A 72,089-nucleotide genomic window follows, 5' to 3' on the forward strand; every position below is an offset into this window, starting at 1 on the left:
GCAATACCATCAGCCTTGTTCTACAGCTGGTGGAAAGGAGAAAACTGTGGAGGAAGCCATGCTGTGGCAGTCCTGTGTTCCCCTTTGCATGCCTTTTGCCTCTGCAATGTGCTTTGAGCTCTGGGCTTCATGGTTCTTGGAACCCTAAACTTAGGCCTAGGCAGTACCAGTAGCCTTCCGCTGTAGTTAGTCAAAAGGAGAAATCTGTGGAGGAAGCCATGTTGTGGCAGTTCTGTGTTCCCCTTGGCACAGAGCAGCACTAAAGCTTCCTTCTGGGGCTGTCTTCAAAGTTTCACCCTACTTGGCTGGAATTGGAACTGTCTTTTGACCATATGCTCTAATGGAGCAGACTTTTAATTCAAGGCAAATCACAGTAAAAATAATAGATACTAATGGCAAAATAATTCTTTATGATCTAATGTGATATTTACTTGTAACTTTTATATGACTGATTAAATTTAGGAAAATAAATCAAATCCTGGTCTTCAGGCAGGATCACTTACGTACTGTCTCTTATGCCCTTCCATTGCACTGCTTCAATATCAAAGCAATAGCTCGGATCCAAGATTAGGTAATTTTTAATAGAAAAAACTCAATATTTAGAAGGATATACATGAAAAAATTATACACCTCACTAGGAACTTTTAATATATAGACTGGAATCTTTCAGTACAACTGAGTGTATTATTTAGTGACTGTTGAAAATTCTAGAGAACAAAGACATGATTTGGAAATTGCCACGGTAAATCATGATATGTCTTTAATCCAGGGACTCATATCCTCTGCTCCCAAGAGAATATTAAAAATATAAAATCTATCTTTCCATGTGATGTAATGTAGTGAGATGCAGTGTTTCCTCTGCAGGGGAACCAGTAGCTGGAAAACCACCTGATTCTTCACTATAATTTAGTTGGCAACTGTGTGCAGAGCTCCATGGGAGTAACATTTGTTTGGGCTAGTGATACAAGAGGGATTCAGAAAGCGAGCTCATGCACAGCATGAATCCACATGCCAGAACCCTCCCTTTGGAAGGGAGAAACCAAAACAATAAAGCTCACCCATTAGCAGTGCAGTGTGACTAACAGCAACCATGCTCAGGTAAACAACAGTTGCACAATAGAAAAGGAGCCAGCCAACAACCACTGCTTTAACTATGCACAAAGACATTTTGTTTAGTCTTCCTTAATCTCCCAACAAGGCTGGGAGGAAGGGCTGTGTATAATGAGCTGGCTCAGTAATTTGTACACACACTAAAAAGAAACTGATGAGAGATACAGAACAGTTTGGTTGGTTGACACAGTGTCATGTTTCAGCCGTGTTCTGGCCCAAAGCTGGGGTGATTTGATAAAGCAGGGACTTCAAGTTTTGATCATATATACCTTATTATCATGGGACAATGGAGATTATGTTTTATAATAATTCTGCATGACTGTGATTTATTCCTACCTTTTAAAATAGTTGGACACTCTTTCTCAAATAAAAACAAACAAAAAAAAATCATGTATGCTGTAGCTGTTGAAAGAAAGGTTATTCCTAATAAAAATAAAATTACTGGGGCCATGTGAGCAAATATGGGAACAAATGCACACCCATATGGAAATGCAGCATTAGAGCTGAAAGCTTATGAAAACACCTGCATCTAAATTTTGACCTCAGACTTTTCTCCTTGTTTTATTTCCCTAGGCTTAGCCAAAATCTGCAAATAAACAATCCAATCAAACTGCAGGATTTCTCCAGGAATTCACTGTGTCCATCTGTTTGTGAGTCAGTCACAGGCAGAATCAAGTAAACAATAAATACATGAAGATACAAATAATAAAACTTCACTGGAAGAAAAAAAATCACTTATACCAGGACTGTGGTGTATTCTAAAACCAGCAATATTTTTTACATTTATTCTGGAATAAACAAAAAAAGGCACCAAATCAGCAGGCTTTCTATGATCTCTTTACAGATACTTCATCATTTATTGTTTATTCCCTTCATATTTCTTACATAGAGCAAAATTGATGCAGGTGTTCTTTATGCTATTATAATATCCTCCTAGTTTGAATGTTTGCAATGAAAAGGGTCCCATGGAGTTTAAAAGAAGATTCTTAATTTAGTCTGGAATACAACTAGTTATTAGTATTAAAAGAAACATTTATGAGGAGACACTGAAAGAGTTTAGGGAGAGTTTTTAGGGTTGGAATTAAAAGATTAAAGGAGGAAAATGCTACAGTTATGCACCAAGTCTCTACAGCATAGATATGTGATTATCTCGGTACCACTGAGGATGGTACAAGGAAAAGTTTAAATTGAAGCAAAGGGAAAAAGCTTGTTTCTCTATTTGTTCACATTATTAATTTAAGAGCAGTCAGGATATCATCGCTACGTTTTCTCTACATAGCCACTTTTATCCTGCTGTTCAAACCATTCTCAAGAAGAGTTCTCTTTCTGCAGTTCACCTGCTGCCAAGCTGTTTCTCTTTCCCCATGAACGCCCAGAGACATTCTTCATTTTCCAAGCAGTTCCAGCTATTCAGGTTATTCAAAAGAAAGTTAGAAGTATAGACAAACTGAAATATTTTATGGGGCATGAGAGCAAAGCAGCTAAACTAGAAGGCAGTGCAACTCAGTATTTTTATGGTACTGAGAATTGGAAAGGAATTGTCAAAATTTCTTTTGGACAGGTTAATTTTTTGATGGGAGAAAGGAAGCCTTGAGTTGTAGGCAATGGTCAGGATTAAGAAAACCAAAGGGCATTTTCAGGCTTTTGGGGTGATTTTGTGGGAGAGGGCTGAAAAGTCTTCTTCTCTAAGATGCTTTTAGTGGGGATACCTTCCTCTCCACATGCCCTCAGTCCTTCAGTATCACCTGTATAAATTTCTCTTTTCTGGCACTGCAGAGATGCCACATTCCCAGTCTAGCCTTCTTTGAAGGTTCCCCAGCCATCCTATCGTCTCAAATATTCTTTCCTCAGTATCTTTATGTCTGCTACTATACATTCCTCTTCAGGATAGCTTCCTCCTCACTGAGAAATCTGTTTCCTGTATCATATATCCAGCCACAACATTCAGACCAGAATAAAATTTGCCATCATCAAATGTGAGATTATTGGCACACAATTACTCAATGTTGCAGTTTCATCTCATTCCAGGTACTGTGAAGTTTTCCCAGCAATAGCTACTGTCCTGCACATCCTGATCCTAGACTTGGCTTTAGTAACAGGGGGCTCTGTATATGTAAGATGAGGACTGAGTGTTCAAATTAAGAAAATATGCTCTAGAGGAACCTAGCCCTAAGTACACACTTAGTTGCTTCAAAATTGTGTTCAAAGAGCAGTTAACAAATCCGGATCATTACATAACTAAAAGGCTGTGTTGAACGGGTCTCTAGAGGGCCTTTTCTGAGCATAATCCCATGTCACAATCATGTCTGCCATGAAAGAGAGAATAGCAAGCAGTTTTTACTACATTTTCAAGCAATCCTGCCCAAATGAGGAATGGGTATAAGCTTTTCAGAGAATTAAAATGATACAGTAATTTTATAAAATAAATAACAGCTCAATGGCCTTAGGAGGAATGGTTGACTGCATTGATATTGTCATGCATTATACAGAAGTAAAGAAGCAATTAAAATAAGCAGATTAAGTGAAGGACTATTTAGGTTTAATTTTTTTCTTTATATCACTATGAACTTAAAGTGAAGCAGAAGAAATTTAGGAAAATATTCCCCAATGGAACTGCATTTAGGTGCTGCAATATGTACTTGGGGAGACTAGAATCTCTCCATCACTGGAAGTATTTAGCCATCATTTCCCCTTGTTGGCCAAGGAAAGAACAAGGTAATACCTCAACACCCCTTCTGGCCTTAATGTCCACTATAATATGATCACTGCATTAGCAGTAAGCACAACTTGCTGCTATTTGCAAAGTGCATCTCTATTTCATAAAGCAGTACAGCTTAGGAGCAGCAGTTTTTAATTTAAATTCTTGCATTTTAATTTCATATTCTTATCAGAAATTCAAAGTCAAGACTGATATCATGCAATCTGGAGAAATTTTATCTTCAACAATCCACCTTAATGGCAATGGTTTATTTATCTGAATGTCAATATAATGTCCTTAATTGAAATGACTCAAACCCTTTCAATGCCTTTTTTTTTTTTTTTTTAATAATCAAAAAATGCATTCTGATTTAAGGTAGTAGTTTCCATAAACAAATTTCAGAGATGATTTACCAGTCAGTGTGGTCCAGGGACCATTCCCAACGGGCTTTGTGCAGCCCTCTGGATTGGAGTTTGAGATGTTTTTTTAGACATAAGCCATTCCATGCTAGCAGATCTCAGTGTCCAGTAAATTAAACTGGCCTGTTATTATTCCTTGTATGTCACCTCTGTCTTGGCACAGTCATAGACTTGGGTTTCAGCTGACGCCTGTAAGTGCAAATATAAAAAAATCAACACTGAAAAAACCAAAATGTACAATGCAAAAATAGTCACATGTTGAGTTTCACTATAATGTCAAGTACAATAATCTCCAAGTAACATCATTTCTTCTACTGTAGTTCAATGTAAACTCTTCATAGGTTTTTATTTTTACAATGCCATAAATTCCACTCTAAGGAAGTATCACTTTCATGAAGAGATTATGAACAGACACCTACAAGCAAACTTCCTAAATTTGCCTTCAGATTGGAGTGTTTTGGCCATCCATACATACAAGCTTTAAAGATCATTATTCAGCATCTTAATAGCTTTTTTTAGAAAAATACATCAACATAGGCACCCATTGAAAGTATAAACCATAGCTGTGGGAGAAAAGGATTTCAATACCCAGGCTCATGAAGGAAATGTCCGTCCTCACAATCTGGCTAAATATACCATGGTCTTTAGGAATACTGCACACAGCAGCTGGTGGAGCCAGGATTCATCTGAGGATCTATTGCAATAAGCCAGAGCAATTATCCACAACATGAGAGAGCATTCTTGAAGAGCTGAGGCTGTGAAAGGTGTCTTCCTCAGGGGAACAACCTACAGATTAGATTGAAAGCTGCATTCTGTATGACGTTACTGTTCTCCACTTTGTAATACAAGAAAAAGAAAGAGAAAAAATAAAATAAGAGAGCTATTTCGTGACATTGAAAGGTAGTGAAGAGCTATTTAATGGCATTGAAAGGTAATAGGTTGAAAACTGGGGAATGGAAATGCTCTCTCATAGTTTGCAATTGCCTAATCAGACAGGACCTGCCATGGTAAGCCTATCCAGATTCAAGAAGGAATGTGACATTCAAATGTGATATTCATTCCTGGCCTCCATCATGATGTTGGACCAAACAGATGTTTCTCCAATTCAGAATGGACAAGCTTGATTTCTTGTCAGGAAGCACATTTATAAGTCCTGTCACAAATGAAGCAGTTAATACATACTAATAGGACAAAGAATTTTGTGACATAGCAAGAAAATGTTCCAAATACGCTGTATATATGTAATTCAGGTACACATAACTAATTATTATGTTAGTCACTGCACTATAAATTCTGGCTTACATCCTGATATACTTACTATGTTTCTAATTCAATAAGCTGTCTAACTGTAATCAATTTTGAAACATAGGCAAATCAGAGTATGTAACAAAAGCCTGTGCCTCCCTAGCACATCCATCATGGGTTTTGTCGGCTGTAGACAAGACTATCCATGGAAATGCCAATATCATATTAACCTTCCATAGTCTGCTTTGATTACTACTACCAAGCATCTTGCAAACTTTCAGCCTAAAATGTCACTGTGTAGCTTTGGAGAAGAATAAAACCTTTTTGTGATTCCTCCTCTCACAGTATATGAGCAGCTCCCAGTTGCCAAGAAAATGAAGAAAAAGGATTATTTCACCATTACCTAGAAGTGAAATATTTATTCCAATTCCATTTATTTATTTATCCAGTTTGCTTTGATGAAAATCTGTGGTTGAAATCCTTGGAAAACAAAAGGCCATTACTCTCTTGTGCATGACAAAACAAAATGTTATGGCTGGCTGCCTTCTCAGTAAGACCCAAAGGTTATGTGGGACTAGATGTGCATGGAAGAGACGGCAGAAAAGGCAGGAGGATGTGTCTTAAGTTGTAGATCAAAGCTTCATTCACTAATATATTGGAAACCTCTCCATAGGTGCCCTATATATAAATTGATATATAAATTGAAAGAGGCTGACAGGAATTTACCCCGGAAGGGTGTTTTGCGTTTGCACCCAGAACACACAACTGCACGATGCAGATTACCATGAGGTGGGAGACTAGTCTCCTGGTCAAGAAACAGGCAAACACAATAAACTCACTTCTCATCCAGTGGGCACAGTCAGAACTTGACCTAACATACAAGGGACAATGTCTTGCATGTTAGATGGAAGACTGGCAGACTCCTTCTCTTGGAAACTGGCAATGCTGGTCAGTGAGACTAACAGTTATTCTTCAGCTTCAGCTCCTCCTCCTGCACCCTGGCTCCTCTAGTCTTCTCATCCATCACATTTTCTTACAGATATATAAGTGATTCCAGTATGGAATTACCTTGTTCCCAAAATCCCAGTCTCTTTGGTTACCCTTCTTGGAAAGTGTCACTGTTGACATGAAACTCTTCTCTGGTTTGTTCACGGGTTTCTCACTAAACAAGCAGTTAAATCATACAAAACTCGAGCCAACAAGCAAGTCAGCATGGAAAAGACAATCACTGAAATAGAACCTTAGATGAATGCAGAAACAAGGTAGATTGATGACATAGTTGAAGCCACAGATAGGGGGATTTACTTAATCAATGTTCTCTTTGCTAAGTCTTGCATGCAGTTTAGCCACAAGACCTGCAGTAAACTTGCATTTCCCACTTCCTAAACTTAAATATTGGTGTGCAATTCCTATTAGCCTGATTGTGCCTTAATAAAACTGAAAGAGATCAGAGGAAATTTGGGTTGATTATCCCATTGTTCCAAAATGGCTTTCAGTGAGTCCTCAGCAGATCCCAGTATCTTGTTACGACATGTAGGAACTTCTGTAAACTTAAGATTATCTTAAGAGATGGTGAAATAGTGTAGAATGAGAGAATGAAAAAGAGAAAAGAAGCTCAGTAGTGGCTGCCACAGTCCATGGTAAAGCAGACTCCTAGAACAACTACAGATATTATTCTACATTGTACTTTTCCTCTTATATTTTTAAACTCTCCCTCCCTGCCCCCCTCTTTAGATCTCCACAAGACAGGATGTAGGAAAAGACAGTTCAGAGAAGCCTGTTGTTTAAGAATATCTATCCTTTAGACAGAAGGGAAAGAAGAATATGCAATAATCCCTCAATTATTTATAACTTTGCAAAATCAGATGTGAGTGTACTGTCACATTTTTTTAAATTATGATCTCCTTTATAATACAATTCCTTTAATTGAAATACAGATCAAAATAGTTTTGTATCAGATGGGATTCTAAAAATAAATATACTTTGTATATATTTTGTAGATATTCAGAAACTGAAAAAATTCATTCAAATATAATGCACAGCATTTAAATTAAAACACCCTAAAAACTACTTGTGCTATTATAAAATAAGCTCAGTGTGCATACCTGAGAATACCAAAGGGCATAATCCATCAAAGGAGAATAATCCCCTGTTGTGTTATAAACACAAATCAAGGGAGTCTAAAACCTATGTAATGTCACAGTTTTATATTGAAACATAAATGTTAGCACCAGGATAGATTTTGCTTTCAAGCTACAGATGTGTGTTGCATTGCCCCTGGGTGAGCTCATTACATGCCAGGTCGGCTCTGGTTTAGTGTGCGATGGATTTCTGCAAGCAGCTTTCTAACTCTATGAGGGTAATGATGTGTGCAGCTTGCTCCAGCATGAAATCTTTCAATAGTAGAAATTTCCTGGCTTGATAAAGACTGTAGCCCTCCCCAGGAAAATTGTGTGCTTGCTCAGCCTGCACATCTTCCACTGGTAGAAAAATTTTCACAAAGCATAAATTCAAGATGTTGTGATGTGAGTTACAGTTTGAAACACGAAGAAAGTGTATTAACCCAAACTGATTGAAGTCAGGGATCCAAACTGAATCTCTTCTTTAGAATTTGAATTTTTAAAAGTTTTATCTTGATAGGAGTCAAGTATACTGTTATATTTGCAACTGTATAGCACCTAGTAACATAGACAAATAAGGGGTGTGAAATATTAATATCTTCTTTAAGTAGATTTGGGTTCTGAAGTATTGAAGCTGACTTTTACCTTCTTTAGGAGAGATCAAAAATGCAGCAATAGCACAAAATTATTTATTAACTATCCCAAGCATCTTACATATGTGCATATATTACAAAGATTAGGATCTCTTTAGATTCTGATCATCTACAATACTGAAAGACCACTATGCAGTCTTTTCCTTCTAGAAAAAAACTACCTAGTTGGAAGATGAATGGTCTAATTTGTCCTACATGAAATTTCCCTTCTGGGCTTATGTAGGCATCAGCTTGGCATATAGATTCCTCTCCCACAGGTTGTCAGGGTAGAAGGAAGGACAGGAAAAAAGACATGAGATGAGAAGCTTTCAACTTTGCTCCATCTGAAATAAATGGGACATTGAAAATCCTGACTCAAAGTGATATGTAATATGCGCAATAAGGAAATAAGTATTCCTATTTAAAAAAAAAACAGGCCTTTCCCACATTTGTTATTTTTTCATGATTCTTCAGACTGAGGGGGAAGGCAAACACCAAAAGCAAAGGCAATGGGAGGCAGGGAAAAAAAAAAAAAAGGAAGGATTAGGGGAAGAGGAGGCTGTCCTTCCGTGGCCAGTGGTTCTTTCAGTTGTTTCTGACAGGAGTGTAGGGCAGAGTAAGGCAGAACCTGCTCTGGTAAAGGCCAAGGAAACTAACCCAGGTGATGAAGAGAGGAGACCTTGCTGCACATCCCTCTGTGAGTGTGCCTTGTGTCTGAGGATGCTTAGCCCCACCTTGGGGGAAGCCAGGGTTCTCCTTTCACAAGAGACCTCTGAAAGAGGTGGGGGAAAAGGTTCTGAGTATGGATTTGGAGTACGGAGCAAGAAGTCTGCACCTTCACCAAGATCTGCCTCGGCAAACTTCAGCACACCAGGAAGAGCTAAGCTTGCTTGGCTGCAGCTGGATGCTGACAAAGGCTGCAAAAGGAGTGGTGGTGACAAGATACAGGGGATCTTCCCCTATAAATTTAATCCTCTGTAAGGGACACTGCTGGAAAAGTCTCATAGCTTCTTGGGCAAGAGTCGCTGAAAACAGATAAAGATCAAAAGGTGTTAACAGCTCTGAAAAGGACCAGACTGGGAAAACAAATGCCCAGCAGCTAGGAAAACAAATCTGTATTGATGCTCAGTACTCATCTGCTGAGAATGAATGCAGCACTCTAGAATTAGCAAAATAATCAAACAATGTTGAAGGGTAGCAGAGGGACATCCGAGTCTGTGTGATTCACTTCCTACCAAATCAACCCATTTGGTTTAAATGTAAGCATTTTCCCAGTCTTCACAGTTTCAGAGTATTTCAGAGTTGGAGGGTTTTTTGGCTCTTGTGTAACCAGCACATGCAGTATAGAAATGCATTGTGATGTTTACTTTGTAAATGGCAAAATTTCTAAGTTTACATAGATTATTTAACAATCAAGATTTTTTCAAGGTAACACAACTGCTCCATACACCCTTAAAAGGAGAAGAAGGGGGGAGTGTTTTCTGTCATTCATACTGACATTTTGGAGTCCAAAGGCAACATGAAAAATTACTGCAAGGTAAAGCATACACAGTGGAGAAACCCTGTTGCTACTTTCCAAATTGAGTGAGAAACACATCAAAAAACTTAATTGCCTTTAAACCCTGCTGTCCAGTGTTGCTTACCCTCTCTACTAAGAGCTGTTCCCATTTCTGGTCTGAAGATATCTTCAACTATTTGGCTCTCATTATGTGATTCTCTGTTAGACATAAAAAAAGCCTATTATGAAAAGTTTTTTCTACAAGGTAAATTTTAGAAGGACAATCGTGTAAGCCTCCAACCTGCTTTTCAATGTACTAATCCCTTTGAGTTTCCTTAAGTTTTCTAACTAGCATGTCTTTTATGGACATCAAATGATTCCTAAATACTGTCCCAAAGCCCATCACACTTCTGAAAAAAATACAGAGGTTTTAACAAGCCAGTGCTCTAGAGGCGGTTGAGCATTTTCTGCAGAGTTAAATAATCTTTTCTATTCTAATTGAGTTTTCTCTACTTCTATGTCTAAATATTATGATCATCTTCTGGAATACCACTTTGCCCTGCCAGAACTTGGTCTCTACCTAATAGAAAAACTTCTTTGTCAGTGAAAGACCACAATATCATAAAAATTACATTGTCTTTATTTCAAAGAGTTCATATTTGTCTTCATTAAAATTAGAGACAGTAGATCCTCAGAATTCCTTCTTATTATGGCTATTATTTTGGTCTATTTTTCCATTTTCCATTTTTGGGGGGTTTTTATGTTAATTTAAATGGAAAATATCAGCTGCCCATAATAGAAATGCATGAACTGTGCCACACCAAGTCATATTACTCTAATGACATAATTATTGTAGGATACTATTTATAGGTAATGTCTCAATATATCAAATCATTTAATTACCAGAAAACAAGCCACTTCTGTTTTCACTTGTAAATAAAAATTTAAACCTGTCATTTTCAGTGGAATATATTTAAACCTGTTCTATGGACTGCTGAGGCTTTACCAATGGAATCTAAGTAATGACATGAGTTAAAAGAAATTTTGTGATTCCTTAAACCCTTTTTTTTCTAAGCTGAGAATATAAGCCTGGATGTATGACAGAATTGCTGTACATGCATACTGCTTTAGCTGAAAATTTTAAAGAATGGTTATTGCAAACACAGGATATCATTGACCCAGCGATTTTTGCTGGCTATGTTAGTGGAGGGTGAGATTTTCATAGCACAGTAGAATAAGTACAGAGGTTCTGGTGGATTTATGCCAACTTCAAATTGCATCCTTCACTTTAGTCTTACTCATGGGCAAAGCTAGAAAATTGTCTTTGCATGGGGAAGTCAATTGGTGCTTGCACTGAAGACCTAGAATTTTACCTGCTGGCAATTTTGTCAGGATATTGGAAAACTCAAACCACACGGTTGGATAGGAGATAGTGCACCATTTTACAATGCATCTTCACTAAAGACCGTCTGAGAGCAAGAAGAAAATATGCCAACTGAGTCAGTGCACCTGTTCTCAGGTTTATTACATTTAGCACAGGGGAAAGCAAGAGAAAATTCATAACAAAACAAGCTCAAGCTTTGTATTTTAATGGGCTTTGCTGCAGTGAGGGCTAAACACAACTCCCTGGTCTTTTCTCATGGCTAGTGAAAGCTCAGGTCAGATGACACTGAGGAGAATAAAGGGCTATGGAAACTCATATTGAGTTGCCAAAGGCAAAACTAATGCAAAATATTTAGTTAATTAATCATGGCATTATAAACTTGAAAAGAGCCTTACAGTTTGGCACTCTAATAGAGCTGATGAACAGGTCATACCTACTCTGCACAATATTCTTAGAATGGAATAAGAACTTTTGAGTATGTCGTTAATTTCCTTTAAAAATAACTTTTTTTCTTTTCACCTGAGGTAAAGCAAAATCCTTTATTTAACAGAACGATTGTTTCGTTTTGCTTTCATTACCTCAATTCCTTGTCCTGTACTTTTAAAGTTGAAACAGCCGAATCATCTAATGAATTAGTCCATAAATATAACTGCATTTGTTTCATCTTAAGAAATTATGGTTTCATAGTTGCAATTTTGCTAAAAATTTCTGTAAATCAAATATTTAACAGTAATATTTTAAAAATATTTATAAAAATACCTTTATTTACAAAGCACTTGAGGAAACAAGTTCACATTTTCTAATAATCATTTCCATGAGCTGTGAATCCACATTTTTCAAGAGGACTTTGGAATTCAAAGATTTCAGGGGGTGTTTGGGTTAGAGAGAGAATGAGGTAAGAAAAAGTGTTTGAAATTTCTGTGCTTTTGTCAGTTCATTTGTTCAGCTCTAGAATACAACCATACAACAGCAGGCAGCTTTATTCCAATTTTTGCAGTAAGTTTTCCTTATTTCGAAAATAGGTAAAGCTTTCAAAAGAAGGTCGTCTGTCACTCAGCTGGAGATAAAATTCAAGATTTCAATTGAGATTACCCATGGGCCAAATACCAAAAGAGTAATCTGAGGAAGGCTGAAGTTAAAACACATCACAGCGCTGAGAAAGGACTAGGAGTGGATGAGAAGGGAGAGAGGGGCAAGCTGCCACTCAGCTGTGCAGAGGTAGAGGTGGAAGAAAGCAGGCTGACCCTGCTCAGTAGATCCCCAGCACCCTGCAGATACTCCAATCTCCTAATACAGGAGTGGCCTGGCACACAAGCTTGTTTCAGTCTGGAAGAAACCAAAAGACAGCTCACCTCACTCTAGCAAACTTGGCACTTGTCCTTGTTTCTCTCTGCACCACCTCCCTCTCCATCAGACTTTTGGTTGATTTTGGTTTTTAACACATGCTCAAAACAGAAATTGTGTAAATTCAAATTGCTATTAAAGAAAACTCATCCATTGTACATCTAAATACAGCAGTCTGTTCTTCCAGTCTGACACCTAGTTTCTGTTTTCAGTAATGCTCAATACTCAGAGCTCAGTTTATTTATATACATAAGATAGAACTCTGTTTAGTTTACTTCTTGCCCACTATTTTTAGCCTAATGATAGTTGAAATTACCTGTATTTTCTGTTCATTGAAATACTCACCTGTACCAAAATCTCCAACAGAAAATCATACAAAATTAGAGGCTGACAGTTCAATTGCCCTTAGCCTCTAAGTCATTCTGCATGTGAATAATAACTTGTCTTTGTCCACCTTTCCAAAAAACAAGGAATTGTAAAGGAACAGTGCATTTGTATAAGCTCCTTCTTCTAAAGTATATTCTTCCTGAGAAACTCCATATGGTGGAAAACAAAACAAGCACAATGAAAACCAGTGTTATGCAATAGCTATTAAAAATCAGATGAGTCACCACGGAGAAAGTTGTCAGGCCTGAAAGAAGGCAAAAACCAGCTAGCTTCGCTACAGCAAACTCCTGACATCTGAACAAATGTTTGTTATTTTGGAAAGCTATTCTTAATCATGGACTTGGCATTTGCCAAATCAACATTATAAAGACAGATCAAATTTCACTTCAATATACTTTTTCAGTATTTTTAGGGAGACAATTTTATATGCAGAGTTCTATTTAAATGTTGAAACAGTAAGAGCATAAGGAGAAATGGGTATTTAGATATTAAATATAGCATTCACTGGGGAAGGCAAGATGAACAGGATTACTGTCTTCAGGATCAGTCTTGAGGGGTATGTTAATTCTCACAAAGCAAATTACTACTGGACTAAAGGATTTTTTCTGCTGGAGTTACTATAAATGATCAATTGCTATAACAGAGTCTGATTATACTAAAGCTAGGCCACGTGTCTAAAACTGGATTGAACACATTCATGTAATTTTAGAGTCGGTTTTCTTTCTCAAGAAAGGCTCATCTCTTTCTGGAATTTGGAATGGTTTATCTCTAGCTTAACCTTAAGGAGCCTGTCAGGTGGAAACCTTAAGTACCTCCTTTTGGGGGTGCTATGCATTATTCATCTGTGCTTCTGCCAAGACCAGGGAAGGAAAAGGAAGTAGGGCAAGGAGAAACAAGAGGGCAAACAAACACTTTGTGTTGGTTAACCTGCAGGGTGAAGGAGCTATCTCCAGCCTTCCTACTCAACCAAAGGAATTGTTTTAGATTCAGAATACTAAATTTCTAAGAACTGTGCAAATAGTAATATATTGTATATAGTGTACAAATTGCACACGGCACTTACTTCCTTTGGGCTTCTGCTAACTTACTTGGACTTTGTAAGGAGGCAGCAAAATATATGTGTTTGACTCAGAGCTTACCTGCATAGGAAAATGAAGAGTGGTGCTGAGTATCCACATGAAGAGCTGTTCTGGGAAAGCAACTGTGGTTCCTATCAATTTCCCCAAGCAAATAAAATCCTTTGACTGTTAATATTGATTTTGAACTGCAGCCAGTGAGAGTGCTATGAGAACAATGCAGTTAAATGACAAATTAGGCTTTGTGCTCCTCCCCCTTACAAGCAAAATTAGAACGTCAAATACAAATCAAAACAGTGCATAGGTATCTCTATAGTTGCATTTTACTGCATTAGAAAGAGGAATATAAGTGTGCCAGAAATGGTCAGAAGCAGTTTATTCAAGATGTTCCAGATCCAGCACACTCTCTCAGGTCTTGATAAATCCTGGAAGTACAATACCAAATAAAAGGTCGTCATGCCCTGTTATCCTTTGAACAAGACAGTAAAATAGAGATTGCTATTAAAAGTCTTGAATTATAAATTATCTCCTTGAAAACACGCTTTCTGTCACTAATGGTCACCAAGGACTTTGTCAGTCCTTAAACTGCATGGTTTTCATTTCTTCTGCCACTCATCATTACCATTTGTCATCTCATTTGTTCTAGCCAATTTAATTCATTGATGTTGGTTGCAAAGGCTATAAAACTCTATGTGATTCTTGGTGAGTTTGAGTCAGCTCATACATAAGTAAATGTAGACCAACAGATTGTCAGAGATGCAAGCTGCTCTGTCCTTTTGAAGCTGTAAGACATGAATTGGAAAAGAAAGCTGCCATAAGAGTTTAAAAAATAATCTCACTATGGACTTTTGCCCCTTGAAATGCAAGAAAGCATGCTTATGTCTTCTCTGGTTTCTATTAAAAATGAATTAAAAGGATGTGATAAAAAATAAAAGTTAATTCAAAAGAGGATAACCTTTTCAGTTCATTGAATATCCTCTTAAGACGTGAGCAGATCAGAACTTCTGTAAAAGACTTGTTATTATTTTAATATCTGTTACAGCACTCACTAAACACCTGACTTATCTACAGTAGCCCCACCACAAGCCTGAAAACTGCCAAAGCTACTCTGTTTGCAAGACTTCCATAGGTATCTGAACCCCAGCCAAGGAGCGTGACTTAGTTGAAGCTTGCCAAATTCGCAAGGAGATGGGGAACTGATTTCAAGTGAGCCCTGAACCAAACGCCTTTGTACTTGAACCTCAGAATTTCAAAGCACGATCATTAAAATACTCATAAAACTCCACAAAGTAGAAGTGCAGCTCTCCATCTCCTAGACTGCCTTTGGGCAGGAGTAGGAGGCACTGCTACCCTTCATCTCCTGCAGACAGTGAATCTGTTGCTTCATTTCTGAGTGGAACCTGAAAGCTCAAGGCAAAGCAACAGGAAGCACAAATCCCTCTTTAATATAAAGTGAGAGAAAGTGTCTATATTAATTCCCCAGTCAAATCACACATCTGAGTCTTTCAGGGCTGTATTGTTGGACTCATAGAGATAATTCTGTTATGGTGAGATTGATGGATCACTTATTCCAAGTAACTTTATTATAACGTACTGATTAATCAATTTTAGAAACAGACATTAGAAAGAACTGCTAAGCTTATGTATTGGGATATCTTCATTTGCTATGAATAAATATTTAGACCCAGAAGTAGTCAAAGGAGGAACAAGGAAGGAACATATGAAGAAACACCTTCTGAAAAATAGGTCAAAGGCCAAACTACTTCTTAATTAAGTCTAACTCTGATAAGACACTGGAAAGTGATTCATTCAGCCAAAAGAGAAGCAATCTACACTATGCAAAATCTCTAATTTTCTTCTAAACTTTGCAGACAACATCTCCAGTTTAACTTGACTGAATGAAATTTAGTACAGTAACATTGCTGGAGTGTACCAGGTTCTGACTAATGAATGACAAATTAACTTTAAATAGTTACTTTGGTATGAATTGCACCCCAAAGGTCTACACAGACCACACCTCTGTGTCTGACGGGGAAATAGATAAGGTAAAATACCTAAAGAGCATCAGAAGCAGGTAAACTCAGCATCACACACCTGTGAATTACTCTTCTGGTTTCAAGGTGTTGCATCTTCAAAAGGATTACTCTTCCATTCATTTGCTCACTTATTGCATTAAGCTTGCTGCCTATTTTAAAACTCAATAGAGGACATACTGCTTTTTTGAGGCATGAAACACATTCAAAAAAGTCTGAGAAAACACAAATCTGACAACAAACACCAGTTAAGGAGGCTGAAGCTGTTTATCCTGCAAGCCAAAGAGAAAGGGGAAACCAGCACACATTTAAAAATGGACTTTGCTTCCTTGCCTTTTAAGCCCTTTTCTGAACTTCTGGGTATTTTTCCTCATCTTTTTGTCACCCTGAGGGACCAGAAGCATTCCCAGCAGTGTCCAAAGTTCAAAAAAAGTGCCCAACTATCTTGCATCTGCTCAGGAACCAGTCAACATTGCATTTCATTCATCTTGATTATAGCAGTTGGTTATTGCAAGGCTGCAAAGAGGGGTTTAAGGATTTAAGCTTGTTTAATTCTACAGGAGACTGAGGAAAGATATGCTGACAATCACAAAACATGTCATTAGGTACTACAGAGAAATAATGTATATTTTGCCTCTGTGTTGCATAGGAATAGAAATACTGAGTCTAATTTTCAGCATTTCCCAGTGGCAGTGAGATCTCTGGAGTACAATGTCCTGGGAAGCTGTGGAGTCCATATAACTCAGCATCTTTAGAATGCATAAAATGGACATTTTTCATAGGTAACCCAGGTACAGCTGATCCTGAGTTAGGACATGGGTTTGGACTAGCTGCCTTCTTGAATTCTGGTGATTTCTGTGATTCGTGGTCTTCTGTCATGGTTGTCACACCCCAACCTTTGGTTTTGTTCAAAACCTTTCTGAAATATGATTTAAAAAATAAGCTGCTCTGGTGTGGTATCACAAGGAAGCCAGAATATTTCCTATGTCTCATCCTTCTACAGCTTCAGACTCGGCTACATGGATATGTAAATTTTTCTTGTTCTATATATAAATGTGAGAAGAAGAATCAAGCTATAATCCAAAACAAATTGCAGACTCTTTTACTTCTGAGTGTTTCTTCTTCTATGTATGAGGCCTGCAGCACTTGTTTCTGTCTCCTTTGTTCTCATGTTCTGAGCTCAGAGTCTCTGGAACAGACCATACATTTTCCACCACTGGGATTCCTTGTGTCCCACCACTTAAAAGGTTTGCAGTACCATGATTTATTTATTAATTATTCACCAAAGGAAAAGACATACATTGCATTCAGAAATGTGACCAGCAAAAAAGGGCAGAACTACACTGTTTAAATAGTTATTTATTTAGATCATAATTAACTTATTCCTGTTTCCAGTCAGGTATTCAAATAAAAACAAGCTATAATAATAATCACCACTCTTAAAACATTAGTTAAGGAATTCCTCTCTAACAGATGCATAAGTTGAATGTGCTGATGGTCTTAAAAGCCTGAAGTTGCTTCTGTCTTACTTGTGTGTTCTATTTTGTAGCTGGAGAGAAGCCAACTATAAATATCTTGGCTCACACATGAAAGACAACTTCCAGTCTCCCTATCTGTAGGGCCATTACTTTTGATTTATGAGTACTAGTGAGACTCCTATCATTCCATCAGACTACAAGTAAGTCTGAAAAGCTGCATGAATCAGTATAACAATGAAAGGCGACCCTGAAATTGCAAAATTAATGATTTCCTGCTTCCTACTTATTAGGCTGTGATTTGAAAAGTGTCAGTCTTCTGCTGAAAAGCAAGCAGTGCTATTACATACTATTTATACACTGCAACTGTTTTTCTTAGACTATCCAAGAACTAAAAATTTTCTTACATTAATAAAAAAGCACAAATAACATCAAAAGATGCATCAAAAATCAAGATAGTTCATTAATTGCAAATGAGCAGGAAAATGGACTGGAAATCAATGGCTGTTATTAACAGAGAATTGCAATGCGTGCAACATGTAAAGCATCAAGATTTGTTATATCAAAAAGAAAAAAGATATTGTGATGCTGGAGCAACATTTGAGGTATCAACAATTTGTACAGAAAATCACTACACATAATTGTGACAGTGTTCTCAGGGGTCTGAGGATGAGGGAAGAGATGAGGGTCTGACTCTATGTTTCCGAAAGCTTGATTTATTATTTTATTATATATATTATATTAAACCTATATTAAAATAATAGAAGAAAAGATTTCATCAGAAGGCTAGCTAAGAATAGAAAAAGAAAGAATAACAAAGGCTTGTGTCTCAGACAGAGAGTCTGAGCCAGCTGACTGTGATTGGCCATTAATTAGAAACAACGGCATGAGACCAATCACAGATCCACCTGTTGCATTCCACAGCAGCAGATAACCATTGTTTACATTTTCTTCTGGCAGTCTCTCAGCTTCTCAAGAGGAAAAATCTTAAGGAAAGTATTTTTCAGAAAATATCATGGCTACACATAATTTCCAGCATACTAGTTTCTTCGGCTGCACAACTTCTACCACCTTCACTCTGAGACTAATAAATGATTACTGAAAAAGGAATACTGAGGCATACTATTGACACCAGAAGGCAACTTAATGGTAACCTATTAACTGCTTTGATTTGCTTATGGGAGCAGAAGAATTGCCACAATAACTGCTTTCTTCTCATTGGAGATGCAGGCAGTGCCATGAGACAGCATCGTGTTCACTGGCGTGGTGGCTGGGAATCTCTGCAGGGATTCATCCCATCTGTGAGAGGATAGATGGCTATGGATCCAAAGGCTGCACAGAGTGGTTTCTGTAAATATCTCTTCCTGAGCACCAAAGTCAGCTTTATTTATAACTGCAACACTTTAAAATACTGATAACCTGACAGGGTCTAGGATGGGGGCTAAGTCCAGAAGGTTATCCAGCATCACAAATTTTTTGTTCCAGGGCTTTCATTAAAGCAATCAGTTTGGCATTATGTCTCTTTGAGACACTTGAGTCAAACATAAAGTCGCTAGTATCTCTGTGTAAACCTATGTTTTAAGATAAAGATAGGGCGCTGTTCAAATCCCAGTTTCACCTGAACTTACATAAATAAAAATCATACCAAACACTTACATGAGAAATATCTGGTCTCACTGACTCCTTTAGAGAGACAAACATTTTTGGGTCAGTCAGGAATTTACAAATATGTTATCTAAGTATTTTTGCAATTTTCTGGGCTGCTGTGGTTTAAATGCAAACATGTGAGTCAGAGTGATGTCAGAGAAAACTTTGGCTTGATTTTAGCCCATCATGCTGCCTAAACCTGACTTTTAAATGCTACCCACTGCAAATACTTCTTCATTAAACAAAAACAAGCAGCATGCCACTAATGCCTACCACATAAATGAGCCCATCACATGGTCTGGAGGGCGTGTTGCCTTGACTGGAATAACACATTGGCAACCTCACCAGCTGATCAGGCAAGTGTAATGTCACATACATTTGCAAAGCAGAGAAAAGATGTATGGACACAGGAGTCTGAATTCCTGCTTCCAAAAGCATAGGTGAACTGCAAATTTAAACTCTGCTGTGCACAAACACTGTAACCAAAGCTAAATAATAGCTGCTTCCACCTAAAGGTCTCACTAGTTTCAATCCATATATCAGACAGGTATTTTAATTTCCATTTAATTTTCAACATTAGAAAGATGAAAATATGGGAACATATACATACATATATATATATATGTATATACACATACACACACACACATATAGATTTTCTACAGTTTAAAACCTTGGTGTTCTCATAATGGGGATTTAAAACATTTTTTTGAACAGTGATTCATTTCACTATAAAAATAACAATTGCCAGAAATAACATATTTTAACTAAGTCTCTTGAAATAGCAGCTTCCTATGAAGGAAACTAAAGGTTAGTTTTAGCCAGTGTAATCATTATATTTTGGTCTTCTAGACAGTAACTAGAGCACTGTCTGTCTTATATAATGGCATATTTCTGACAGATCCTGTAGAGATAATGGTAATAGTAGTCAGATAACATCGGAGTCATTTATCCAACATTATTTCACTCATCTTCTACCCCATCACTACAAATTGAGTGAGAAAATGTCTGTGCTATATAAAGATTTCTAAAACAAGAAAATTTGCTTACTGTATCTCCATTATTTGTGCAAAAATAAATCTCCTTGATTCATCATTCCAGCAATTTACCCTGAGTGACATGTCAAAATCTTCAAGTTCCTTTTAAAATTTGGCATCTCTTCTAGGCCATAGAAGGGAAAATGCCTGGGGACTCTGAAAGTTCAAAATCCTTTTATTAACTAAAATCATGACTTAATATATCTTGATTGAAAGAAAATATTCCAGCTGGAGATATCAAAAGATCATCTTTATGGAGAAAACAAATCTATAGCACTGAATTATATTAGCAGCAAATGCGTTTTACAACTGAATTTGGGTGGGGTTTTTCTTTCTTTGTTTTTCTTTAGGTTTTGGTTTGGGTTTTTTTTAAGTGAAGTAATTTGCAAGTCTAATGTAGAAGATGGCACTGTACAGTATGGGCAGCACCATCGTGGTTCTCAGTGTCAAGCTGTAAGGTTAGAATTGCAGAAATGTTACCGTATGATTTAAAAGGAGTGTATTACCACTGATGAGCAACCCTTTAAATGCATGACACTGAATATGTTGGCACTAAATTTATACTACAATTGCATTCCTTTTCCAAATAGGATTCTCTACATTTCTGTTCTTGAGAGAAGAGATATGTAGGAAAATAAAAACAAATTGTGTTGCTAAAGATAGTGTTTTCTAGCTGGAACCACTGGAGAGATCTCACATCGTTTGGTTTCTTATGTTAAAAATGCTCAAGTTAATTACTGGCCTGCTATAGATAATTTTCTCATGAGCATACTGCCAAGAAGTGTAACGACAGCTCTGCAACAACAAAATTTAGGACTGAATTTGTGCACTGAATTATGATTAGAGCTGCTACTACTGGCTTTCATGAGACTTAACATGCATCTACACTTTATAAATATATATTGCTGAGCCTGAGCTATGTAATAGAATGCAGACAGCAAGGTAGATGCATACTTCAGAAAGAGCACTGAGGTTGCTGCAGATGAGAGAAGCAACACTTAACACACAGCATTTCCTTCCTTGTCACAGCTATTCCCTAGTGTTTACATACCAGAGCCTTACTTTTGTTTGGTATATGAATGTTCTCCACAATTCAGAAGCCAAAACTTGTCTCTTTCTTTTCAACACCTAGTCTCTAACTTCAAACACAGAAATGTTAAGTACTTTGGGATAGTTCTGGCTTTCCAAAACATCAGCTGAGCAAGAACTCAATAAGAACTACAAAGAAAGAAGCCCATGGCAACTTGTCTGCTAGTCTCTTGCAGTCTCACTACTTTGGGACTCACTCAGGTAGGAGTGTAGAGGTTTATTCCACTCATATCAATACATTTTTATATGAAGCATGAACACAGATCATTCCCTGTTCTTTTCAGGTCAAATTTGATAACATTCTTATTTTTTGTTTAGTTTTGAGCCCATGCACTGAAGTATTTATCGCTGAAGCATTTCACAAAATACAAGATTTTCCAAAGTCTTAGGATCTAGGTAAGCGATTATTTTACAGTTGGCAGAAGTGATTAAAACATTAAAACTTTGATAGCTATCCAAATCCAGAAATTATAAATTCAAATCAGTTAGTGACTTGAAGCCTGTGTGATTAATCCAAAAAGTATTCAGTCTTTAATGATGGTATGTGGGTGACAGCAGAAAAATCTTTTGCCCAGGTAAAGTGTTACTCATTCACCAAAATCTCACGTGTTTGTCAACAAACAATGTCTGGAGTAACTGCAAAAAGGAAGGCAGGCTCCTACGCTGGCTACACCATAGAACGAAAAGATGCATCACCTTGACTTATCATATTAAAATTCCAATATGGAAAAAAGGTTAATTTTCAGTATTATAATGAAAATGAGTGATAGGTTTCCAAACTTACTCGTAAAATAAGCAAATATCCAGAAAGAGGCATTATAAGAAATTCAAAGCTTTCTCTAGTATAGAATACTTCCTGGTATTTAGCTGGGAGAGACAGTCTTCACAATGCAACCATCCCAGAATCAGCAATAACTTTAATTAAATAAAGGGTGTTTAAAATTAGTTAATTGACAAACCCAGGGAAACTCGAAAGTACATGCTGAGGGCTGCCAAACTGCAAATAAAGGGATGCAGACTACATAAAACATGAGCAAATTATGGTTTACCAGTGCAAGGCTTTCTGAAAGTTGGAACTGCACAATGCAACTGTTCCCAGGAGTCAGTATGTATGTAAGCTCTAAGGATATAAAGTTCAACTACGACTGCTGATAAAATGTTTTTTAAGATTTAATTGCAATTAGTAATTGTTGTCAGAGCAGTAAACATGAACTATTTAATTAGCTTGTTTCTTTCCAATTACTTACTTAAATGCACAGTTGTTTACTCTGTGATTAAAAAGACACTAGCAAGTATTCAACAAAAGTAAACCAATAAAAATTCTATTTGTAGTGAGGTTTACTCTTTCTTAGTGCAAGGCTTAGAACCAACATCACATCATCAACTTTTTTCTACATTTTACGAATTGATCCAAGTTTACTTCCATTTCTTCCCCTGAGCTGGCTGGTACAATACCTTCACTTGGCAGATGAATGTTATCTACATTGCATTGTATTCCTGAGCCTTCCAAATTTAGCCTGCCAGTGCTGGATTTGCTGTCTGCACCTACCTCTTTGTTTACTCACCTTGCTGGGAATCGTCACAGTGCAATGCCCTTTCCCTGAAACTTTCCCACCTCCAGATCCAGCTTAGTCTGAGCCAGTAAAGGTCTTTTCTCCAGAAGTCAGTATGCTTCTTTATGCAACAATAAAGGCTTCTTTAAAAAAGCCCCCACTTCTTGGAAAAAAACTAAATATTATCGGAAGAGGAGGTAAAGAGTTTATGCACATCCTGCTGGTTTTGAAGATTACCTAAGTAGACCTTCCTCTGATACTTGAGGCAGTTTCTCTGTACCTGTTTGATATATCACAAGTGAAGTATATTTCTGTAAAAAAATCCTTTTTATGTTTTACCAGAGGTTTCATTTGCTGTTTTGCTCTAGTTTTTCATTTACTCTCCTCTATGTCTTGGCTTTGACTCTTTTTGGACAAAAAACAATCCCACAGACTGTAAAAATCATCACAGCTAAAAAGTTCTGTCATTACTATAAAATAATTCTTACCTGTTTGCTGGTTCATTTTAAACCTTCATTTGTTCTTGTTTTCAGTTTTGCTAGACAACTATTTCCTGAGCTCAGTCACTGTGTTCACATACGAACTTCCTGACAATCAGGCTTGTTTCCCCAAGTTGCTCTGCTGCAGCTCCAGATCCACCACAGATATTTTAGTCAGTACAGCTTTTTCTGTATATATTTAGAGATATATCTCTGATACATTTGGCCCAGAGGTCCAAACTTTGGCGTCAAAATTCAAAAAGTATTTTACTAAACCCTTACAGAACTCTAGAAGGCCAGGTACCCAGTCAGCTGCCAAAAGACTAAAATCATTTTCCAAAACAAAATTGCTGTCTACAGTAGTAAGACTATAATATGTGCTATAGCTACAATTGAAAGTAAAACATCACTTAATTCTTAAAGAAGCTGTAGTAGCAAAAGTAAGGTCAACAGTCCACACCAGAAAAAAATGCTAGTAGGAAAGGTAAGGTCCATTCTAGATTAATGACTTTTCTTGTTTCAGCAGCCAAAGTCCCTAAAAATTCCATTTTTTCTGCAGGCTTTGGCTCATTAGCAGGTAAATGTGACTGATTTATCTTGTTTCTTTCATACTCCTAAATAAGTTTTAACCATGTGATAACAAAATCTTCTATTCAGCATTCATATTGAAAGAAGAAATTAGGGAAACCTCACTTCGGGCACTTTGAAGGAATAAAAAAAGTGGTAGAGAAGCTAGATTGCTTTGTTAAACCCCTGCAGGACCAATCATGTGGAATTTTGATCACATTTAAACTATCAAAAACTTGGAAACACTGACAACATTAAAAGAGCCCCACAAACATCTCCTGTTTCACAGACTTCCTTAAGCCATGGGGACCCAGGCTGCTCTGAGGTCTCCAGCCACTCAAAGCCTTATGACCATGCAGGCAAGAACCAGACACTGCCCAGATCAAAGCACAGCAAGAGCAGACATGACTCTGGAGTATGATTAGAGCACTAAACTGAGTGGAAGAAGCATTTTTTGATCCCAAAGCATTACTTATGACCATTAGTCAACAGCTATCCCACATAAATGAAATGAGAAGGCTCTACAACAAGGAATTTAACCACAGAGTTATACGGCCGTGCTTCCTTTTCTTCTTTTCCAATTTTTGTTGAAATCTTTTATGTACCCTGAGAGAGCTCAAGAAACCAGCGAAAAATTGCTAATGTAACCAAGACTTTAAACCTAAGCTGCAGCATTTTAGAGAAGAGATATAGTGTGGGATCACATCTTGTCTGCAGTTCACTTTTTTCTTAAACACTGGGGTTCTGAATAGGACACCTGTCTGTATTAAAACTAATTCTGATTCTGTCAAAAAATTCAATTAAATTATAATTTGTCTAATTTTTTAAATACTTCTTAAAGCTCTAATAACTAAATTTGTAACTGGGGCATGAATTTGACAGAAATAAATAATTAGAGCTACAGCAAACCACTACACTTCCAAACTTCTGCTGCTTAAAAATTTGAGAAGAGTGTTAGAATCAGCAGTTAATGTGAGAAAAAATGTAAACTCATTGGCGTTTCTCTCTTAATGAATCACAGAATATTCTGGTTGGAAGGGGATCTCAAGGATCATCTGGTTCAACCTTTCTTGGCAAAATCACAATCTAGAAAAGATGGCCCAGCACCCAGTCCTGCTGAATCTTGAAAGCATTCAACACTGAGGAATTAGTCCTCCCTGAGGATATTATTCCAATGACTGATTGTTCTTATTGTGAAAATTTTTCCTTTTTTTGTCTAATTGGAATGTCTCCAGGCATAACTTGTACCCACTTCCTCTCATATTTTCCATGTGACTCCTTGTAAAAAAGGAGTCTCCCTCTTCTTTGTAGCCATCCTTTAAATACTGGAACATGATGATAAGGTCTGCCCTAAGCCTTCTTTTAGGCTGAGCAAACACAGTTCTCTCAATCTTTCCTCACAGGGCAGGCAGGCTTCCCTTGGTCATCTTTGTGGCCTTTCTCTTGGCCCTCTCAAGCTGGTCTGTATCTTTTCTGTATAGCAGGAACAAAAACTGAACATAGGGTTCCAGTAATGGCTTGACAAGAGCTGAGTAAAATGTGATTATGTCTTCTTTCTCTCTGCTGTGGGGGTGCCTCTGTTGATGAACTCAGCATCCTCTTCACTTTCTTTGCCACAGCACCACCCTGTTCACTTGTAGTGAGTTTGCTGTCCACCTGAACCTCCAGATCCTTTTTAATGGAGCTGCTCCTCAGCCAAGAAGGTTCCAGTCCGTGTTGCACACCTGGACTATGTTTCCTGAGGTACAAGACCTAACATTTTTCCTTGCTGAACTTTATAAGATTCTTATGCATCCAATTTTCCAGTCTATCCAAGTCTTGCTGCAGAGTGGCTCCCCCTTCTGAAAATCCCTCCTGACTTTCCTAGTCAGTTTGGTGGCCGACTTCCTCAGAGTACACTTGATCCCATCATCCAGATCACTTATGAAGATATTAAGTGGAATTGAGCCCAATATCAGTCCTTGGGGGACCTCACTTTTGACAGGTTGCCAGTTTCAAAAGGAACTGTTTGCCATTCCCCTCTGGGTGCCACCAGCCAGCCAGTTCCCCATTCACTGCACCGACCATAGGTCTGGACCACCACACATCAGATACTGCAGGAGAAGGCTGTGGGAAAGTGCACCAAAAACCTGAAAAAACCCAGGCAATGTCCACTGGTGGCCCCACATCATCCAAGAAGATTACTTTGTCATAGAAGGTGATCAGGTTTGTCAGGAACAATTTGCCCGTCCTTGATGGATTTTTCTGCTCACGTGCTTTATCTGACTTATGATGAGACAAAATAACAGCATAAAACCCTAGGGGGATAATAAAATTGTAGGCATTTCACTAGAAATCTTAGAAATCTTCTATCATTTCCAGTTTAAACTATCGAAATCAACATCCTCTATCAGAAAGCTAAGAAGATCAAATCCTTTCCTGATGTGTTTTTTCTCCTAGTACGTCCCTGTAAGAAATTGAAACTGACAGTGTTTGTCACTTTGCAAAGCCAACAATTACTATAGAATTAATTAGGGGTTAACATTTGAGAAATTAATCTTATATGCTAGGTATTCCTTTTACTTCAAGCTCGATAGCATTATTGGGGATGCCTGTAAGTCCATCCATGCACCGTCTCTTCTTAGGAAAATGCAACAGTGAGAAAACAGATGTGATGACCCAAAGAAACAAAATTATTTACTTATTCCTCTCAAGTAACCAGGCAAGATCTGTTTGTGTTTTTCCCTGTTTTCCTAAAGCCTTCACTCTGAAAACAATTTTAAATAATTAATAAATCAAACTGAATTCAGGGGCTGTTCATAGATGAATACAACACACAGCAAAATAAATTTAATGTATCTCATCTTGTGAATTATTCATTCTGATTTAGTGAAATCTTTCCTCAATCTAGAAAATCCAGTGGTCTTTCAGTGTCAATTCAGATATGCATTATTGTAACAACAAAACTCTTTCCCTCAGGAAAAACTATTTCCTTCAGGAAATAGTCTAAGCCAGGCAGGTTTTAAAAAAATAAACTAAAACTAGTATCAAACTGTCATTCGTGCTGTCATATGTGTGCATTTGGACATACATGAACTCTAATGACATCTTATTTGTAGTATTTCTAAAAAGCATATAAAAATAGTTCAATTTTTACAATCAGTCTGCAGCAGAAAACCAGGCAATACCAGAGAAACAGAAAAAAACATTGTGAAATATTATTAATATTATTAATATTATAATAAGAGCATATTCATATCATTGCTAAGAGGTACATATATTCAAGGCTTGAACGACTCTAGACTTTGATTTGAACTATTTCCAGCTGAGCAAACATGTTATTGTAAAGGCAGACTGGTTTCAAAATTACACCACTGCTCAGCCTGAAAGGCAGCTTGGAAAAAAATTGATTGCAATGCAGAACTTAAATGCAGAGCATGACCCAGCTCCCTGCCTGAAATGAACACAGAAATATTGCCCCAATCTGTGTATAATATTCATGCTACTAAGACCACTAAAGGAAAGTCATCTTGTAATAAGTATTTGAGGATTCTGTAGAAAAAAAAAAACCCAAAGAAATTATCCCGGACTTGATATCCCCTGGTCACATATACAGTAGTTTTAAGAGGCCAGAGATGCTGGGAAACAAGAGGACGTAGCCTTACGGGGTTAGTTACAACACACGAGGAAAATTAATTCACAACTTCATATTCACTTTGCATGAAACATAAGTTAAGAAGGAATAGCTATGGAAAAGATGAAAATACTTTGCAAATTTTAATGAGCTTCTGTTACTGAGAGAATTATTTTTATTAAGAGAAACTGAGATCTATGTGGTACAGGTTACAGTGTTTCAGCAGCAGGCATGGAGTTCCAAGTCCAGCTCTTGAAGCAAGACTGTTAATCTAAAATTTCATATCTTATATAGCAGTCTGAAAAACGCTGAGAGCATCAGGAGAGTCACTGTGAGAGGCAGGCTTAAGACATTTAAATCAAGATACTCCACTTGTGCAATTCAGTTGGAAGAGTTTATGGAATTCCGGGGATCCACAACAGCAGAGGAATTGCCTTCTGAGGCAATGTGACACCCTGTCACATCTTTCTTCTAATTTGCAGGTAACTGGGGAAAACCCTAAAATTTACAAATTTAAGCCTCTGAAGTCAGGAAGACTGGATAAATAATCTTAAGGAAAAAATTCTGACTTGCTTGTGGATTGCAAAGTACAATTATTATCTAATTTTCTATGCTTCAATTGCTTCTAAAGAGATTTCAGAAATGTTCAGCTCTGATCCAGTTCAGTTTTTTGGTCTTTAGACCAGTGATTCCTTTCCTTAAAAGTTTTGAGTTTTAGAGAGGCACTCCAATGGCGTGAAGTCTACCATTCAGACAGAGAGTGTTCTGATGTTGGCTGTACACTGTGTGTAGCAAGTTACAGTACAATCCTTTCCAGACACACTTTGTTAAGCACTTTCAGATTATCTTCCTTCACAAATTTTTCAACTGTGTGAACTAGTCAAGCAGAAAAATTGAGGCAAAGGATTTGGGAAGGAAAAGATTGGGACATCTTTATTTCCTGAGTTTGAAAATCACCTTTTTCCTCCTACACATCTGATCCAATGACAGCTCTTAAAATGAGTTGGATTTGCTTCCACACAAGCCATCATATCCCTGTTATACTGAAGTGTGAGGGGGTTTTATATACCAGAACTGATCTTGTAATATAATGCTGCAAAAATGAGTTACTGGGATATGAGAAGCTGGGATGCAACTGTCAGATATCAGAAATGCACCTCAGTTTACTCATCTGAAAGGTTCAAATCAAAGGCTGAATCCATAGGATTAGTGAGTCTGTGGTCACCTTCAGCAGAGAAAGAGGGACTGTCCTGATCATATGGAAGGCACATAGGATGGACACAGTAAGATGTACCTGCTGGCTCACAGCTTTTCATCCCCAGTCACTGGATGTTTATTTATTTTTAGTACAAGAGACTGCTCATAAGAAATACCTGGCTGAAGTCTAGTCAAACTGTGAAGAACTTTTTTATCTTTGAAAAGTGCTGGACTGTGTAAATAAAAGAATCTGGTGTCCCTGTTTTTGTAGAAGAGCAAGTAAAGACGACGTCATTGGCACAGTACGTGAACAGAGCACTCAGCTCTTCAGTAATGCAAAGTGACAGTCAAGAGAGCTCACAAGTATTTTATACATTTATTTTTGGAATCGTATCTAATCACGCTTTTCCAGTATTCTGGCTAGGAAAGCAAAGTTATTCATTAAATATAAATGTTCTGCAAACAGAATTTCATTGGCAGCGGTATTTTAGCTAGCTGAAGAAACATGAAAATGACTGTTGCCACTCCCTCTTTATAGTCAGAGTTTGCTTTTTCTGCTTTCATTTTAGTAATAACAACAATAATACTTAACACTCACAAATGGACTATACCTATTGTCATATTTAACAATTACATATCTATAGTGGTTCTTAAGATGCACCCACTGCTTGTTTGAGGTATGAGATAATCTCACAATTGAAGCCACCAAAGGGCTTAGAAATTGTAGCTGAAGTGGACAAGTCAGAACCTGTTTGAGGCTTTATGCACACTGTGCCTTCCAAGGAATTTAGCCTGATGTGCTTGTGTTCCACTGGCCAGCTCAGAGTACTGAAATTCACCTCCTTTTCCTGGGAATCAGACAGAATTCAGCTGAACAATATTTATATTGAACAGGTAATGGTGGCAGCCCAGTGGCGGAAGGTGTCTCGTACAGACAGCAAGAGCAGATCCCAAAACTCCGTCTTCAGGTAATTTCTGGGCTGTCCTCATTGGAAGAAGCTGCCAGATGAGTTTGTTTTCTACAGTGAAGTTCCACTATGGTTTGCTTCCTATTTAGTCCTGCAGCACTCCACAAAGTAGGCTGATCCCTCTATCCCCTACTGTAGAAGGCTGCAAAAGCCTCCAGCTGCTACTCCTTAGATATTAGAGCTTTACTGTTGAATTTGAGAAGAAGCCCCAGGTACCATCTTTTGTGCAAACTTGCCCAGCATCCCTGTTTTAGTGAACAGGGGCTTAAGTACAGCCTCCAGTCTTCAGAGAGCTACCTATGCAAAGACCTTCTGAACATCCAGGTTTTTTATATAAGAGAATTCATAGCCACAGGAATTTCTTGGGGGATCTATCTTACATTCTCTGTGTAGATCTTAAAAAAAAACCATCTGAACAAAACTGCAAGCAAATACAACCAGCTACAAAATGCAGCTACCTCTTCCCTTGGGCCTCCTCTGAAGTTACTATTTCCCATAATACCTTCCTGGTATTAAAAAAAATATATATAAAAAGCCCAAACAGAATGAAAAGAGGGAGTGATAATCATTGCCTGAATCCATAGTAGCAAACAGTCACAGCAAGGACTGCTTGGCCCAATGAACTTGCCATTCACTCCCTCCGAAATATCACTAAACTTGGGCTGAGAATCCTGTTTCTATTTTTAAGAAATGCAGCTTGTGAGTGGGAGGCAGAAGGACCAGATACAAATAAGTAAAAGAACATACGGGACAGCATGTTATGCTGGTAGCAGGAGAACAAAAACAGTTGGATTGAGAGGCTGTCTTGGCTTCACTCCTGACTCTCAAAACCCACTATTGCCATAGTTTGACCACATTGCTGTGGGCAATCTTCACTCTCCCATCTACACCAGTTCTAGGTGCTGTTTTTTTCTCCTAAATTTGAAAATGAAACTCTTTTGATCATTTACACTCTTCATAACCTGTAAACCCTCTCCGATGTAGCACGGACATAGGTCTAGCTGCTGCATCTGGGTCCTTCATGGCAATCACACCGAATCCCAGATCTAAATTTGGGATTTAGCTGAACCCAGTTCAGCTTCAGATAGACAGGATTTCAGCACACAGTAGTTATTCACTCAGCACAAGCTGAGTAAGGCATAGATAATTCAGTGGGTGCAATTGTGTCCTCCCAATTTCCCTCCGTCTGTCACCGGTCACGTTGCTGAATCTGCAAACACATCTGTCCAACACAGTCCAGAGCACTGGTGAGGCCCCTCAGCCACCCATCCAGCTTCAGCAGCACAGCATCATCAGCATTCCATTATAGCCCAATTAATAAGCAGAGATCTGAGACACTGTCTTTTCTTGCTATAAACTTTATGACTGCATTGTGTAGTGTTAGGCCTTGTGAGAGGTAGGCTCAAGTCCCAGGAGCAAGCTTAGGGATGTTAAAGTTATGTTAAATTGCTTTGTATCACTGATAAATTCCAACGAGCATAACAGGGTGTGTATATATATATATATACATAACATATATATGTTATATATATATATAACATATCACAATGAGCATAACATAAGTGAAACAAAAAATGGATACTTTAAGAATATTGCTGGGTTTGGTGCAGCTTGTCTTTCATTTCAATATTACAATTAAATTAAACCCAGTACTTGGGTTTAAATCATATACTTGATTCAGTCACAGCAGCAGGTACACTGATGCTGGTGAAAGCAAAGAAGATGCCTACCAAAACACCAACACACACAGAACACCCAGCCTTGGCAGAGTGCCAAAGCTCTTGACTGTGACAAATAGCAACAGCTCAGTCACATAAATAACAGCTAAGGCTGCAGCTCTGTCTGTTACTGGGAGACATTGTTCCTGTCCCTTTGACTGGGATGTGGAAGAGGAGAAGAGTCTGTTTCTCTTGGTAGGGATGTACGATTATCTAGTCCAGCTGTCTGAGCAGCACAGGGCTGGACAAGAGCTAAAGCATGTTGTTAAGGGCATTGTAGCAATGCCTTTTAACTAGTGACAGGCTTGGGGCATCAACCACTTCTGCAGGAAGACTTTTACAGCGTTTGACCCTCCCCTTGGTAAAGAAATGCTCCTGATTTCTAGTCTAAACCTTCCCTGCACAGCTTTGGGCCATTCCAGCTGCTCTGTTCACTGCCTCCCTCTCCACTTCCACTCCTCAGGAAGCTGTAGAGAGCAATGAGGTCTCTTCTCAGCCTCCTTCTCTCCAAGCTAAACAAGCCGAGCTCCTCAGCTGCAGGATGTGCCTTTCACCTCTTTCTCCAGTCTTGCTACCTTCCTCTGGCTGCATTCAAGAGCCTTTGCATCCTTCTTAAACTGTTGGACCCCAAACTGCTCACAGCTCTTGAGGTAAAGCCTCACCAGTGTGAATACAGCAGGATCATCACCTCTTCGACCAGCTGTTGATGCTGGGTTGGATGCACCCCAGGGTGGGGTTTGGCCTCTGGGCTGCCCAGGCACCCAGTGCTGGCTCCCACTGAGTCTGATGCTGACCAACGCCTCCAGGTCCCTCTCTGTGGGGCTGCTTTCCAACCACTCCTCTCCCAGTTTATACTTGTGCCCAGCATTGCTCTGTCCTAGGTGCAGAATCCAGTATTTGGACTTAATTTCATGCTAGCACTACAAGACTCCAGAGGCAAACTATGAATTCCTACCTTCTATCACTCATTTCCTAGAAACCACACACATGCAGAACTGTGCACAGTAACCTTTGGTTTCAGGTGAAGTCACGTGCAAGTGGCAAGCTGGAAGAGATGGTGACATGTCTGGGGTCTCCAAGGGGCAGTGATGGAGGCAGCTCAATCCAGCTCTGCAGAGATGGGTGTTAAAACTACCTCCAGCGTGTTCTGCTCCCTGACATCCCCCATCCTGCAGGCATTCTTACCAAACCCAGACATTCTAACTTAACCTGACTGCCAGGCAGCCCTCCTTCTCTACTGTTCTCTTGGTTTAAATTTAGTTTTCTTTTTTCCCCCGCACTAATGTAACAGAAAATATATCTTCACAAAAAAAACCCCAAAAAACAAACAAACAAACAAACAAAACCCAAAAAACCAAGAAAAAAAACCCCAAAAAACCCACCCACAAAACCCCAAACAAACAAACAAACAAACAAACAAAAACCACTAAAAAAACAAACAAAAAACCACAACTGGAACTGAATACTTTCTGTGGACCTGGAAATATTTCCCTATAATTTTACTTGTCAAAAAGTTAAAAAGCTATACTTTATGGTTCAGTTATGGTTAAAAGAGAGAAAGGAGTCATCCTTTCTGGTGATAGATGACAAGGGTAAAAATGCACCTTAGCATCCTCGTGATGAGACACAGAGGAAATGTTCAGCTGGACAGGGCAGTTCACTTTTAAATAGCTAGCCTTCTTGCTACATGTTGCACACTGCACTCAACTGAAAAAAAAACCCAGCAATTTTCTCCCCTTTTTCTGAGCAGGAAAAAGCTAGAATTTCATGGGACTTAACTTGTTCTCAATAGGGTTCACAAACCACACAGGCAATAATCAAAAGTGAAATTTAATAGCAATGATATCATCCATATGAGAAATTATTCATCACTAGTCCCATCTGAAATGCAATGAAGAGATGGCATCATGCATTCATGGCATGTCTAAGCACCATCCCACTCTTCATGCACATCCACGAAGTCTGAGATGAATCTACTATTTGCCTTTAAATAGAACTTTAAATTATTTTTTGCCAGATAGAGAAATGTCATTCTGAATCTGTGGCATTGAGTCGGAGCAATGATCTTCTGTAAAAGCTACAAGTGTACACACCAGGCACATTGGATATGTTCCCTGCATTACACATCAGGATCTTAGCCTAGAGATCTGTGGGTTCTGGCACTGCACACACAGATAATGAGTTCCTTCTAAATCAAGCAGTATACTTTTTTCTTTGTTTATTTCCATATTCACTGCAGCATTTACTTTAGGATTTTATAATAAGATTGTAACTAGAAATGTACTGTAGCAAAGACCTCAAAATCTCTCTCTCTCAGTCCACCCTGAAACTGAGACAGCTTCATCAAATGTCAGGGCTCTCCGTGCATGGAACAGCAGGAGGAGAGAGCAATCAGTCAAACACACAGGAGCATAAGCAGTACAGTGATTACCATAACTGAATCTAAGAAGACAAATGAAAACCATTTTTCTGTACTAGTCATGCAACAATTTGTGTTTGATTATTAGAATTGATGCAACCAAAGGGAAAAACACTTTTTTGTATCCTGGCATCTCCACCTTCTGGAAGACCTTAATTTTTCCCAGGCCTGTTGAATTCTAGACAAGCTTTTTTTGTGCTTTCTTCAGCTTGTTTCTTGTACTTTCTCACCTTTCCAAGAGGTGGAAAGCCTTAAGTGGTTGTATTTGAAAAAGCTTGTTAGTATAAAAAATCACCAAAAAATAGATACTGGTGCTGCAATATCTGCTTACGTCCAGGATTAATTCTTATATATTGCTGGATTTTTCTTAAGGCAGAAAATATAATTGGCCAGAATATCAGGCCACTTTCTCTATGAAAGAGTTCTTTCATATTGGGATGAACATTTTCTCACAGTAGAATAAACTCACTCCAAAGGAAGAAGCTGCACCTCTAATAATATACAAATAGTATCTCTATCAAATACTGGTGGGAGGAACTCCATAAAGAAAAATGTAAGGTGCTTCCTAGTGCCACTTTGGAAAATTTTTATAGATCTTTCTTGAAGACCAGAGGTGCAACAGCAGCTATGTGGAAAATCTCACTTTACAAACTCAGGTCAATGTGGTTTTGGTTAACTGCTAATACATGACTGAATTCAATCTGCAATTGACAAGAAGCTTAAAATTAGTAAGAATTTAGAAAAAGGATTCAAAAATAGCAAAGGTTTTAGTCAAAATCTGTTTGTTAATTTGCTATATTTTCCTTTGCTAATCGATCACAAAGTTGATTTTTGGGGATTAGCCACCAGAAACCAATCAATTGCTGTGGAATCAAGTTCTACTGAGATTCAGGCAAATGTTTCACTTTTCCAGCTCACACTGTCTCTATGACTCTAATAAAATCAATAAATAAGTCTGCAAGGGATGATGAATTAAGATGTGCATAGAACCCCCCCTGAGACTTTAGCTAGATTTTGCCACAATAAATATGAACATTACTTTTCCGCCTCTGCTTCATCCAGAGCCATTCCTCACATACAGTAAACATGTCCACACAGAAAGTAATGAGGTCTAGGAAATATACTGTAAATTCAAGATCTTTCTTTCTTGGTAGAGGCTTTACTGTGTAGTTAGACCATAGAATTAATTTCCATATTTTGGGTAATTTTAAGAAGCTTATCTTGAAGATCCCAGTGTTTCAATGTATAAGGAAAGTTTTATTGCTGCACATAATAGTGTCTCAAAGGACTCAGAAATCAAAAAGAAGAAAACCTGCACTCACTGTTTAAAGACTGAACATTCTTTAACCTGTTGAACACCATTCCTGTTTGAAAGGATTTTTGTTGTATGATCACTGGAAATATTGAATAAGCAGCATGGTTCTACAGAAGCAAATGTGCATGTAGAAACTTCAAAATATGATGACAATCCTATTCTTAATGGGAAAATGATGAATTGCTTAAAAATAAATGTTAAAGTTTTTGATTTGTCTAAGAAAAGATACTTTACCTGAGCAGGGAAGCAAGTTCATCATTAAATAGCATTAATTATCACAGGCAATTGCCCAAATGTATATTCACCCAGTCTTGTTCACTTGTACAAGTGAAGCCTAATTATCTATAGGATACCACTCACTAACAGAGCTGTTGAATGACAAAAAAACTACTTTTTTCTGTTAGAATAAATATCTAATAAATAAAATATCTGATGAATAAAATCTAATTCTTCTGATGCCTGAAAATGTGTGCACTACTGTTCTGTCTTTGTAGACATTACACTGAACTCTGAACAAAGAGGAAACCTGAAAAAAACCAACTACAGAGCCAAAAATATTGAAAAACAGAGGCAAGTGAAAGACATCCTATTCAAAAGCAATAATTAAAAAGCCTTCATTTTTTGTTATTGCAGTATTTATCAGCTCGAATAAAACACTATCGACCTGTGCAATTTAATAAGCTTTCCTATATTCTAGCTGGTTTTGAGCAGAGCAGAGTTAAGAGCTTCAGCAGAGCTGAGCAGGGAGCAATAAAGAGCAGCCAATGCAGCACACTGCACAAAGACTGGGGTGGGTCTGCTGGGTCCTGGAGTCCCTGCAGAAGAGGTTTTTGGGCAACAGGTGACTGTGGCATTGCAAAACTTGCAGCACATGAGGTAATTCTGAATATGGAAAATTAAGACAAAAGCTTTTAGTTATCAAGTGGAAAAGGAAGGATGGAAACAAAGGAAAAGGAAGGATGGAAACAAAGCCAAAATCTACACAGATAAAAAGAAATTACATGCTGATACAAAGGGAGAAAGCATGACAATGACCTATTAAAGTATTTATTAAATGTTAGTAATTATGGTCATTACTCCTATGTCCCTTGAAACAGGCAAAAACGCCAAAAAAAAGTTAGAAAATAAAAAAACAACTAATATGCTACACTAGACAGAGACCAGAAGCATACCACCCATTAGGAAAATTTCATTTTGGAGTAAAAAAATAGGGTAGAATTTATATACAGTAACAATGTCTCTTTGTATGCTCACATACACATACATACACACACACAAATAGCAATTATGAACACACTGATCAGCACCTGCAGATCTCACAAAACACATCTGTATCCAAAATTGTTCTACTCATGTGCAACATTAGCATGTACGCCCTATATCCACTTCCTCTGTGTATCCTGCTCTAAATAGAAAGTTTATATATTTTTTGGCTGGAAAAAAAATGTATTGCTATTTTGGTTTTGGAAGAGTAGCATTAGTAGTGCCAACATAGTCCTTAGTTGAGCCAGGCAGGTGATGGTCTCTTCTCTATTTTCAGCTGCATGAAATTTCCCCACCATTTATTGTAATTTAAAATTTCTACTAATTGGGCTATTAAATATGTAAAAAATAAATTCAAATAACTTTATTCAACCTTTTTTCCTTAATTGTTGTGCAAGACACCTAACAGAGACCATTAATAATATGAATTCAATGGCAGCTCAATCCCAGAGATGCTGGTAATGTTTTCTATATGAGTAATTTGAGTGAAACTACTACACAATGACATACCTATGTAGCATTTTCAGGTCTGACATATGAATAAATAATAAATTCACTATTCATCAGTTCAGATAATCTCAATTGACCAGACACCTTCTGCTCCAAAATAAGCATTATTTTTCCTGACTTTAGTCCCACCTCCCTCAGAAGCAGAAGTATCAGGTATTCAAACCACATATATCAACGCTGAGACCTCTTTCATTTTGCATTCCTAAATTAACTCCAATTCAGAAACAAAATGAATAGCATCATCTAGTTTATTCATTTTGTTTTCTGCAATAAGACACAGACCTCATTACCCACACCAAAGCTTCAGTGGGAAAAAAAATTTACCTTAATTTTGATTTGAGATAAATACTTGGCTGAGCCCATTTCACTCTATATTCATTCATACTTCCATCTTCAATTAATTATTAGCCACAAGATCAATTATCTGGATTTATATTACAAGGAATTTCAAACACACTCCCTGAGGCAAGTTGTGCAAGGCACAGGCAGGAGAAGAGGCCAATGTGATATTAAAGGATACCAAATGGGCAGGCATAGGTCATGAAATCGAGTTCATACACTTTATGAGGTATATAGTTCAGCCTGAAGCCTGCTTTTCATTTAATCTCAGAATTTCAGACCTTTTGTTACAGCTACAGCGTTTATTTGTTTTCTTGTTTCTGCCAAGAGAGAGATTCACTAACTAAGATTGAAGAAGATGAACAAAATATTAAAGAACAGACTGCTGAAGGGTGCAACATTGCACACTTATTGTCTAAAGAAAGAAGTCAAGATTGGAGTTTATCAAGCCAATACCACAGACACTTCCATGGGCACAGATTCTGCAGGGAGGCCAAGGGGCTGCAGCTCATGCTGGTTAGGGAGTGTTTTTCAGGTGTCTTGATGGGCTGCAGAAGGGAAGGAAAAGGGCAGACACAAACCATGAACCACTCCTGTTTCTCCCATTTACCACCACAGCAGGAGCTATTTTCTGCTGCTAGGCAAGGATCTTATTTTCTTACACATCCTTATGCTGTCTGTTGAATAAGCAGCTTGCTACTACCACCAGAGACACATTTAGAGAGCCTAGGAAATGGGTGACTTCAGTTTTTAATACTGTTCAGTTTCCCAATGCTTTTTTCTAATTTTTTTCCTTAAAACTACTCAGGCAACATTATTAGATTTGGGGGTCAAAGCATTTTTCAAAAGGACACCAAGTACTGCACAAGATTTATGTCGAGTTTTAGTAACAACAGCAGAACAAAATTAAGCAGCCAACCTTTGTCCAGAGCAACAAGCAGCCTCTGCCCTGGCAGCAGGCAGGGACTGAGCATGGCTTCTCTCTGGTATCCATCAGGGCACTCCACACGTCCTGCTTGGTTCCTGCTGCCTGCCATGAGTCCCAGGGGATCACTGCCACTGATGCATTGCCCATCTCAGCCTTTGCCTGCACAGACTGGGGCCACAGAGACTCCCTCCCTTCCTGAGGCTCTGAGCAAGGGGATGTGTCCAGCCTGAGTGCCCTGTGGCAGGGAAACCCTGGCTGCCCCCCACTCAGCCCACACTCACAGCAGCTTTGCACCACTCCTGCCACACAGCTCCCTTTCTCTGGGGGAGTCCGAGTGCAAATTTTCTATGGTATGTCCTGGACTTCATTTCTTTCACCCTCATTTCCAGCAGGTTTAGAAATAGCAAAGCCCTGCAATATTGCTGCCCTAAAGAGCTTTAGAACACATATCTACATGAGACATGATCTGAAAAACACCTAACAGTTTTCTGTGAAACTCTACTCATTTCAACCATATGTTGGTATCAGACACTGGGGGCAACACTACACCGAGTGCACTGCAGCATGTTTACCCTGGGAGCCAGCACAGGGACACCATCTCAAGTGAGAATCAATTCCAAACCCCAGAGCAGCTTTGCAATTATCACAAATTATCATCACTGAAGCCAAAGATCTCAGTTACCAGGCTGTGTAGCCACAGAAAAGCGTTTCCAGCTCCTGAGGAAGCCTGATGCTCCACTGCAAGGCTCTGCTCTGAGATAGATACCTGGCAGGGAAATCTGCCAAACACCACGAGACCCCAGGTATCCCCATCACATTTGAACAACCGGATTTGGAGTCCCAGATCATTTAGGTGCCTTCAAAACTGTGACTTTAATTTCACGCAAATGACTGCTTAGCCACAGTTGCATGTTACATCCTGCATTAAAAAAAAATATATTTTTAAAGTGTCACTAGATATTTTTAATGTGTCCTCGACACTTAAGGAAAAGGCTGTACTGAATAGACTTTCTATTTTAATATTTTCTGCTATGGTTAACATCAGAAGGATGGCATATTTTTGATGAATTTTTTCCAAAGGATTACCTCCCAGTAAGAATCCTTCTGTGAAAGAGCTCAAATTGTGGGTGTGAATGAAAATGAAGGCTCTAAGCCACCACTCATGCTCTGTTATATAACATTTTCTTGACTCTAATTTACCCTGTTTGCAAAGTTGCTATGTTTGGTATCTTATACAGCCTACACTCAGTTCCTCAGGCTCAATTCAGAACATCCACTACACATAGCAATTAGTGTCATTTTATTATTATTATTATGAATGGCACAAAATCTAGTTTGCAGCAGGAAGCAAAGTAATTTCAGGGAGAAAGAACAGGGATGGGAGACAGGAAGCATCAACTTACTAGTATTTTTGAAGCCAGCCAGAGTTGCTGTTTTTTGCACTACCAGCACACACAGATCCTCTAATGCCTGTCCTTTCTATTAAAACACAACCTCTGAAAATGTCAGAAACAGCATTAAAACTAAAGATTAAAAGACAGCATTAAAAGAGAATCCAAAGCAAACTTCATCACTTTTCTATAGAGATGGCCAAATAATTTTGCATATTTCATGGAGAGATTTTATCTGTTGTATACTTGTAGAACTACCATTGAGTCCTAAGGACATCAAATATCCCTAAGCAGAATTAGTCCATAAGGTTTCCTTCCTTTCCTCCCTTCCTTGCCCCCACAGATGATGGTGAGCAGCAGAATGGGGCATTAATTCCTTACATTACAATCCTGATTACAGTAGTTGCAATTTGCTACAATTTTCTCACACTTTGTAATTTGTTCCCATTGTATAAAGCAGCTCCTAGTCTTAGTTTATGTGATATCATTTAGAGTTCTAAACAAAAGCAAACCAACAAACAAGCAAATAAAGCCTACAAAAATAGGAATAGCTTTCACCTCAGCTTTCTCTCATGTCAGTATTAACTGGGCACAATTCAAATTTTTAAAATCTCTTTGTCTGCTAACCTTACTTGTTATCAAAGTGGCTGACTGTTTAAATGCCTTTGACGTATTTACTCCTGAAACATTTTTATAGGAAATATTTCTGACCTGCCGCCTTAGAGATGTAAAATTTCTGCCCATGGTGACAACAGACATTCCTACCTCATGTTGTGAACTACATTGTAAACAACTCTGAGTCATAGCATCCTGTACTTATTTTCAAATTGGAAAGAGGCTGTTGGTAACCAAAGGCAATCTCTCCCTCGTGCTGTCTCTGGCTGCTCAGGATGTTGCTGAGCAGTGCCCAATCTTTGGTAGAACAATCTTTCGTCTGGTTTGGATGGAGCAGCATGCAGGTGCCATCTCTTTCTTTCCTACTTTCCTTGTATGTGTTTTTTGACACAAATAATGTATGACCCACTTGGTAACATGTGCCTTGCAGGAACCTTGCAGGCCATGTTCCTAAATCCTGAACAGTAGAGGCACATGATGGCAAGGTGCTGTGGCAGCTGCAAAGACAATGTGTCTGTGGAAGATCACAGAACTTCAGTGCCACAGAAGAAGTTTGAAGACCAGACAGCCACACCTGAAAAGAAACCCTCAAAATGGGCAGGTCCATATCACTGGAACATGACACCTGACTCAGTTCCTCTCTTGGGATTCGATCTATTCCTCCTCGTCATCTCTCCAATATCTCTTTGCTGCAATCCTAACTGCTTCTGAACTCATTATCATGCACAATTTCAATGCCTAATTGGCTCTTTATCTTAGAGTATGGACCTTTTCTCCCCATATTTTTTCCATTTCTTTCTCTGTTCTGGTTTTCCTCGTGGAGGTTTTCAATTCTTCAATCCTCTTTTTTTTTCACTGAAAAAAACCCCAAGACCAAAAAATAACAGCAGAAAATAAAACCATTTCTCTGAGTCTAGCCAATTTCCAGCAAAATCTTGCCAAGTTGTGCCATACAAATAACCTCCAGGAGAGGAATATTTGCTGTGTAAGCAGGTAGAAGCAAGACCTGGTACAAAAACTGATGTCAGAAAAGCTTGCAAGATCCTTGAGCAGCCTTTGCTACCTAACACTGGTGCCAGGGCAACATCCAGGGCCCACAAGTGGTGATCATAAATCACACACCTGTACACAGACAGGACTCCTGGATTATCAGCTTTCCACGCAGTCATCTGCTCAATGTTGCAATGTCTGCTCCTGCAACTCTTCCAAGGAAAAACAAGCATGGGGTGAGGATAAGGCCTGTCTTTTTCAAAGTCATGTTGACAAAAAGTATGCCCATCTGCTCAGAAGGTACGCTTTAGAGCATGATGTATAGAAGCAGCAGTGCTGTCATTGTACCAAAGCTTGGTCCTTATTCCCTCTGATTCACAAAATAAAATCATCCTTGTAAACATAAACTGTAATCTTATAAAACAATCCTTTTAGCAGAGCTCTGAGACAGACTAATCTCTTGTAGAGCTACGCTTACTAAACAAGGAATGGCTCTTGGTGCCTGTCAAAAGCTAGAAGCCCTTTCCTCTATGCAGCACTTCCCCTATGATAGCAGTAGTAGCAGACTGACAAGACAGGAACAACATGTCAGGCTGTAAGTTCTTTGGTTAACCTTACCCCTTGGGTCAAAACACTAGTGTGGAAAAATTATATCAAGGCAAGAAAATCCACCTCAGTCCATGTTTTTGTTCAAGTGTTATAGCTGACGTGACAGAGGAGTACTCACAGACATTGTCCCTGTGCAAAGACATTCTGCTGACACAGATCTGATGACATTGATAAAGCAGAGACAGGTTTGTAGCATAAGCAATGGCTTTATATTGGCAGAGTGACATTCAGAAAAACATAATCTTATGTGTGTTGTGTATACCAGACCAGACAAGACACAGGAAAAACATATTTCTTTGCAAAACTTTTACTATCTAAGGCCTTAGTCCCACAGTCTAATTCATTCATGCACACTGAGAATTCTCTTCAGTCATCATTTCAGTTTTCTTTACTAACATGGTGAACCAGTCCCAGATAATGTAGCAAAAGCAGATACTATTAAGGGTAGCAGGTTTTTGTGCTCACACCTGGGACTCATTCTTTAAGGACCTTGCCTTACATGAAAGCAGAGTGTTCAGATATAGCCACCATTTGTTCAGTAACAGACTGTTTATAATACTTGAGAATGGCATGTCATTGCTGTGGAAAACTGCAAGGTGTTCTCTCCAAGGAATTCACAGTGTTTTTGGGAACAAAATGCTGGAGACAACACAGCCTCTCACTCCATCACATTGGAGATTTAGCAGCCATAGGAATAGCAAGATCAAACAGAGCATCCAATTTAATTCCCCCATTCTTTTCCCCTGTACCCCAGGTATACTCCAGCTTCTAAGACATCTGTGAGGTTATGAATCAACACAGATAATCCCATCTTTCACATGTACAGACACGTTCTCAGTAACAGAGTGGCAAATCAGTGCAAATGAATCCATTGATCCCTTTCACAATTCAGCCACAAATCAATTTAGTGCAAGATTTATGTGATGTTGAGAACAGCAGTTGCAGCTTGAGCAATGATATAATTAGGGATGCTCTAAGTGTTTGGGGGAAAATGAAAGAATAGTGTTTCTCTTAACAAACAATAAAAGGCACCAATGGAGCAATAACATTTTTATTGTCTGCATAGTTCCAGTGACCTAACTGTTTTAGCCATAAATGGTCTTTAAGTTCTAGTAGTTTGCAATAAAACAAATCATTACTGCAATGGGCCATGTCATCCCTAGAAACAGAGGAGCTCTTTTTCTCATTAAAATTGGCCACAGGCAAACATCTGCCACACATGGTGCAGTTTGAAATCTGTAACATTATACAGGGCAAAAGTAAAGCAAAGTCAACCTAACCATACTGTAAGAAGAGGTGGTACATCCAAAAGGAACATCTCTCCAAGCAACAAAGCACAGACTGCCATAAGCAGGAGGTGACACCCTGGCAAATATTTATGAGATAAAAGGAAATTAAATTTTAGTACTCGTGTAGTGACCTCATGAAACACCACCATGAGTACTGCAACCAGCTCCAGAGTCCCCGGCACAAGAAGGACATTGGTCGGGAGCAAGTTCAGAGGAAGGCCACAAAGATGATTGGAGGGATGGAGCAAATCTTCTTCAAGAAAAGTCTAAGAGAATTGGTATTGTTCAACCTAGAGTAAAGAAGGCTTTGGGCTGAGGTAATTATGGACTTTCAGTACCAGTGGTGAGCCAACAAGAAAAATGGAGAGGAATTTTTACAAGAGCACGTAGTGCAAGTACAAGTAGCAAGAATGTATGGCCTTGGAGTAAGAGTGGATTTAGATTAGATATTAGGAGGAAATTCTTTACTGTGAGGGTGGTGAGGCCCTTGGAACAGATGACGCAGAGAAGCTGTGGATATATCATCCTTCTTTGGACACCTTAAAGGCCAGGTTGGATGGGCAACCAGACCTAGTGCAAGATGTCCCTGCCCCTCAGTAGAGGGGTCAGAACCAGATAATCTTTAAGATCACTTCCAACCCAAGCCATTCTATTATCCAATGATTTATCCATGCAGGAACACTTTCACTGGCCCCACCACTTAGTTTTGTAGAAATAAGGATAACATCCATTTTCCTGGGCTCTTGGAAATTAATATATGAAAATACTTTTAACATGGTACAAAGGCACACGGCTCCTTCGTTCTATTTGCCACCTTGGTAATTCGAATCCTGTATTTCTTTTGAGAAGATCAGGATTTTTCAAAGCTCCACAAATCAGGACGCAGAGAAAACATCAACCTTTACAAGCACTCTCCATCCCCATCACCTCTCCAAAGCCAGCATAAAATGACTGGGATTGACCTTCCACGCCTTCCACATCACTGAAGTGTTCCAGGGATTTTATAATTTATTGCACTTGGAGTTAATGAATTGTGTTTATGGAGTGTTAGAAAACAGATCTAGACATCACGTTACCGTGGCAAAATATTGCCTAGAGAAGGAAGGAGCTTCTACTCAGTCATTTCTGCACAGCCCTGTCAGAAGGCTTCTTACAAACTAGAAGGGTCAAGGTATCCCAATAGTACCAAATATTTAATTCAGGACCTTGGACATTTTTGACCAAATTGTACTGTCAACTTTAAGGTCTTCTCTACTACACTTAGCACTCTTAATATTTTAAAGGTCCATTGGCCTAGTAAGAAATTAATTATTTTAGCATTGTTTAATTTGGGTTTTTTTTTTGTTTTTTGGTTTGTTTTGGGTAGTTTGGGGTTTTTTTTCCAGACCTTCCTGATACCTCTGTACTTATCATATGCTTGTAAAAATGGGAAAATATATTTAAATAATTAGTCTTTTTAAGTAATTACATAAGAATGCAATAAAAAACATTGTGGGATTTTTTTCTGTGCAAGACAAACTTTAGTTTTATGTTTTATTTTTATCTGTTAGGTAAGGCCTGACATTGTTAGATAGCTTAGGAGCTCACAGATAGCTAAAGACTGTATTTTGGCTTGTCAGAAACATGATAAAAAAGAGGGAAGAGCTCTTTGAAGTCTTATCTCTTTTTAAATCATGTTGCTCTTCATACTGCACAAATATTTTTTTAAATTATATTCATCAGCAGTTTTGTACTATACTCAATATAATATATGGTAGTTAACATCACAATAGTAATGTAAGATTATAAATCATCAGTGATATAAAACATGAACTCTGCAAACATTCTGGAAAGCAGCTTGGCTGCCTTGTCAGGCAAGAACACCTGATGCAAAGACAGGCCAATTCCCTTGCTTACTACCATATGGCAAATCACTTTAACATGAAAATGAAGTTTCTTTAGGTGACGCTTGTAATCATAATTACAGTGAAGTAAACCATTAAGTGTTTAGTTCTGTCTTATGTTACAAAACTTTTAGCCAGGTCTCTCCAGGAACATAAGAAGTTTCTTTTATAAAGACTTACTGAAAATAAGTCCATGGCATTAGGAACAAATAATAAAAGAGTTTACATACATAAAACTCCAGAAAATTGAAAGACTTATGAATGGTTGCCACAACATGTATGCATATCACAACAATCAGCATTTCTTTCCATTAAATGTTTGAAATCTCTAAATTCTCCCTCGAAAATGATACTGGGAGCAAAATGTATCACAGGAAACACCTGAGACACTTTGATCTTGTTTTGGAATGCAAATATCCTTTTTGCTTTTCTGACCAACGTCACCTTTATGTTTTAAAGATAATCGAAAAAAAAATTTTAATTTTCAAAAAAGGCACTCTCTTATCAATAGTTTGAAAGCTCAATTATTTTCTAGGAAGAACAAAAAAATAAGTGTAGGAGCTAAATCTGAATAGCTTTCAACAAGCTGTGTGCCAGATTTCAAGGCAGTGGAAGAGCTACATTTATAGATTCATTCTGCCTAAAAGTGTATGAAGTTCATAAAAATAGAAAAATTACATCATATTCTGCTGCATCATTTCTCTCACTGTTTTCTGTGTTTTCATATTCCCATGCCTATGAAAAATGGCATATGGATTATGAAAACATGTTCATCTATTCACCATGAATCTTGTCAGGTTAAATACATACCTTTCTCTGCCAGCATTAGAGAAATAAGTCTTATAATTAGCAATAGCAAGTAAAAAGAAAACTGACAGAACTTATTTTTGTCTTGATTTCAGCCTTCCAGTAGCATCTGTAATACAATATTCCATCTGCTTACTCCTGGGAGTTTCCCATTACTTTTGCCCATTTTCTGGTGTCCTTTGGATAACATTTGAAACTCTGCAATTTCTTCATTAATCTCCTTACAAGCCAAGGAGTTCCTACTAGAAACATATTATTTGGGGAGAGCTTTTAAAACTCTTACCCAGAATTGCAATATCTGTGCTTATTTGGGAAAAAAGCAAGATGCACCCAGACTGAGAAAATTCCAATCTCCCTTGAAGACAAGATTTAATGCCCAAGCTGTCCAGTGCCATGAATTATCACTCGTTGGGGTGGGGAATCCTGTCCAGAGCCATCACTGCTTCCTCACAGCTAATTTCCACATGCAGCCCCCATGCCCCACCACAGCCCAAATGCTCTCCTGAGTTGGTGTCAGTGTCCTCAGGGCTGCAAGCCAGCCTGCCCCAATCCCACACAGCCCCAGCCCAGGGGTGTGTCAGGATAACCTGAAAAGGGAAAGGAGCTGCAGCTGTGGTGAAGCAGGGGCTCCCTGAGGAAGCCTTTACTCTAGGGAGGATACCAGATAGCTGCTTCATTTCCCCTTCAGCCCCTGGCAGCAGCAAGAGGGCTTGGAGGCAATCAAATACCTTCTCATGAGGTGCATTGATTTCAGCAGTAACATCACAGCATTAAAGATGCTGCTGGGCTTTTTCACACATATTTTCGATTTTCAGAACGCTTCAACAACTGGAATCATGAAGTTAATGTACTCAAAGAAGCTACATGAGTATAACTTGTGCAAGTGTAAATTTTACCGCACTGTCAATCTTGATTAGGGTTTTTTTTTAATAAAACACACCAGTGCTTGACTGATGTGCACTGCATTAGTTTTTCAAAAGATAATATGTGAACTATATTGTCTTGTAAAAACTGTACAACAAAACTTGAGCAAAACGCTTTTAAAAGTATCATTTTTCTCACAATTTCATACTCTTACCAGAGATGATCACAAATTCCTATATTATACTTGAATCTCTGGCAGAAAGATGATGAAAAAAACCCCTCTCACGTAACAAACTATCACTCACTGGGTGAATAATGCAAATGGCTCAGACATATGAACACCTGCACAGGGATCCACACTGGCTGAATTGTATTCCTCTATATTTACATTTTTGGAAGTAGAATCTAGAACAGGGAACAGAATTTACATTCCCACTAAAACCAGTACTACCTGTAACATTGTAAACAGGCTGTAATTTGAGCAGCATCTCAGAACTGACTGGAATTTTATTCCCTCATGAGGCAAGGGAATGATATATTCAAATGAATGATCTCTACCAAAAAAGGCAAAATTAGGTACAGGAGGAAAATTTAATCCTTTATGAAAAAAAAATGCTGGATTAGAATAGACTCAACTGGACCTTGTTAATGTTTGAAATAATCCATTATACATGCTAGGAATGCATATACATATACATCTGTATGCATGTTTAATCTGACTATCCTCCTGATGTTCTCTCTTTCTCAGGACAATGAATGACTCAACTAATATTCCAAAAACCACTGGTTTCCTCTGCTCTTCTCTCCTCAGCGGCTAGCATTATCTGGTCTGTCTAAAATACAACAAACATGTACTTTGCTTTTTCCTCTCTTTGTAGCCAGACTCTCTCTCTAGCCCAGGTCCCACTCTGAAGTGGGGAGAATGTAGCCCAGCCTTGGTGCACAGTGCCATTGCCCAGGACTTGCCTGCTCCTGATCTTTCACTTCAGGATGCTTTGCACAGGGAGATATAACTCAGCACAGTTCTTAGCTCTATCATATCAAAAACATTGACTCTTGACATGTGTATGAACGATTTTGCCGAAGACCCTACGGTGGTTTTCCCTAGAAGCCAGACTTGTTCTTCATGACTGAATTATGAATTGTCTAATCTCACTGTCATTCATAAGTGTGTGACTATTTTTTTAACACGTTGCTTGCTAACTTTTCCTTTAAATTTGTATCAGAGGAGAATGACATGAGTTATACCTTTGACAGAGATGTGTAAAAGCCACAGGAGGTATGTTGCCACTTTATAAAGCCTGAAGCATTTATTGATGCCTTATTTTACTCTACATTAAAAAAACATCTTTTTGTGACTTTTGTGTCAAACCAGTGTACAGCTAACATTACATCACAATTTTCTTTTCAAAACTTAATAACCAAAGTGTTGTCCATGTGTTTAATGCAATGGTACGTGTCTTATGGTATGAGCGCTCAGGTAACAGCTGTCAGGACTGCTATATTTTCAGTGCTGCTCTTGGGACCAGGTATCTGAATCCTTCTCTTCATTTTTAATAGCCCACAGCCCAGAAAAATTTCTCACTGTGGTGCAAAAATAGGATAAATAACTGTGTTAGCACTGTTGTGCTAACAACCTACAGACTAGACCAAAAGAAATCTGTTACTTTACCTCTGTAAGTAGTAGCAAAAACCTGAGAGGACAGCAGAGTAGGATTTTTCACCAAAATTCCATAAAATTGTCAATGCAAAACAAAACAGAGCTATCCCAGTGACTTAAATGCATCCAAAATATCAGTAAATTCAAAGCATTTTCAAGAACCCTCATTCTGCACTTGCACTCTAGCTTCCCTGAAGAAATTACCTGAAATTAACACTGAGTTTAGCTGACTCAGACCCAAATGTTCACAACACACATGGCACTTGAGTCCTGCCAGTGCTGTATTGCCACAGCAACACAGCACTGCACATGGTGTTCCCATTTCTGAGGGGTAGATACCAGGAACCTGAGTAAGCCACACAGGAATTGTTTTTGTATTCAATCATGAGACTGCTTCTCTGCCTTTTTGTGTCCCTGTGTGGGTGTGTTTCTAGCCTGCCAACACAACAAATTAAAACATTTCTAATTGCACATGCTTTTCTTCTCTGTTGTGGCCACTGTTGTGTATAACCTGCTAACTTTTCTATTAATAGAAGATGGTTCAAATAGAAATGCAAAACAAAACCTGTCAGAGAAGCTCTCTGTTCCCATAGCTCAGTGATAAGAGGACTGATCAAGACCATTATGCAGGATGGATAAAAAGGCAAAGCAGAAGATACAGATTGAGGTCACTTCAGTTTCTTTGAGGTGGTCTGGCAATTCACTGTTTATTCTTAGCCATGAACTAGAAAGAGGCAAATGAGGTGAGGGATGGGAAAGAAAGAGAGGTGGTTCTTCATAAACCAGGTATAATCAGTCAGTAACTCCTTATCACTGGTTGTTGTAGATGTTAAAATGCCATTGATCAAGAGGAAAACTGTGTCCAGGATCATGAAGAAGGAAATCTAGGGAAGGTTACTGACTAAAGAGTGTCTCAAGCTTCTCAGATGTGTGCTGCCACAGGCATTGTATTTAGGCCAATAGGCCATATTCTGACCCACTGCAGCCCTCTTCACACACTTGTATATGATTAGTTTTTGAAGAGGGGCAGCTTGCAAGTAATGATTTTTCTATTATGCTTAATAAGATCTAGGGTATGTGGCATTATCATAGCAATTGAAACACATTTTTCACTGGTTGGGCTCATAAGTCTTCTCAGCTCCTGGCTAGTGCATGGAGAATTAGATACCTTTTTCTGGTAGGCAACAAGAATTGAATGCCTACTTTCCATGTACGCTGAAATGAAAATGTACTTCTTAGTGTTTGCATATACAGACATCCTGCCAAGTACATCAGCAGTTGCTTGAGTCACAGCATCTGCTGAGTTTCTGAATCATGCTCTTAACCTTGAATGTAGTAAGACATTGGAAACAGCTCCTGATATGTGCTTCAGCTATTATATATTTACATACCACAGGGAGTGTGAGATATGCAGCAATCATAGGTGTCTCATTTAGAGAATCAAACTCTTCTTCCCATCCAAAATACCTGGACCAGGACTGGAAAGGCTGATGCCTTCACTGGTACCCCCATGCAAAGTTGGTCTTAAAAACCCAGAGTATTCATGTTTTCTTTTCCCATGAAAACCATACCAGTATACATTTTTGGTTTATTCATTAAAAGACTCCAAACATTCACCTAATGTAGCTCAGCAGGTGCCTTTTGTACATTGCAACATTAGCTGTAATAGGCAGGGCTGCTATGTAGAAGGACCTCAGGGGGCTGAAGGGGTGGGCTGACAGCAACATTGGGAAGTCCAGCAAAGGCCAAGGCAGCATCCTGCCCTGTGGAAGCAACCAGGCCATACAATAGTACAGACTGGGTATCAGTGGGCTGAAGAGCAGCTTCACAGGAAAGGACATACAGGTCTCATGGAACACAAGTTGAACATGTCAGCAATGTGCATTTTTCCAATAGATATTATGAGATTTTTACATCATAATGTTGGTTAAATGTGGGTTCTTGTTGCCTGCAAAAGCTGTTGAATCTCTGTCCTTGAATTCATTCAGAACACAGAGCACCTGCTCTATGCTGACCATGCTTTGAAGGGGGCAGGTTGATGTCCATAGAGTTAATGTCCATACAGTTGATATCCAGAGTTTATTTCCAACCTGAATTAAAGGGTTATTAGTTACTTTTCCCCAATTAAAACACATTTTAATAACTTCTAAATAATTTCATATTTAGAACAAAACAATTTTGCTCCCTCCTTTCCCTGTAAGCCCACTAAACCACTGCTAACAATAAAAACCAATCCTCTTGAAACTAAACTGTGTATGATTATAAACCAGATGTATGTACTCAGATCTCTGTGTTGTTAACCAAGGTCTGGTAAAAACAGAAGAGACTTTCACTGCTAACCCCAGCATCAGCCAATAGTAGATGCTCATGAAAATATCAAGCACTCAGTCTTGCATTTAACATTTGATCAAGCAAGTGGCTGGAACAAGGCCCCTGTCATCACTGGACCTCTATACAGGAATGACTCAAAGCTTAAGAAACAAATACATAAAAATGAAGTGAAATCCGCAGCAGCAGCTAGTTCATTAAAATCAGCCAAAATACTGGGGGGAGTGGTTTCTGGAAGGACTAGAAAACCATCTTTGGATTTCATCTTCCAGGAGGCATATTTCAGAGGTTTGTTTAAGTAAAACAGAATAACTGATTGCTAGATGCAAAGAAACAGAAGTCACATCTGGATCACTGCATACAAAAAGGCAGCAAACATGTATTATTTTCTCTATTCTTTTAAGTTATTTTTTAATACACTTGCTCTTATAGCTCCTAAAAAAATTTCTATCAAAGAGTTCCACCATTCAACTGCACAGCAGGCAAAAAACCCTGTATTTTTCTTGCTCCAGTGTTTTAGCTGAGGATTTTCTACTGTGCTCTGTTTTGTACTCTGATGGCACAACACATGCAAAGAGCTATGTGATGACTTTCAGTTGTCTCTGTGTCTCTTGCTCCCTTCCCAGCAGTCTCACACCCTCTCTCTCACCCATCATATTTCTAAAGACATATTGGAGTTCTTGGACTGAATAAATTTGTTTCACTCCTAATCTGACCCATTCTAAATGAACAGAAAAGCCTCATGGACTGGGAATGGAAAGCCGGATAAGAAATACTGCTAGCTGGTATCATTGAGAAAGAACCTGCTGCTATCTGCAGCAACAGGTGGAAGGGGAAACCACAGAAAACTCATTTTGCACTCCAGCTGACTGCCTGAGGCATACCAAAATTGAACATGTGAATTCCCTATGAATAAAATATATTCATAAGTGTTATTTTGTTCTGAGAGTTGTCACTTCCTACCTGATGGGGTGAATGCAAACAGTTGAGCTGTGGCCAACAGTGTAACCTGTAGCAAGTCAATAGCTTTTAACACAGAAGTCATCTTCCTTTTTAAGTGTTTGACCTCTGTACTTGGAGAATTATATTCTTTAGCTTCACATTGTCTTTTAAAGTGTAAAAAACATTGGAGCTCACACACAAAAATCTGACTGCACAAAATCTATGCAAGACATTAGATTTAGATATAGTCTTTTCAGGATTATAAACACCCTTTGGTTAATCCCTGTGCCAAAAAGGATGATTTGGGAATTAGTATGTCATTAAGATGTCAGTAGGTCTGTAGCCCCAAGCAAAAGAACAGGCACAGTTGAACCAAGCATGTGCTTTCAGACCTTTCTATACACTGAAGACCTTAGTCTGTAGAGTGTCATCCCAATAATATTGCACTGTTTATTCAGCCACTACTCAATATTCCTGGTTTTACAACACCAGAGCGAAAGTAAACAGATAGATTTCACATGCAGCTCTCTGTGTTCAGCTGCTTTTTTTTACCACATTATGGTCTCTTGTTTTAATGTAAAAAGGGCTATGCAACAATTCCATTTACCCATGTTCCCATTTTACAGACTCCTTCAGGAGTTGGCTCATTCAAATAAAATTTTGAGTCTGATCTTCCCATAATTGTGCTATGTTTTAACTATTTTCAAGAGGTTTACTTCCTTTATGAGCTATGAATAATTCCAGTGTTCAGAGACTTTGCAGCTGTTCAGACTGCAGCTCATCTTTGAGTAGCTTTGCCAAAATTTAGACACACTTAAGCATGTGTGTGCATAAACACATAGACAAACTCTTGACAAGCAGAGTGGTAAAATATGTCAAATTTAATCAATATGTAAAACTAGGGAGAAAATCCTTTGTCATGTTTGGCATGCCAAGTTAACAAATTTGGAATTTTAAAGAAATAATGAATCCAGTAGAAAAAAATAATCTGAGCACTTAACGGTTAGCTCTGCTGGACTGGTATCTACAGGACTTCCCGTCTATCAGCATTCTCCTTTCTGGTGTCTCCAAATCTAACTTGAACCAATGCTTCATCCACTAGTAACAGAGGCCATGGATAAACCCCATTTAATGGGCAAAGGAAGAGAATGGGAAAGGCAGAAGCAAGCAGGCTTTCTAAAGAAGAGTTCAGCAGTTTAGAGGCAAATAACAGCAAAATGCCCCCATCTCTAAGTCAAGCACTTCTGACGGGACTTTGCTTCCTCTATGAGAGTTTATTACAGCTCATGCCTATATTTCTCCTTTTCAGTCACTTTCAAAATAAATTTTTTTGTTTCCAGTCTGTTCCTTACTATTCTTACTTGGAAACAACTTTTCATTCCTGCTATCTCCCCAACTATCTGACTGTCATCTGCACATAAATAATGCAACTGAACAGGGATGAACAGCCTAACTAAATTAAATTTAAAATAATGAAGAGTGCAAACTCAGAAAGCTGAAATCAGAAAACCTGCTGAAAAGCAAAGTTCCGCAATGGAATTCCAATGTAACTTTTATTCCCTCTTACATTTGTTAGGAACTAAGCCTGGATACAGAGTGATGCTTCACGAACCTCTGACTGCAGAACAAATTACCCCCAGCTCACAGTAGTTTAATGATACATGTGGGCAAAATATATGCAACTATCTAATAAAAATACTAATCCATTGCTGCTAATGCTGTGGTATCATTGTAAAACGACCAGTTGGGGAGAAGCTGGAGTGTTTCACCAACTATTATTGGAAACATCAGCGGAGGAATTACTTTTAGTTTGTGAGCTAAAAGTTGAATCTGCAATCCTGACTTCTCTGTAATTAAAGAAGATGCAAATAACTTGTAACTGTTTGCTACCATGTGCTGTTTGGAGCCTAGTTAATACTTATTATTCAGAAATGTATTTCAGTCTTTAAATTTTTAACTAAAATTCATATTGATGGGAAATGATCAATCACTCCCTTGTGGTACGCAATAGATAGTTTCTTTTCAAAAGAATGTTAGAGAATAAACAGAATAAAAATATCCTTTCATTGGAACAAGACCTCATTGTCTTGTTCCAGGCAAAAACTCCTTCTAACCAAGTCTATATGGTGTCACATAGCACAAAAAATCCAAAATCTGGTTGAAGCCTTTGCATGCTCTATCAGTGTTAATAGTAAACTACAATAATAGTAAAATGAGAAAATTAAGTTCTGTGTGACTCACTCTTTGAAAGGAAATTTGTACCTTGAATTTTCATAAAGGAGAAGTATTCAGTGTACAAATCAATCTCTAGCCAGAGGGAAAGAAACAGAAACTCATCAGAGAATCCTCACACTCAGGCTAAAACTCATGAGTTTCTGAAATGGAGCTCCTTAAACACAGGTTGCTTTGCCTGCACAGGGAAAGCAAGTCATTTAAATGCCACATTCTTGTGCCACCATCTGTCACAAGGCCAGTAAAGAAGTGTCCAACTAAATTATGCTAACAATTTCTGAATGATCTGTAGCAGATGCATGCTTTGTGGAGTTGCTGAGGACATAAATAATGCGCAAAATCCCGCTTGTCTTACTTTCCTAAATAGCTCTATTTTAAGACCAAAGTGTTACTTACTTTCTAATACTGCCTTGGACTATGCAAATTTACTCTGTTCTGTTGCTTTACATAATCTTACACATATTTACATTCTGCAGAATTTTTAAAACCACGTAAAGTGTGGTAGAAAACATACAAGACATGAGGCTTGGTTTTGTTTTTACCTCTTAGAAGGCTACAGCTAGCTCTCTTTCATAGGTCCCTGGCTTTGAATTCCATAAAGGTTCTGCACAGTGATTGCCTTACATTAGATATTACAATAACACCTAGAAAAGAAAATAAGATCTGAGCTGTTATAACAAGCAGCAAAATACAAAGTGTCTTGAAAACTAAGCATATTAAATATGCAAACCAGAGAGGCCGCTCACCCAACCATTTTAACAGCGTGACAACAGGGACCAGGATTATTATAGTATCATTCTGGTACACAGTGTTATCTTCAAGTGCACTTTTCTGACCCAGATATTTTCAGTGTGCCTCTTAATGGGGAAAGCTCATGGAAACAACCAGAAGAGGTCCTCATTCATACAGTGATGTCATGTTAATTTTTGTGCTTTTCAAATTCAGATGCAGTTGACAGACAGCTTCTCAGGAGTTCAGGGAAGGAAGATAGAGCAAAACAGGCTGTTTCCATATTGGAGGAAATTCAGGAACCTTGAAAACCTTCCTGCAGGTAGTACTTGATAGGAAAATACTGCATGGATGAGTAGAATTAGTCCACAACAGGGAGCTGTTTTAATTGCTTCTTATTCTTGAACACTGAAGACTGCAGAGCACTGAAGATCTTTTACCACAAGAGGTTGCCTCTCATCTCCTTGCCACATTCACACAGCATCCTTAGCCAGAGGGAGAGTCCACAAAGGAAAGGCTGGAGATCCCTCTCAGGAACAGCAAACACAAAGAAATTCACCCAGAGCAAAGCATCCTCAGCTCTGTGCAGCAAATGGGCTCTGAAGTTGTAATTGCTACATATGAAAGAGCTTCAGGTCCGTGTGGACAAAAATCCACACGGATTTTTGTGAGGTGGGGGACAAAAATCAAACTTGGTGTTCTGCAGGGTGCACAGTTGGCATCCTGAGGGTAATTCCTCTTATTCCATCTCAAAAAGCAGATAGCAGGCTCCCAAAACAGTAAGAAAAGGGCAACAAAAATTATCAGATGTCAAGAAAACAGTTTGTGTGAAGAGAGATAAAAATAATAGTCTTTAATTTAGAAACTAATCCAGATTGACAAAATCTACATAATGAAAAATAGCAAGAAATTATTCGTTTGCACTTCTTATCAGGATTAAAATTTTTAAAAAAATGGGAAAAAACACTTATTTTTAGTTATTCTTTTAAACACACTGCATGTCAATCAGGTTTGGAACATAATAGTGCCACATTGAGGCCAAATTAATAAAAGAGTGCTGAAAGACTTGTGGAAAATACATCCTTCAGGCTGTTTGATAATTATAATTTGAACCCAGTTCAAGTAGACCCTGACAGCTGTCTGCTGGAGCCTGAAAGGGACACAGCATTAGGTCCATATCTTCAACTCCTCAACAAACAGCCTCACCAAAGTGTAGGATACAGGGCAAGACAAGTCTGTGGTCTGAACGCATGCAATAGTTTCTTGTCTATGTAGAGCAACCCTCTTTCTCCTCTTATGTGTTGAGAGAATAGGTAAATACCTATAAATCTGTTAGAACCTGAATGGAGAATCTCTGTCAGGTCCCATTACCTACAAAATAGTAAACAAAATGGCAGAAAATAAACAGAGCATGAAGTACTGGGGTGGTGAGGGGGAGGGAAAGGACAATAAAACTGCAACTTTTTTGGAAGATATTTTAGGTACTGATTTTGTTCAGCAAGTTGGGAGACTTGAAACCTTCTGCCAAATGAAATCTGACAGCAAGAGGAATAAAAACAGTGGTATTCTTCAGGGTTTTCCATGGATTTTTTTAGAATCCATGTTTATTTGCACTAATGACTAGCTGATTATTCATACTGCTTCAAATCATAGTAAGAGAAGAAGTCCCATTATGATTTGAAAGGAAGAGCACTTATCCATTCACACTGCATCAGGAGGGGGGAGGTCTGACTTCAAGCTTATTTCACAACATTCCTGGTGTTAATTAATAACATCTGAGCCCCCAAATAATGATCCATGCTGCCAGACACTTGCATCTGTTTATAAACATAACTGCTAGAATATATTCATGTATTGCACAGGGACATACTGTCTGAATACATTTTATAGTTCAATAACTAAGGAAAACATACTTTAAAAAAAAAAAGCTGAAAAGTGGCTGAAGCAGAAAAAACTTCACTTTTAAGTGCAACAATCCAATGAACCATCAGCTGAGGAAAACAAACATTTCAAGGGTAACCTGAGAGACTCATAACTGCCCTAGGTATGGTATGTTTCCTAGTATCTAAATACATAAAACATTAATATTTTTGGGGTGATTATTTTTTGGATCTATTTCTTAAAATCCACTCTGGTTTTCTGCCTTTACTGAAAATACATTAGTCCAAAACTCACCTTTTTTAATTTGCTGGTTATCTGTTTTTTCAAGTGCTTACCCAATTTTTGTTTTAGTATATTGAGATAGAATCTAAAATAAGGAACTATACCTACTCTTTGGCTCATGTTGAGCTCCTTTTTTAATTATTCCAAGGAATTTTTCTCATCACTGCAAAGAAGTTCAAGTTTATCATTTTCCACATCAAATTCACAAGACTGTTTATTTCTTATCCCTAACTTGCCACGAGATAGCAGACTCAGAAAGGACTTTTCTCATGAGTCACCTGCAACTCTCTTGCCAAAGTCTTATATGAAAATTGAGGGCAATTTCCTGCAGAGCTCCCCTGACAGGTGGGCTCATTTGAAACTTGAACTGTTAATGATTTCTTTCTATCAGCCACTCAACTGCTTATTCATTTAGGATTCTGCGAATCCTTGTAAGTGTTCAAGTGGGAGCCTAAAGAGATTTTGCTCTTTACAAGAACTTACAAGAACTACAAACATCTCCTCTCAGGTTGGCAGGAAGATTTGGTATAGCTGTGACCTAGCACTACTTTTCTGAAATTCTCTAAAGCCATTTTTGCAGACAAAAGCAGATTTGATGTCAAGGAAAACAAAACAAAAGCCCCAACATAATCAACCAACGAACCAACCAAAACAACGAGAATTCCTGCCTAGTAGACAAAGACATTAATAAAATTTATGTATTATTTAAAGTGTAAAAGATTTTTAAAATGTCTGGTAGATGAAATAAGTATCAAAAGTTCTTTTAAATTAATTCCTTTACACTTCAGAAAATTCTAAAATTAAGACTACCTGAACAACAGAAATAAATTTTTGAAAGTATTCTGAGAAGAGAATGAGAGACTGAAACAGGGAACAAGGAACTTGTAAAGATTTCTTTCAGGCTGGAAAACTCAAGCTGCACATTACTTCAATGTTACAATTCATGTTGTGCATTACATAAACGAACAAACAAGCAATAACCTTGCTCTACATGGTTCCCTACCAGCTGCTTGTTCTTGTATTATTTTTGCTCTCCTGTAGATCACTTTTTAACTAGCTGTTCACCTCTAGGTTTTGGTAGTGTGGAAGATATATTCCTTAGAAACATAGGCTCATACACCTTACATTTTAGTGACAAAGTATCTGAAAACAACTTTTGAGTTTAGTAAAAGCTGGAAAAAAGACTCAGTTTGTAATCATGCAGATAATTTTACCTGTGCAACACAAAGAAGCTATCAGTGAGGCAAGAAAAATCTGCCTTCTGAAAGAACAAGAAAATTTCTTCCATACAAGAAAGAATGCAGGAGCATTGGGTAAACTACTGTCCCAGCTTTATATTTCAAATTACAGTTAAGAAAATAGGGGGGAAGAAGGATCTGAACATTACTTTCATAGTCTGATGTCTTTCCAAATGCCTCTGGAATTGTACTTTTTAAGAACAAAAATAAATTTAAATGTTGTTGTGTTGTATTCTATGTGTATTTGGTCAAATAAAACAAAGAAGGATGAAAAATTCAATTAACAACTGCAAAAAAAATTTACTTATCGTCTCTAAGAGCTTTGAAATCTCATTTTGACAAGACAATTACTCTGTGCAAACAAACAGCATGTTGTGAAAAGAAGGAAAGCAAGGAAATGCAAAAGCTGTGTAATACCATTTCCCTTTGGTACTGGATGTTTCTTGCTGTCTGTTTAGATTTCATCACATTTTTCTAAATCTACTGTTTACAGTGAGAAACTACATTGGCCATATGAAGACAAAAGTGCTGTGCACATTGATGTGCGCTCAGTTACTGCAAGAATGTTTCACCCATTGAAAGAAATATGTTTCTTGTTTGCATTCATGAAGGGCAGCTGTTTCTTGCGAGTATTGAAACAACTTTTAATTATGATAATGTTACATTCTGACTCTATAAATATGTGTATCAGTCTTAATGCAAAATAGCAAATATTTGAATTATGAAACACTACTTATACTACAGATACTACACTTAAAGAGTGTAGTGTGTTGCTGGGTGCACTATTTTAGCTAATAATATATTTCTTGCTGGTGCTGGCATTGAAGTACTTAATACAATTCATGTAGGGTTTCCTAAGACACTCTGAAGAAGAAAAGCATGTCCCAGTGACTGCTGTGGCAGCTTTGGCAGAGCAGGTGTGGTGTAAAAAGGACAGCCAGTGTTCCACATTATTTTGGAAGGCCATGCATATTCTTTCAAGTCAAAGAAAGTTTTGTGTCAGGCAAAGGCTGCCCTGGTGCCTAGAATCACATCATTCACTTTCCACATCACACCACTGCACAAAAAGAATTCTGAACTATGACGGTTTTCATCATACTGATTTCAACGTGGAGTTGACACAGATTTGAGTCTTGACCAGATCTGAGTGGCTTTTTTACCAAAGATTACTACTACTATTAGGATCAAAATTGGTAAGACATATGGTACAGGGAAAAGAAAACACCTCAAATGCTTCAATATTAGCTAAAACTTTTATGCTGAGCCCTCAGGGTCACAGATTATATTAATTCCCAGGAAAGGATCCTCTTTAAACTGTCCTCAGCAGCTATTAGTCATGCTGTTCTTAAATGCCTCTGCTAATACAGATACCAGAGCCTTCCTCAGCAAATCTACTCTCATACTTCACTGTACTTTCTAATATACAGTACTTCCATGTGTTTAAATATTTTCAAGGCCTCAGACCTCTCACATTATTCCTATCTGGGTTCTCTGCCACTTGTCCAGGCCTTGTTTGAAGTGCATTACCCCAATAAAGTCTGAGTTAAAGCATTGTGAAAAGTAAAAGCATTTGGACTACATGAGGTGATTTTTTGTGTTCATCAATACAACACCTGGTATATTGTTATAGAAGCTTTCCAACCCTATACAACATTGCAGGGATCCACAAAATCTTTTGGAAGCAAATTTCACAAACTTCTGTCAAAAATAAGCAAGGTAGCAGACACTACCCCAGTTAGGGGAAGAAAGTTGGAATACATACAAACCTTTCCACCTCCTGTTTCCCTAACCACATGCCAGATGTTGAAGATCTGCTGCTAATTACATCCCTGCTTCCATTCTCCCCTCATTTTCTGTGCAGTTTATATGAGTATCCCCTTTTCCATTGCTTACACCACAGATGAAAATACTGCACATACCTGTGACTAACCCCTGGTGACCCCCACAAGATCAGTTGTTGCAATTTGATCACAAGCTGCTGGTAACTACTGTGACTGTATTTTTCCCAACCAGTCACACATTTACTCTGTAGTACACACCTCCAGGCTGTGTTTCTTGGCTGTTTTGGAGACTTCCACCTGAGGCAATAACAGAAGTTTCATTAAAGACATGTTATTTGGAAGGGCCTTGTTTTTCTCTATTCTGCAACGTTACGGGAGATAATTAGGCTATGGTTGATTGTTAGTATTTATTAAATTAAATTGGTATGATTTACTCTTTTCAAGAAACATTTGCTGGTCTTGAGAGGTGGGTCTCTTATTTGTTTTTATCTAGGTTCAGAAGTTAAGTTGATTGCCCACTGATTTTCTGAGTCCTTGTCCCCTCTTACTTCTCTGCTTCTCTCCCCTCTTCTCTTCAAAAACCATGTTTACAGTTGTCCTTTCATATCTCCCAGAACCTCACCAACCCTCCATGCCATCTTGAAGCAACAGGGACAGGCTCAGTTACCTCGTTGAGTATTCCAGGGTGAGTTTCATCAGACCCTGCCAACTCATAAGCATCTCTAACCTGTTTTTTCTGATGCTAGTTAGAGCACTTACCCATCTGTCACCAATGTTCATTGTGTTAGCCATCTGGCCACATTTATCCTGGTTAGTGAAACTGAAGCTAAAAGGCACTTAAACACTCCTGTTTTCCCAATATCCCGTCATAGTTTTGGCTTTGCAATGGGATTTCTTCAGCACTTCCTTTTTCTATGCAATTTTAAAATGATTTTGGTCATCTTTATTTCTCATGTTTGTGTTAACTCTAGAAGCCCTGGTATTTTCTTATTTTTCCTATATATAGGAATCATATACCTTTTTGTGTGTGTGTATAGATATAGATTTCTCTATATATATGATCTACATGTCATATATACAAATATAAAATATACATTTATTTATATAACATAGTAATTCAGCACTTCCTTTTTCTATGCAATTTTAAAATGGTTTTGGTCATCTTTATTTCTCATGTTTGTGTTAACTCTAGAAGCCCTGGTATTTTCTTATTTTCCCTATATATAGGAATCATATATCTTTTTGTGTGTGTGTATAGATATAGATTTCTCTATATATATGATCTACATGTCATATATACAAATATAAAATATACATTTATTTATATAACATAGTAATTTTTTATGTGTGAGAAAAATAACCCAATCCTTCAATATTAAAAAATAATGCAAACCAAATTCAGAAAATAAAGCTGATCTTGGAGAGATAGATTACCCCAAAACAATATTTTTAGTAAAACAAGTTGAATAAATAGTCCAGGTTAAAATAAAATATTTTTCAGGTAATTTTTTTGCTTTGCCAAAAAATAAAGAAATAAACAAGTAAAGAAATACCAGGATTTCCAAGTTTTTTTACAATGAAGATAGACTACAAAACTGAGTTACAAGCTGTTCATCTTTCTCCAGTGCTACAACTAACTCATTCCCAGAACACAGATGTTACTACAGGGAAAAAAAGTACACCTACAAAAAAAAGGAAAACTGTATGCCAGTCCATAAAAACTTCTCTCATACAACTATGTCAGCTGCCACTTGGTTGGATAAAAAGCAGAGAGCCTTTTCTGTGCATTTGGGGTTTTTTTGATTAATCTTATTCAATGCCACAATATGAACAGCTAAACCTGATGTCACTAGAAGTAAGATTTTGTAACATTCTAGGTCTGACCATAGACAGCTTGTCAGAAAAGAGCATGAGAAAGAAGAGTAATATTTCCAAAAATAATATATGACACTTTATAGATAGTAATTAGTAATTAATCAGCATTGGAATGGAAAGTAGGTTTATATATGTAGACAGTAAGAAGACAGGAAGAAGGCCTTGTGCCATTATTGTGGAAAGATAAGCAGACTAAAGGAAGAATCAGAGGATTAGGAAGATTCCTCAAGTTTGCTGAGTTTTTTAATTTCTTGGATCTCAAAGCACATCTTAGTGCAATATTGAGTATCCACTGAAGCAGATTGTGTTTGCCTTTACATCATAGGACTCCTGAAATCTTTGAATCATGAATGAACACCTCTGAAATGTGTGGGTTTGTTTGCCCACGAGCTGCTTTCTTGATACTACTCATCCCTTGGTCTGACATCAATCAACCTTTAAAACTATAGGTTCAAAAGATGTATTCCTTTTTTATTTTTTTTAAGTTTGTAATTCAAATGCACTTTTGATGTGGGAACATACTCAAAGCAATGTGCTCATCAATGAAAACATACTTAGCAACAAACATGGAACAGCTTCTCTAATATTAATAAGGTTGATTCAGAGGAAGTTCAGAGGCAAATTCATGCCATTTTTCCAGGCTCATGCCATATTTTCCTTTCCATTGAATAACAGTGTATTTACTTCACAGCTTTACAAGAATCATTCTTCAGGTCCTGCTGCATCTCCATCAGTTTGTTCCACTGAAAGTGAAGCAGAGAAGACCCACATTTATTTCTCCAAGAGTCTGGAGCCTGATCATAACACCATGTCCTTCCAAAGCCTTGGGATTTGGCTGCCTTGGATCAAGGCCTGTCCTCTCCCGTGGTTTCTACTTAGACTTAATTGCAGTCAGACCAGGTTCTGGCTGATCTGGACCACTGAGTTGGCCATGTAATTATTTCATTGCTGGGGACCCACCCACAGACCTCCAGAGCGGCCCTGGTCACCACATCTGGAACAGCTCTGCACTTCTAGTCTGGGCAGCATGTGGTGTGGCTCCATTTCTCAGAGAGGTCATGGATCTGACTCCTTACTGTGATCCCTTGGCTCCTTGGCTTTTCCTCATGGAGCATCCTGCTTCCTGACATCAAGCAAAAAGAAATCCTGAAAGCATTTGTGTGAACTTTTTATGGTGAAATCTGATGATAATTAAAAGAAGGTCAAAAATTAAGATGATTTTCTTGGACACTGGGAAAATAGGCAGACTTCTAGAAAAACGAAGATTGAGAAATATGCACACACCCCATGGAGCAGAGTTTCTTCTCTGTTAGCCCTAGCTAAAGAACTGTGGATAAATCCACATAGTTGACAATTTTATCTTTATCTTCTTGGGGAAAAGGCCTAAAAATTATTGGTGCGCCTCTCTCTGCATAGAGATCAGAGTTGGGAAGCTGGAGCATGGCCACACATTTCCACTGGCCACACTTGATGGTATCAAAATACAATGCAAAGGTTGTTGAACAGTGCAGCTGCAGAAGGAATGGTCACCCTGATCTTCAAGCTCCTTTCATTGGCTGACCTCCCTGCCTCTACAAGGATCTTCAACTCTTTCGTTCTTCTTTCGTATCCACGTATCTGGGCTTATATCTTTTTCTTTCTTTGCAAAAGGAAACAAAACACATTCTTTCCACAACTACTCTCAGCTGTTTCTTAGAGACAGATCAGGTGGGGAACGATGTCATGGCATTGCACAACCTTTTCTTATTTATTCAGTGCCCCCTCCACACACACACAAAGGAGAGGTAAAATCAGGCCAAATCTCTTGCCACCATGTCTTGAGTTATGGAACTACAAGATGTTTTTCTCCCTTCCATAGACACACTGAGATCAGAGAAAAGGAAAATTCCTTTAAAGGGCTGTGATTTATTTTGCTTTTCACTTGTTTTCTGTCTCTCTAGGCACCATTTCTTACAAGAAGGCCCAAGACTTTCCGGGGCTGACTTGTTTTTCTATGAAGTAACCTTCTGAAATAGCAATTCAACTCCAACCATTTCACTTCACAGGGAGAGATCACCAGCAAAATTACTTAACTTGAGGAAAAAAGGAGGAAGGGAAATTGTCATTTACCCAAAGTAAGATTACATTTGTGCCAGTACAGCAAAAAGGATGCACTTCTCCCAGGCAAGGGTATTTGTGCCTCCTCACAGATTTGTGTCTAAAACATGAGAGAACACAACAGATGCATGTTACATTGAATAAGCAATATACACATTTAACTCATATCTCTTTGTGTGGTGCAGCAGGGAGAAGTCTCCTTTTCTCACTGGTAATTAGAAGATGCAGCAGATGGTGAGGCTTACTGCACTTGGTAAGGTCCATTGAAGGAACTCAGGCTGCCAAGTGATTCTTCATTAGAATAGGCCTCTTAAGGTGTACCAAGTAGCTTTCCTGGGATTTAGGAAACGTTGTTTTGTACAGTAATATATTGCTAAAATAATTATTCTCATTCCTTCTGAATGGTTTTCTTTCTGGAATCAGGAACATTATTCTAATTATAACACCCAAAGTCACCAAATGATGGGTACACGGCCAGATACCATCTCTGTCATAAACAAAAGAGCTTATAAGTCAAACAAAAGAAAGAGGCACTATAATCATTGCCCATGTCAAAAAAAAGAAGGCAAAGAGGTCATATCTTGTTAACATGGCAACACAGAGCCACAGACAATCTGGGTCATAAATTCAGATCTCGGGCTGCTTGAGCCAAATACAAGAAAATTTCTCAGAGTAGCAACTTAGCCTTTTCAGCTTCAGCTCAAACCACTGTACTTTGAAAAAAATCACTTCTTAGAAATGGTCATACCCTTCCCTGAGAAGTTTTTCTTTTTCTTCATTTTTTAATGTCACATGTTCTTTCAATTCAGGGAGATTATGAGGAGGTACACACAGAGATGTGAAATGAATGGTGCTTACTTCCTGCCATGTTCATTTCTTGGGATAAATAAGCATTCATGTCACAGGGTGAAAAATAATAATTTCCCTCTGTATGTGACTCACCCAATTTACTAGGGCCTGGCCATAAATGAAGAATTTTTGGTAATCCCTATGTAGTTGTCATATAAGTTCACAGTGTTTCTCAAGGGTGATGAGCACTAGAAATCAACATTAATCTTTCTCTTTAATCTAGCCACCAGAGAACTCTGCTAATAGCTTTTCCCCCCATAATGGAAGAGGAAAAGCAATTCCACCCTCCCTTAAAGGCTATATGACATATACCAAGCATAGCTGCCACTCAGTGGGTTCAAGTCAGTACTCCTCCACTTTGATCTAAACCTTCCTTCAAAATACAAATTCCTTGCCTGTCTTTGCCTCAGCTTCCCTCAGCTCCTAGATAACAATTGCATGGTGCTACTAACAAATAGTAGGAAAAATCATATCATAAGCCCAGAACCAGGTATATTGGCACTTCTGGGCACTTTGCCAGCCTCAGCACCAAACCCTGGGGCACGAGAGTTGGTCCTTGTTTTTGCCTCCTTCCCAGAAACAGAGCCAGTGCAGATGCATTTCTCAGGTGGCCTGTGTCAACTGAGTCTACATTGAATTACAGAACTGACATTTGTGGTGAACACATTTCCTGCAAGGTGTCTGAACATGAACCTAACAGCCCACAAAAAGATGTGTATGATTATTTGCAGGAGAACTACAGTAGACGTGTACAAAATAGAACCATAAACAGAATAATGCATTTGGTACAATAACTCCAAACGTGTCATAAATTAACATGCCAAACATGTGATGACTATTTCAACTACATTGATAGGACCCTACAGACATGTAGGTGTGTCAAATGGTCACAAAGCACATATATAATTCAACAAAATTGAACAATTTATGGTAATAACGGATTTCTAAGCTAATTAATCAAGTCCTAGGTTCTGGGCAGTTTTTGTTTGGCAAGGAACATGCCACTGTTGGATTGTTCTGCTACCTGAATAAGGCTCATAAGTGATAATTCTGAAACTGGACTGAACTCTGCTGGAGAGGCCAAGGAACCTTGGCAACATGTTAATGCTTAAAGGAAAAGCCAAAATCTATTGAATGATTTTTCAAACTAAAGAAATTGGAAGGTTTGTGATCTAAAATGTCTGAAAATGTAACACACAATATACATCTAAATCATCTGTAAAGCAGCTTAAAAATACTACACTGCTATCAACTTACTCTCTGGCATAATTCAGAAAGTATTCCTTGTAAAAAGAGTTTCCTCATCTATATTGCCTATAATTCAGGTTGAATTTAATTTTCAATGTTTCTGCTGATTTTAAGACCTCTGTCTCTCCAAAGAGACTGCAAAACATAGGGGATAGATGAATCACCGCACCACAGCCAGAACCATGAGGGAACCCCACTAAGATCCTCTCTAACAAAAAGAATCTCTGCAAAGCAGACCAACCCACAAAAGAATCAGATCCTGGTTCATAAAGAACTTTCACCCAAAGTAAAAGAAAAAAAAAGGAGGGAAAAATGTGATTTTTTTAGTTTGTCTCGCTGTACTAAGAAGGGATTAGTCATCTGCTTTGTGGGGATTTTCCTACACAGTAATATGCTTCCATATAAAGACTGATTGCTATTTACTTTGCCAAAGTCAAGCTGTACTACAGGCCATCTTGGAAGTTAAGATTCTGCAGACAGTGCCAGTGTCTGATCTGAGCTGGATGCCCCAAGCCAGGAACTTTTTGCTCAGTTCTTCAAGGTGCTTTATGTGACCTTAGAAAAACATCAAACATCTCAGCCAGAGCAAGTGGGATGTGCTGGCACATTAGCACATTATTAGGGCACTAAAAACACAAGCAAAACCACAATGTCACATGAAAGCAAAGCTGTGTACTACCAGAAAACAGTAAATGGCTGCATTTCCTTCTCTGGGTTTCATGTTCATTGCTTTGAGTCTACAGTTTGGGAAAAGATCTCTTAAGGACAAAGAGAGACGTAAAGCAGGACATTTTTGTTTTCAATATTACTGGGTTTGTACACTGAACAGTAAAGTTCTAATCTAATGCTAGTGCAAAATGGATGGGGTCAAACATTGAATGGAAGCCAGGAACTTCAGAATGCTACAGATGCTAATTTTTGAATCTTTTGTGAATTTCTTCCCTTATGTAACATTCAGGGATTGGGATTTAGAGATGAGGGGGGAAATCTTGAAGAGGCTGAAGATTTTTAAGTATGCCAAACAAAAAGTTTTGAATGCAATTGCAATTCAAGTTGCAAGGTCCTTAACTTAAGACTATAAAAGTGGCTGTGCTTGATAAGACCATAGGTTCATTTAGCCCACAAGTGCCACGTAAGATTACTTCTGGAGAGACCTAAGAGTGGACTAACTAATTCAAATTTTTCTCATCCAACCAATTTTTACTCAGAAGGGTGCTGAGCTAGCCGGAGTTTCTACACTTGCAGCACTTCTCCATAGATTTTCTTTTCATGAGCTTCTCAAATCTCCCCTGGGGCCTCTGGCATCCTCATAGTTGGCACATGGATGCCTCTACTATCCTCATAGTTTTCCTGCCTTCCATAGGGGAAGCAAACTTGTGATATTTGTGTTCATTATGGCTCCAAGGACCAGATCACAGCCTCTTGTTCCCAGTCTAGAAGAGATAATGAAGAGCAGGTTCTTCTCTGCTCACTCTGCACACTTCCATGTTTCACAGACCTTTGCCACAAATGAGACAAGATTTGTACCGAATCACTATAATAATGTTCTCAATTTTAGTCACTGTTCCTTTCCTCATATTTGTGAAAATCTGACTTGCTTTTAGACTGATACCAAGTGCTGAGTTCATGTTTGCACGGAAACATGAGTCATTATCTCAAGATTTCACTCCTGGGTGATGATGGGAGCTCAGAGCTCATCTTCTCATATTCAAACTTAGGTTTGTTTTTCCCATATGCATGACTTCATATTTATTAATTTTGAGTTTCAGCAGCTTCATTTAATAAAAGTTCTGCTTTGTATGAGCTATCCATTCTTGTCTTCCAGAATATTCTTGTTTACTACTGTAATTGTTTTTTTGTATTTAAAAGAAACATAATTTGTTTTTCAATAATAATTGTGCTAGCAGTTTCCACAATACATTATTAATTCAATTACACAATAAGAAGCAACACTTTGTATTTCTAATTAAATATTTCATTTGCTGGGAAACAAAAACATCTTTAGAGCCAAGTTTCAAAAGTTACAAAAATTCATAACATTGTCTTCACAAAGATAAGACATACCTTTCTGTACGGCATTTTAGTTTGGAAATTGATACAAAGTTTCTGAGATTCTCTTTAGGCATGACTTCCTGGGAGGAGAACAAGATGTAAACAATACTCAATTATCTGATACAGATTTAACTGACTTGTAATAAAAACCTGAGTGTATATAAACTGTAAGTATATACAGTTATAGTAGTTTATAGTAGTTATTTATAGTCATTTATAGTAGTTAATAAATGATAAATATATAAAGGCATTAAATAACAATAATACATACTTTATCAGGTTTCAGACTAAAGTTGAAAGTAAAAGTTTTCTTTTTGACTTGTTCCCACTCAGAAGATAAAAGAAAATTTCAACACAATAATGTTTGTATTTAGAAACTTACCAAATACAATGATCTATAGGAAAATATGGTAGTTATTTTATCTCATTTGGTCATTTAGTAATAAATATTTTCTTAACTTAAAATAAAGAAAAAAAGATAGGATTTAGATGGAAAACAGATTGAGCAAAATTTCAACTACCACGACAATAATTATTGAGCTGCTGTTTTTGAAAACTACATATGTTAGTTGTCAATTAAAACTTCAACTGGTAGTGCTCATATATATTTTAAATGTATTAAAACCAGATTTCACTATTCCAATGCCATCTCTGTATGTCATCTTCCAACACAACAATATCAAGCTAACCAGATATTTCTCCATTTACTTCAGCTGAGCCAAAACTCCACTCAAGATCCAAAAGTCTGGAAATTTAAACCTGCAGAAAAAGCTGAGAAAGCTACTTTTTATTAACTACAACTAAAACTGAAATTGTAAGAAACCTCTCTGTGCACTGTTCTGCAGTGTGGAGAGAACACCTGCTCATGTCCTAGATGTAGATTGCACCTGGCATTCCTGGTCAGGGGACTTCTCTTCAAGTCTCCTTCTGAAAAGGAAACTCCAGAGACATATCTGCATCTGAAATTGAGTCACAAGAGTCCAACTCCCAGGTGGAAGGTGATGATAAATTCTGTAAGCCATTGTCCTGGTTTAGGGTAAATTTGGGAGAGAAACTCCAAAGAGGCTCCTCTAGAAAGCAGATTCAAGCCCCTTCCCTTCCCCCAACTGGTTCAGGAAAATATTTCATTGGAGAAAAGTAGAAAAAAAAATGTTTATTGAACAGGGAAGCATTCACCAGCACAAAAAATTGAACAATATTAAACAATAAAACCTCTTCCTGCTCCAAAGAGAGATGACAAACTCAGAGTCCCCTCCCTGGGTTGCAGCTCAGCTCAGCTCAGTCTCTGATCAGTCTCTCCAGTGCTGGAAATGCCGCAGCCCAGGCCTGGCCTGGTGGGCCACAGATGTGAGGTGCTGGTGCTCTGCGGGTGTTCAGGCCAGAGCAGGTTTAAACAGGCCTAAGGAAAAGAAAAACCACAGTCCAGGGAACTTCTCTGCCTCAGCTAGCTAAAAAACTAACTAAAAGCAAAGGAGAGCTCTGTCCTGCCATCTGTCCATCTGCAGACAACACAGTCCAGGTGCGGGAACGTGGAGGAGTGAGTGCAGTGTCTGAAAACAAACTGTGTGCTTCTTCTTGCCCCCCTTCACTCTCAGAACCAATCTTAAAGGTGCAAAACTTATTTCTGGGCTAAACAGATGGATGGGGATATGAGCATCATAAAGTTACCCCAGGACAACCATCTTTGCAACCCTGTTTGTAAATGGGGAAATAGAATAACAGCAGCACTATAAACCAGTGTGTAATAAAGGAAGGAAAAAATATTTGGCTTCAAGAACCAGAGAAATCTATCTCAGCTTGATTAATCTATTAGAGCAAGCAGAAGAGTAGGGGGTCTTGTAGATAAAACCTACATTATTATGTTTTTCTAAAGAGTTTGATGAAGGTGCTTTAATTTAACACAGGTTTATTACATAGCTGAACTCCCAGGTAGTTTTGGAGGTAATTGACATCAAGCATTGTATCCTGGAATTTATTCATACACTTTATATGAGAATTTTTTTAACAGGAAGCAAGATAATTTTCAAAAGAGCTATTTATTTTGTTGAATATTAAACTGCAGAGTGGAATTCATTACCATCAACCTTCAGAAAAGATATGAAGATCAGTCCTACTGAGTTGCTGCTGTTATCTTTAGAGTGGAAAAGGCTTTGCTCATTTCTGAGGAAAAGCCTGCTATGCACTTTTTACAGGGAAACAGCTTTGGAGTTCTTACTGAAGGAATCATACTCAGCCCCGAATAATATCTCTTTATCTGTGGTCAGGATAACTAGAAAGTAGAAGCTATAACAAAATTCTTCACCCTTAGGAGAAAACCCAGGAATAGCCTTTTATGCCTGTGTAACCAGATATGGGGCATCACACTTCAATCCCTGTGCTTTAGTAAGAGGGTGAGGAAGCTGCAGTGCTACAGATAACCAGCTGATAGAACAGGGAATGCTCTAAGAAATCCTCATGAGAGTCTGTCCACAAAGAAATCCTGGTAGATAGGGTCTCATTCAGCCCACATTTCATTATAAAAACCATATTAAAACTGATTTGAGTAGCAAAAAAGTGTCATTCCTTGACCACAGGGCTGGACAAGAGTGACCATAAGCCTGTGCTTCTTTCTTTTTGAACAGTGGCAAGAGGGACAGCCCCCTGCCAATTGCATACAACATCACCACTCTCCCTGAAGCAGGACCCATCCTTTTTAACATGTTTGGATGGGGTACCAGAGGGACCTTGCTTTCTGCTGCTTCAGCATGCAAAAATCTACACCTAGATCACCCAGACATGTCTGTAACACAGAGAGGACAAAGCATAGGTGAGCCCTCCTCTTGCATGGATATGTTGTTGTGCTCAGGCGAAGCAGGTTAGTTCAGAATAGTGACTGACAAAAGGTTTTTATTCCTTTCTACATTTGCTGCAGACACCTCACTGCCAACTGATCATGGAGCAAAGAGAACATGGTGGTAGGATGAACTATTTTGTGACTGTGATTTGTGAATTTGCTTGTCGAACTCTGATCAAGCCACTTAATCCATGAAAAGAAAGAGAACTGGATCTGTAAAGCCAAACTGACAGAAGCAGAGCCTCAAAAACATCCTGCAAAGTCAAACACCTTGTTTGGCTTTATACATGGCTTCATACTGTTCCCCAAAGTAAGTAAATACATACCAACAGACATTTAACTAAGATTTATTGAGAGTAGATGATCAAAATAGAGAGAGAAAGGAAAGAGTAATTTGGTGAAATGCTCTCAAAGACGCTGTCAGGGCACTGCATGGGTCAAGGGCTCCCCAAGAGCCATGGGGATTGCCTTGGATCCATGCAATGGCAGGTCCTGGCAGCCAAGGTCCTGGCAGCCAAAGCCCATCCCACCACCTCTGCCAGAATCAGGGCAGACAGAGGGCACTGGGGCAGCCCCATTCCCGGGTGTCCCAGTGACAGGCTGGGATGCAGGCCTGCAGGCCTGAGACTGGGGAGTCCCATAGCTTCCGCCCCAATCTTAGCCCCACAATCCCACTGTCACTTATGTCCTGTGTCTTCAATGCTTGTGCCAACTGCTTACATTCTGCTCGTCCATTTCAGGCTGGGTTCATTCATCCCAACATCCAAACCTTTCTTCTTCAGCTCTGCACTGACTCAGCCCATCCATTTCCAAATGTCAATCATCTCTCCTCAAGATCTGTAAGAGATATAAAACCTGTTTTAACATATAGGGAAACAGCTTCAGAAACTTCCAGCTTTATCCCATTCCTATTGCATACTGTCCTCCAATAATACTGTGTTTTCCACTATCACTAGCTGAGCCATATGGAAGCATGGTAGATCACCTCCAGAAGTTCTGCTTGCTTTTAAGTAACAAAATGCTACATTCTCCCAGGGAGAGTTTGTTTATTATCACCTGAAGTCATTCCCTTTTGTGTTAGGCTCTAACTTTACATGCAAACAAACATGGGGGTTTGTGCTTTTTAACACACCATTTGGCCACCGGTGACTACCTTCAACTACCCCCTTGATCCAAAAGGGCTTCAGATAGTGACAACTTTTCCAGAAAAAGTCATTTCTTGCAATGAAGTTTTTCATTGTATCATGTCCTGCCAAAAGACAGTTCAGAATGCTTCCCTCTGTAGTTTTTTAAAAAGGTAGAAGCACAGACAGCCTTGCCTACATAGGGCCAGGCTCTGGAGCAGACAAGCCTGGGGAGTCCATGGCTAGTTTCTGCTGCTGATGCATGCACAGGACTTCATCTTCTGGCCTGCTGGGACCCACCCTGACAAAATCCACATGACAGCTGGAGCACTAAAGCAGTGCTTGAGCAAAACAACAGCAGTGAGGCTGTGCCTGTGTCACTCATTTTGCTTCCAGCTTAGGAAAAAGGACATGTCTGCTGATCCTT

This window comes from Melospiza georgiana, chromosome 1 (assembly GCF_028018845.1).
Source record: "Melospiza georgiana isolate bMelGeo1 chromosome 1, bMelGeo1.pri, whole genome shotgun sequence".
NCBI classification, from domain to species: domain Eukaryota; kingdom Metazoa; phylum Chordata; class Aves; order Passeriformes; family Passerellidae; genus Melospiza; species Melospiza georgiana.